Raw genomic sequence first — 72,089 nt, 5'->3', positions numbered from 1 at the left:
ACATAGTTGTTTATGACAATTATATAACTCTCCTTATATTTTGGGGGGACAGTACAGGCCAGTATAGTTATTATCTTTTTATATTTTGGGTAAACTGAGGCAGAGTGATTAGATGAATTCTTTGACTACGAATAATTCTGCTCTTTGCTCATCAGTCAATCTTCTGTGACAATCTTGATTAATCTGTACTCTTCTTTCCATTTGGGCCACTCATTTTTGAGTTTCTGCTATTGGCGATCTTTCTATACTTTTCTATTCTTTTTGATCAAAATCCTTTCTATGGAATGGTTGAAATGAAACAACCATGGAAGAAGTTATGTGCATAATACAGAAGGAGACAGTAGGTGTCTGATGTCCTTAAATATGTCCTTGCATCTCTGTGGGCAAGAAAGTAGGAAGCTCTGGGACCTCTGGGTTAGAAGTTTAAGCTCTAGGTCGGTAGACTTGGACAACTTCATGCAGCTGTTAGGCGTAGTAGAGGAATGAATGTCTTCAGAGTGCTGAATATTTTGCTTGACCCATAGTAATACTCAATTTTCCTTCCTCTGCTCCTGGCAATACTATAAAATAAAACTCAGCTTCCATTAGATTAAATGGGTAGATGAGACGACTTTGAATACGCATTATTCTATAGTAGGGTAGGCAAATCATGGTAATTCCCCATGATAATGAGGAATTTGTGGAACAAAAAGGCTATGTTCTTCAGTAACACTGGTATCCTTGCCGCTGGAAGGACATATTTTTCTTAAGTGGCTGGAGCTTGTCGCTCGCTTGGCTAGATAGAACCTATTTATGGTGACTTTCTCTAAAGCTCATGATTAATGTGGGCTTTTAAAAATTGTTTTTCTTTGTGTTACGTAAATAGGGTTTCTCTCCAGTATGGACGAATGCTGGTTTTAATTAAATTTAGGAAGCAAAGGAAGGGGTGGGGGTTGGGTAGCCTGACACAGTTAAAGAACATCAGTGAAAATCACATTGGCATTTGGAGCATACCATTGAAAACAGAATAAATAATACGAAAAAAAGGACTTCTCCAAATATGCTTAAGCCTTCCTATATTGTTCTCATTTTGGCTTATGATAGTATTCTTCCTTTGGAGATGAGAGATTTTATTTTTTTAATCACTTATTCTGTGTGTTTTATATACTACCAAGCTTGAATCACCTTTCTTTTGTTTTATTTTCCTCCAGAAAAAAAAAATCATTATTTTATGGAAGTGAATTTCGCTATTAAATTAATCATGTTTATTTGTATTACTTTGGCCATAAAGTAATCGTAACTTGGATCAAGGCTAATCTGCAAAGGGCTAAAGTTAATTATGATGCAGAGAGGAAACTGTATTACTTTTGGCTAAAATTTACCTTTACTCAGCATACTCTTTTTTACAAGAAATACAAATTTAGTGGTGTAAACATGATTACTTAGAAAAAAGTTGTTTTCAAGCACTTGAATAGCCTACATTTATTTATAATAGTTATGCTAATTAGATACTAGTCTCATCTATTCCCCAGAGCAGGTCCCTAAGAGCTTTTAGTCAGCAATAGGATTAATGGATAAACTCTGAGACAAACTTAAATTATCATCGGTATTTGGGAGTTGTAAAACAATATTTCTTCAAAAATATTTCCTTATCTAGAATTTTTTTTCGTGGCTTTGGCCTGACCTTCCCCTTTGCTAGTTCAAATAAGTAGAACTGTTTTGCATTCTTAAATCATTCCTGAAAGTTCTACCTCCCAACTTCCAATCAATGGTGTCTCCCTGGCAGTTTATGTCCTTGTAGGCTGCTTCTCACCTGAGGCAGTAAGCAAGCTCACTAAGAAAGCTGATTGACTCCATCTCTGAAATATGATTAGGGTTAAAAATGTGCATTGTTTAATGGAAAGGAAAACTCTAAATTTAAGGCAGTCATGTTTCTTGTGGGGAGGTCAAAGAGTGAATAGATTATGGGTTGTGGGGGATAAAGAAGGAAGAAGGAAGATTTATGTGCTCCATGGTATTTGAAACCAACTTACAGTTGGCCCCTAGAGTCCAGAGATTTACATATTGTGTAGTTTAAGAAAATGGATGCGAAATTTTAGAATAACCCTCAACAATGCCTCTTAAGAGCTTTCCTGGTCAAAGGCCCGCCCCTCCCCCACCACCTGATTATTATTATTTTTTTTAAAGGAAACACGTTAGTATTGAAAAAAGTCTAATTTGCTTGAAAGAAATACCATTTGACTGGCAGTCATTGGGTAGGATTTAAAGGCACAAGTTCAATTATTTATAAAGCTTTATGAATTTGAACAAATTCCTTAAGTTCTCTTGTGCTGCATCCTTATAAAGAGGGTAATAATAGGAAGAAATTATGTCATACACATTCAGCATATAAGAATTCAACCCTGCATTTTTTTTAAAGAAGAAAGGAAGAGAAAAATATTTCAAATTGCAAAAAATAATTCCATCTGCCATTCCACTCAATGACTATTTCTCCAGCTAAATGGGAGGTATGAATCTGTTCTTTCTTGATTTGGTCTTAATTTCTGAGGTCCTCTTATGATGTGAGCATCTCAACAATCCTAATGTGATGCAATCTCTATCAAAATACCAACACCTTCTTTCACAGAACTTGAACAGATAATCCTAAAATTTGTATGTAACTACAAAAGACCCTGGATAGCCAAAACAATTTTGATAAAGAAGAACAAAACTGGCGGTATCACAATCCCAGATCTCAAGTTACACTACAAAGTTGTAATAATCAAAACACTATAGTAGTAGCACAAAAATAGATACATAGATCAATGGAACAGAACAGAGAGCCCAGGGATAAACCCATGATTATATGGTCAATTAATTTACGACACAAGAAGCAAGAATATGCAATGGGAAAAAGTCTTTTCGACAAATGGTATTGGGAAAACTGGGCAGCTACATTCAAAAGAAGGAAACTGGACCATTTTCTTATACCATATACAAAAATAAACTCAAAATGGATTAAAGAACCTAAATGTGAGACCTGAAACCTTGAAGAAAGCACAGGCAGTAATTTTTCTGACATTGGCCATAGCAACACTTTTCTAGATGGGTCTCCTGAGGCAAGAGAAATAAAAGCAAAAATAAACTATTGGGACTACATCAAAATACAAAACTTCTTCAGAGCAAAGAAAACAACTAACAAAACAAAAAGACAACCTACTGAATGGGAGAAGATATTTACAAATGATCTATCCAATAAAGGGTTAGTATGCGGAGTATATAAAGAACTGATACAATTCAACACCAAAATAAATAAATAATCAATTCAATTGAAAAAATGGGCAGGAAATATTTTCCAAAGAAGACCTACATATAGCCAACAGAAACATGAAAAGATGCTCAACATCACTGATGATCAGGGAAGTTCTAATCAAAACTACAATGAGAAATCACCTCACACCTGTCAGAATGGCTGAAATCCAAAACACAATAAACAAGTGTTGGAGAGGATGTGAAGAAAAAGGAAATCTCTTATACTGTTGGTGGGAGTAAAAACTGGTGCAGCCACTGTGAAAAACAGTTTAGAGGAACAGTTTAGAGGCTCCTCAAAAAAATTAAAGGTAGAATCACCATATGATCCAGTAATTATACTACGGGATATTTACTGAAAGTATATGAAAATGCTAATTCAAAAAGATAATATGCATCCCTATGTTTGCTGCAGCATTATTTGCAATAGTCAAACTACGGAAGCAGGCTAAGTGTCCATCAGTAGATGAATGGATAAAGAAGAGGTGATAGGAGCACCTGGGTGGCTCAGTGGGTTAAGGCCTCTGCCTTTGGCTCAGGTCATGATCTCAGGATCCTGGGATCAAGCCCCGCATTGTGCTCTCTGCTCAGCAGGGAGCCTGCTTCCCCACTCTGTCTGCCTGCCTTCTCTCTGCCTACTTGTGATTTCTCTCTCTGTCAAATAAATAAATAAAATCTTAAAAAAAAAGAAGAGGTGATATATATCTACACACACACACACTGGAATACTATTCAGCCATAAGAAGAATGAAATCTTACCATCTGCAACAACATGATGGAGCTAAAGGGTATAATGTTAAATGTAATAAATAAGTCAAAGAAAAACAAACACTATATGATTTCACTCATATGTGGAGTTTAAAAAACAAAACAAATGAACAAAGGAAAAAGAGACAAACCAAAAAACAGACTCTTAACTATAGAGAACAAAGTGACGTACCAGAGGGGATGTCAGTGGGGTTGGGGGAAATAGGTGAAGGAAATTAAGAGGACACTTTCAGTGGTAAGTACTGAGAAATGCACAGAATGGTGGAATCACTATACTGTACAACTGAAACTAACATAACACTGTATGCTAACTATATTGGAATTAAAATAAAAAGAAAGTAACAACAAAAAATAATCCTCATGTGTTTCTACTACATACTTTCGTACAATAGGGTCCTAAATGTATAAGCTGCTACTTTCTTTGGGCCTCAAATGAACAGTGAAGGAGGTAAAATCGGCAGGGTCATACTGCGAGGTGGTGCATTCATCACTAAGACTACCTTTCTTCCCTAGGTGTTTTCAATGAGAATGTAGACCAGGTTTTTTTGTCTTATATGTTGATTTTAAAACTTCACTCCCCCCCCACCCCCGTAAGCTATAACTCCACTTTTATGGTTACTCTTTAAAGGTAGTTGGGTCATTGAAACAGAAAGTGTAGAAGAGTGGTTACCAGGGGTTGGAGGGAGGATGGGGAGTTATTATTGAATGGGTACAGAGTTTCTGTTTGCGGTGATAAAAAAGTTTTGGAGATGGTTAGTAGTGTTAGTAGCACAATGTTGTAAACGTGCTTAATGTCACTGAATTGTACCCTTAAATATGATTAAAAGAGAAAATTTTGGTGGTATGTGTATTTTACCATACAACCATAGTTTGGAGGGTTCCATGAGAAAATCTGCATTATTAAGCACTTAACACAAAGTCATGAACGGCCAATATAAAGAACTATGATTGTTAGATTGTTATTTGGTTACTGCTTATGGATCAATCCTACCTAACTGATTTTATGCCTTTTGACTCAGTCTAATTAATACACAGCTGGGAGGAGACGTGATGCTTCCCCTGACCCAGAGGCACATTTCGGTTCATAAGTCACAGAACTTGCCCCTCTCTCCTACTGCCCACTTCTCCTTTGTTCCTATGTGTATCTAGCCCCACCCCATCATGATTTTCAGGTTTCTGCTTTTATTTCTGTCTCTGTGATCACCATCTGGACTTGTCGGCATTTCTCTGAGTCCCATCTGTTATTCTCTTTGAAATCATTTTGGGTTCTTCTTCCTATTCCCTCTAGTTCTTTGCCTAGGTTAATTCCCTGTATGATGAACCTTAATCCTCAGTTTTCAAGACACTCATTGGCTCGACCCCAGCTGTCTTTTATGGGGAGCAGACACAGATCATCCTCGGATTCAAAAATCAGGGGCTCAGAATTTCCCTTTTAGAAAGCTTCAAGGCTAAAGCTCCTGTGCGTGGCTGGGAAAAGTAAAAGAACAGAGGCTGAGGGCCTGATGTGGGCTGTCACCTGGATAAGAAGGCCAGGAGTTTGAGAAAATGGAAAGAGCCAAGGTCAGAAAGGTGAGTGGAATAAGGGAGGCAGAAGGTATTCAGACTACATAGAAACCACGCTGACACCAGGCAGAGAAACAACACTGGCATAGACAGCTCTGATCTGAGACCCAGAGGTTAATTAGTTTTCTGGATATAGCCACCTGTTTAAAGTTCCAGACAATTTCTCTCCTTTGCCGGTTTTCTTCCAGCCTAAAATGGCTGTAGCTGACTCTGGAAGAGGACCTGATATGACAGTATGACAGGATCTCAGAGTGATATAATTCATCTGTCTTAATTTCAGATGAGGCATGCCCCAGAGCAGAGAGATGCTGTGTTCCGAAGAGCCCAGGTATCACTGATGGGATCTGGACTTGAACTCAAATCTCATTATTTTCAATAATACCCTTGTACTTTGTAGCTTCTGATGGTTGAAAGCCATGATGATGGAGCTGTGTAGAACCATACCAAATATAGCACCATATGCATTGCAGCAGGTAATAAATGTTTCTTGATGGTAGTGGTGATGAAGATGATGATGATTACGGCCATAGAGAAAACTCCATTTAGATGAAATTAAATGATACCACATGGATGAGAGAGGAAAATGCCATGCTATTTAATGGCTGACATGTAAGATGAATTTGGTAATGAAGCTCTGGGACTTATCAGGCCAGAAAACTGCATTCTCTCATTATACAGCCCTTAATGATCCACTTATTACTAATATAAAGGAAAAGATATACATATAAACACATGTTACTGAATGTTTGGCTGCAAGAAATGAAACCAGCATACCAGCTTGAGGGGTTAGCAACAGACGCTGTTTCTGTTCGAATGATCAAATTTGCTGTTTTCCAGCTGGAAAATGACAACTGAAGTAAAAGGGTAAAGGATGATTTGAGTATGCTTACAAAAAAGACAAGGAAGACTAATGTAAAGAAAGCAGGTGGAGTTGGCTAGCTCTAAGGATCTCTACAGGGGACCTGGAAGAGGGAATAGATTCATTTGGAAGTCTGACTTATGCCCTCTCTTTGAGATGTGTATCTCTAGAAGTATCCAACTCTTCACTTACACGGCATTCCTTTCTCTGACAAATTCAATTATCCAAGATACAGCTGATAGCCACCAGGAAAGCCAAAATGGAGGTCTCATCTATTCACAAAGTCTTCTGCACTACACCCATAAGAGTTCTTAGGTCCTTGCTCAGAAATTACTTGACACCCAATCTTAGAGAGTTACCTGGTTTCCTAGCTCATTGCAGGTTATAAGCAGCATAGCCTAAGGTGTGAGGGGTGTTTAGTCAAAGGCATACACTTTAGGACCACAGCAAGTGATGCACTTCGGTACTTGAAGCATTCATTTCACTTTTCTGGAAAACTGTCTTCTAGGGAACACTGTGTTCCATTCTGCTGCCCATTGCTATGGTTTTGCTTTGGGGTTGCCAAGGCTGGAGTCCTGCCTCAAACATGTATTAGGTAACGACCTTGGTCAAGATACTGTCCATTGATGATCCCCAGTTTCTTCATTTGTAAATTGGAGATTATACTACCTACTACATAGGGATGTTCTAAATATTAACAGATTGATTTGATTGTGTCTAGTGCTTAGCTTCATACCTAAAATATAGGAAATGCCCAATAAACATGATATTACTATTGTGTTCCTGTCAATAACATTAACCACCATTTTTCCCTTCTACTTTTGATTCTTCATATTGTGCAGATGTAAAGGATGAAGTTATGGGACAAGGGAATCTATGACACTTGGGGGATGAAACAGTGAGTCTCACCCTCATGTCAAGACACTGCCACCAAAAAAGCCATGTTGGGGCCCCCGTCCCAATTATGTGCTGTCCTTTCCACTCAAAGCAGTATATGTATGGTTTAACCCTTTGCAGTTTGTATGACAATTTTGCAAACTTTATCTCATTTGACCTTCACAATAACAGTGTGAGAGTAGTACTTACCTGCTCCATTTCAAAGATGAGAAAGAATTACTTAGGATTTAAATAACCTGCTCACATTTAACTAGATCTTAAAAGGAAATAATCTTTTTTTAAAAGATTTTATTTATTTGACAGACAGAGATCACAAGTAGGCAGAGAGGCAGGCAGAGAGAGAGGTGGGAAAGCAGGCTCCCTGCTGAGTAGAGAGCCCAATGCAGGGCTCCATCCCAGGACCCTGGGAACATGACCTGAGCCGAAGGCAGAGGCTTTACCCCACTGAGCTACCCAGGTGCCCAAGAAATAATCTTGAGCTTGAGTTGTATGCCCCAAGTCCAATAGTATCTCTCTTCAGTTATGCTGCCCCAGAGACCATGACTGATGACCTACAAGAGAACTGTTCATGACTTGGGAAAGGACAGGTCTTGGGAATATGTGGGTTGTTGCTGCTTCAGAGAATATAGAAGATGGCATGCAACTGTATAGAACTGGATGCCAAATTCACGGTAATCCAGTTGAAAACTGGATCAGAACTTTATGTTGTCCAACAAACTATTTATAAATAAGGTAATGGTACAAATAAAACGTGAGAGAATTTTTTAAATCATAAAAGAGAAAAATCTGTACTCAAGCATTCTTTAACATATTTGGAATATCGTTCTCATATAGCAATCTAACTACCAATTACAAGTCAGCCTCATCTGGGTCTAGGCAAGTCTCCAGAGATCTACACTGGTGAAGGGCTTTGGGGTGGGGAATATACTGACTTGTTGAGGTGTTTGATATGAGAAAGTGGCTTTTATTCAAAATAAAACAATTTTTCCTTTCTACATGTTTTCCCAGTAAATTCAATAACCACTTCTTCTCAATTAAAAAGGTGGGAAAGAAGAAAGAGAAGAAATTCATATTTATCGAGCATCCATACAGGAATACTTACTTTGCTAGGTACTTTTACGTGTTATCACATTTAACCCTAAAAATAGCTTCTTGTATTAGGTACTCATTATTCTCCTCATTCAAAAGGCTGTTTCCTGGAATTTGTAAAATAGCTGTTCTCGAAAGTATTTGTGATAGTATGTGAAGGGTTGGAATCCGGTCACAAGCTTCCCAAAGATATGTTTTGCTTGGCCTGCAATACTGTTTTAAAATTTTTGAGCTAATTTCCAGCTTACAGAAAATCAGAAACTCTGGTAACATTGGGTCTATATCCAGAATGGCCAGTGGCTAGAGTGACACAAAGACTACCCTCTCGAAAGCCCATGACATCTAATGTGTCACAGTCACTCTCTGGCCTGCTCTGCTTTTAGAGCTCGAGTTTGTTTATTTGTTGAGAAGGGGGTACTTGTATATTAGCACACCTTGTCTTTTCAGATGAAAGCAAAATTGAGTGGGGAGCAGTTGTTTGGAGTATCTTAAGAGGACAGTGCTGTCTAATGGAATTCAAGGAACCCCATTCTTTCTGCTGTGTCCTTAATGACCTTGGAGCCCCTTTACTCTCCTCTATTCCTTTCTGCCCACCTTCAGCAAATATTTATAAAGCAGCTGGTGTGTGCTCAGTAGTGGAGAAAGATACAGAGATGATTGGTTGGTGCCTACCCTCAAGAAACGTAGAGGAGGATAAGACATAGGGGGACATAATGATGATATAAGAGAGTGAAGTAAGCTCTAGCATGGAAGACCAAACAAGCACCTGAGTCTATAGGGAGGGCCAACTAATTCTGATTTGGGGGATTTATGTGGGGTTTTATAGACCTAGTATTACTTAATCAAGCCTGCAGTTTGGTAGACATTTTGTTATTGCAGTAAAATATACCAACATGAAATTTACCAATTTAACCACTTTTAAGTGTACAAGTCAGTGGCATGAAGTACATTCATGGTGTTGTGTAATCATCATGCCTATGCATTGGGTAGACTTTTGATGGGTTAAGAAAGCAAGAGACACTATCAGGTTCAATCGCTCATATGCACTCACAGGACAAAATTAATTAACTTACTTATCTGCTACTTCAATCCAAAGAGTATCTGAGATGTCTTATAAAAATACAGGCTATACAGTAAGTCCAATTTATAGAGCTCTATGGAGAACTAGAGCAAGAAAATGAACATGATGTTGGAAGATGGGTTTTTTCACAGAAATTTTTTGAAAACCAATTTGTGTCCAAGCTCTATAGCTGTAAACAAAAAGAATGTAGGACTTCTTAAAGTCTTTAGTGTAAAGTTAAAGCTTTTACTGTAGAAATTTTTTTGTAATGACTTTTACTCCCCTCATATATTTGTTGTACCATATTTCTTTCCAAATTGGGTGCTTCATATTCTTTCTTTTAAAAGTAGGCTATAGATTAAATATATTTATATACTTATAAGTATATACTACATACACACATACACACTATATATATATGTACTATTTCTTCTTGGGGGCATTTTAGAACTCAGCGCCTATATGATGTATTTATTTTAAAAGGCCATTTTCATGAATTTTATTTAAAATTATGGATTTTATGATTTTCTCAATTACATGGATAATAATAATAGTAATAGCTAATAAATAAATAGTAATAGCTAATAAATAGCTAATAGCTAATAAATGCTCACTGTGGGCCAGGCACTGGGCTAAGTCTTTCATATGTATTACCCATTTTATCCTCACAACATCTCTGTAATATGTGTTCTTTCGCTTTCTCTTCTTTACAAAGTGTGGCATGCAGAAACTAAGTACCTAAGAGAGAAAATGAAGTTTTGGCTCATCTTGCATTTATCTTGCACATAGACCACATCTTCCTGGTGGAGGGCGTGGCCGTATGATAGCGATGATCACCTCTATTCTTCCTAGTTCCTGAAGAAGTTGGAATAAAACACAACATGGTGTGTGACCACATGACATGATGTGTTGAAAAGGAAAGAATTGTGCGGGATCAAGGATTTTTGGTTAGAAAACAAAATCTGAGGGACCCAAGGAAAGGCGCCAGGTGACAGGTAGTAGAGATTAGATCCTGGTGGTGAGGTAGATGCAGGGGTCAAGCTGACCCTCTTGTTTCTGGCTTATGTAACCGCACGGACTGCTAGTCCCTGAGACAGTAATAATAACAATATTCTAGAGCAGGAGTTGGCAGACTTCCTCTGTGAAGGGCCAGACAGTAAATAGTTTAGATTTTGTGGGCCACATGGTCTCCGTCACAACTACTTACTCCGCTGCAGTGTGAAAGCAGTCACAGACAGTACGTTGTGAAGGAGTGTGGCTGAGTGCCAGAAAACTCTGGAGAAAATTCATTGGCCCTTTGTGAGGAGTCAAGGCTGTATTCACCTTCCTCTCTGAAGTCTCCTATAGGCCTCTGTAGTCCTTTCAGCTTTTAATCTAGATTTACTAGGGTTTAGAGTCCTCAAAGCCTTTTCAAACAGATATCATACAATTCTCACATTACCGCAGTGAGTAGATTTTCCCCTGGTTTTATTGATGAAGAAACTGATACTCAGGCATTTTAAGGGCCTTGGACAAGGTCACTGAGTTACCAAGAGGAAACACCAACATGAAGCCATATGTTCTGACTTCACAGGTTCTGCTTCTGTAACGTGGATTTGTCTGCCTACACAGATATTGTAAGGTGAAAAATTATTGGAATGATTTTGGATTACCTTTTGTCACAGTGCCTATTTACTACTCCCAGATCTTTTGTTTACGCATTCATTCATTCATTCATTCAGTGAATATTTACTGAAATCTCTCTTATACCAGGAATAGTGCTAGACCGTAGTGATATAAGGACAAACAAAAGTTTATATGAGACCTCCCTCAGGTAGTAAAGGAGTCCAACATCACTCAAATAAGACAATAAATTTTACATCCTTAAAATTGTAGCAAGAACTATGAAAGAGAGGTATATCAAATGTTCAAAGCCTATGGTAGGGATATTTGATCACATCTGTGGAAGTCAAAGATTTCCCCATAAATAAAGGATAATTAATGAAGCAGTGAAAAGATAGGAAGGTTTTAATAAGGCCAAAAGAATTGAAGCTGGAGTTAGCTTTCCAGTCTGAGTAGCCAGCTGGCGAAAAGGCCTTGTGGCAGGAGGGAACATCCTATTCAAGGGGCTGGAAAAAAGCAAGAGTAATAAGACCACAGAGGACAGGTTAGGTTGGAGAGCCCAGACCAGTGTCATGTTAGAGTTCTAATCATCTTTTGGGCAAACTCTCACAGAGTGCCCATTTATTATTAACAACAAAACAAAACTACATAGTGTTTAACTAGAGGACCAATATGATCCGATTTCCATTTTGGAAATAATTGTTTTACTGCGGTAGGGAGAATGGGTTGGATATAAATAAGAACAGATGTGAGACTGACTAGGAGCTATGTCAGTAATCATGGTGGAGGAGGGGAGAAATGGATAGATGTGAGAATTTGTTAGAAGGTAAAATCAATAGTGTTGGTGGTGGGCTGGATGAAGGAGTGAGCTTGTGGAGGTACAAGGGATGCCCCCTGGTTTTCTAGAGATGGAAGGCTAGTGGCTTACTCACTGAACCGGGAACATTCTCTGGTATCGGTGGGTTGGAAGTATGCATCATGTGATTAGCTATATACATTTTGATCTTGACATGCCTTTGAGATACCAAGAGAAGCTGTCAAATAGCATTTACAAGTCTTGCCTGTTTAAAGGAATAATCTAGAATGAAAATTTGAGAGGGATGCCTGGTAGCTGGAATCAGGCAAAATGTATCTACCCATTCATGATATATGCTTCGGTTTTGTTATTTGTTAAGTGCGTGTGTGGCGGGGGTGGGGGGGTGGATTATTCCTAATAATCTAATAAAGCAAAGTCAGTAATTGATTAAGCCAAATCAATGGGTGTTGGAAACAAAGACTTACCCCATGATGGAAGACTTCCTAATGAATGTAGTGTGAAAAAAAATATTTTTAGGTTTGGGAACAAAACCACATTTTCATAGTTAAGTGACCATAAATTTATCCTAACTCATACCTGATATTCAGGAAAAAGCATTAGCATTCAGCTGGAGCAGTTTGCAAGTCCTTTGGGCTTCTGAGCCTGGGAACTGGGGTAAGGGTTCTGAAGTCTGCATTGCATGGAAGGGGCTTGTTGCTTGTTTGTTTACTGTGCATCTACCTTATTTTATGCCTCCTCTTTGCCTGAAGCTACCATCAGGCAGGAGGCTCGCAGTTGCTATTTTCTGGTGAAGTATGTAAAAATAAACATGAGCTAAATGCACATTTGTGAGACGTTGAGAAGGGAGGTGTGGCAACTCTGCCTCCGATTTTACTTTATTCCTTCCTTGCTTTCCCTCCCCATGGCTTTTGTCTTACAGCTTCCGCTGCAGCTGTGGGGAGCTCTGCTCCATGTAACTGTAAAAAGTTGAGTCAACTGGAAAACACACACACACACACACACACGCACACACACACACACACACATGCACACATGGTTACTTGGGGGCACAGATAAATTTCCAATTCTTCTACAAATTGTGATCTCTGAATAAGTCACTTGATCACTTAATTCCAACATAAATTGCAAATAAAAGTTGATTTAGGTGTCCTCTAGAGTCGTATATCTCAATGTGAGACATTCAGATGGATCACCCCCATCAGGGTCCTAGCAGTGGAAGGGTGCTGGGGTGGAGGTGACCCCCAGTCTTAGACAGTGCCTGACAGAGAGCAGATGCTCGGGAAACAACTGATGAATGCGTAAATGAGTAACAAGGAGTCACTGGTCTTCTGAAGCTCTTCTGAGTCAGAAAAGACTTCTTTTTCTTTTTCTTATTTTTTATAATTCCATTTAAGACTCCTCTCTTAACAAAATGTTCTGGTAGGCATTTTGAGTCTTTAAAAGTGCTTCTGGAATCCTAAACCACAAGAGCAGCCCACATCTCACTGTAGAGCATTGGTCTTCCCTTTTTCTAAGATAACACTTTTGACCCTCACTGCCCACCTTGTCCCAGAGCCCTTGGTTCAGAGCATCTGTGCAGTAATTCGTTCCTCTTCACAAACATAAACACTCACTTTATCCAAGAGACTTGCTGAGCTCTCTGCTTGGGGAATCACGGGCCCTTCCTAGTGATTATGAATAGACAAAGGAATATAATAAGGTTGCTTTTAGTCCAGCAATGGAACAGTCTTCAATTAGTCAGGAGTTGATGAGAGATGCTAGAGATTTCTACCAAGTGCTCTGGCATGCTAGAAGAAGGGAAATTCTGATTGCCTTGGGAAGAAGGGAAGGTGAGGGATACTTGTAATGATACTGAATTTCTCTGTGCCTCAGTTTATGCATCTTAAATCAGAGCTAATAAAGGTACTTAATCCATAGGGCTCTTTATGAGATTTAATTACATATAATATAGAAGTATATCTTATAATCACATAACATATAATACGTATAATATTATGTATATTATATACATACTTAGTTATATATACATAAGATATATATGTGTGCCTTTGGAAATATCTGTCAAATAGTCTATACTAATTCCTACTTGTTATTAATGCTATCATTAGTAAATTGTTTCTTCATATTCTTTGTCATTTTTCTGTTGATACGGATATCTTTCTCTTAATGGTTTGTAAAATACATTTTACTTATTGTGTCTTATTACATGTTAATTATATGTAATCTGAAAAATAGAAAAAAGATAAATGAATAAAGAATGCTGAAATGATCTTTTCTTTGGACACATGAAAGAATTTATCCATAAAACCAAATGGGTATCCTATCCTGAGGATAATTATTTGATAACTTTTGATTTACTTATCGAATACTCTGTTTTTCCTAATTCATTAATTTTTATTCTTTCTATTATTTTTATCTTGTGTTTTTTAGGAGTACTTTATTATAACTAGTTTTTTATTTTATTGAGTTTAATGATTTGTTCATATATTTTATTCTTTGACTTTATTTAATAACAAGAGCATTCAAAATAATAAATTTGTGTCTGAGTAAGTTTTGGTTGCGGTCCTTTTGTTTTATGTTACAATATTCTCATTATTATTGCTTTTAAATTTAATATTCTGTAACTGAAATTCTGATTTCTCTTTTATTTTAACAAGTGTTTATACATTTCAGTTGCTCAAAGGTTTATTTGTACTCTTGCTATTAATTGCCAGTTTTGTTGCATTATGGTGATAGAATATAAACGAAATATTTTCTGCCTTTTTAGAATTTATTGAAGTTTCATTATAATCAATACCAATCAGTTTCATTGTGGCCAATAACTAATTAATTTCTGTCAGTTTTGTTAGTGCTTGAAAACTATATACTCTGTTTTATAAGAAGATACACATGTATCTATTAAGTTAATACTTCCAAATTCTATTACTGAATCTTCTATGTCTTTAATTAATTCTAGATGTCTTCCTGTCCACAAGAGAGAGATTTCTTACTAACATATCTTATTTACTAATCAATGTTCTATTATTGACAATATTTTTGGAATTTTACATATTTATAATATGTTTCTCTCCATAGATAACATACCTTCTCTTTGTCCTATTTGACAGTATTTTGATAAGAATATATATGTATATTTATTTATATGTATTTATATTGTGTGCATTTATTTCTCTTTTTTGATGTTTTTAAAAATTTTTTTATTTTTTATTTATTTTTTTAAAAAGATTTTATTTATTTATTTGACAGAGAGAGATCACAAGTAGGTAGAGAGGCAAGCAGAGAGAGAGAGAGAGAGGAGGAAGCAGGCTCTCTGCTGACCAGAGAGCCCGATGCGGGACTCAATCCCAAGACCCTGAGATCATGACCTGGGCCAAAGGCAGAAGCTTAACCCACTGAGCCACCCAAGCACCCCTTGATGTTTTTAAAAATGTAGTTTGGCCATTTTATTTATAGTTTTGGCTTTGACACTTCTTTTATATTCAGAATAAGGTTGAATTTTGTCTTTTGATTCATTCAAAGAATTTAAAAAATTAGGAAATATTAATTTGCAGTTATTGTCTTGACATGTTGGTTCTTTTTTTTTTTTTTTGCCCTTTGGTCTGTGTTTCCCATTATTTAAAAATGTTTTTCTAATGGTGTTATAAGCCTTGTTTATTTTAAACTGTACTAGTAGTTATCCTCAAGTTCTTATTTAATTTATTCTGAAAATGATAAATTTATTCACAATAAGAAAAAAAACCTACAGACTTCCATTTATTAAGATAAGGAATGTACTAGAACCTTAATTCTTACAATGCCTTCTCTTTTCATATTCCAATATTTGTTGGGATATCTGGACTCAGATCTAGCTTATTATTAAATAATTTTCTGCGTTATCTATCTTAGATTTCAAAAATAATTTAGAACATTTAAATTAACTTTTGTGAACATATATACCACCTATACGAATCAGACAACATGTGTTTAATAGATTCGGTATTCCACACAGGTCCTTGTACAATACTCCTTAGCCATTTTTAAGTTCTTTATGTTAATCCATATTTCTGTTGGTTGGGATACTTTAGAATTTTTTGTATTTTGAGGTAAGGTATATTAATATTATGCTTCCTGGGCACTTGCGTATTTGAAAAGTAGCATGGCTATGACAGGTGTATTGAATCACATAAGCTCTTATCTTCTAGAATTCAGTATTCTTGTGAGGTAGGAGCTCAATATGATTTTTGTTTCTTTGCGATAGTAGTAATAACAGTAATTTTTACCATGTATTAAGAACTTCATACATATTTCTATATAGGAATGTTATCATTTAATTCTGCCAATCTATTAATTAATTGTCATTCTCATTGTATCAGTGAGAAAATGAGAAGGAACAATATTGAAGAATTTGTGAGAAAGTAGCAGAGTGATGTTTCTAATATAAAATCCTGAGCTCTTGACCCTTATCTTTATATTTTTATTTTGATACCTGTAAATATGTAGGATTTTTTATTTCTGAAATGAAAGAAAAAAATCTACATCATGTTTAGATGTTTATTTGTTCATTTTTTTATTGTTATATGGTATGCTTTTATTTAACTGAAAACTTGGCCTTTTTCCATCTTAGAAAAATGTCCCATTACAGCTTTATTATTACTCTTGTTCATTTGTCTAGTTCCTTCTTAAGGAGTAGCCACTGTCCCCATTGTTTTGAATCTTGGGAAAGTGTCCCTGTTTTATCATACATGCCATTGATCAGGGTTTTTTGTTGTTGTTGTTGTTGTTTGTTTGTTTGTTTGTTTGTTTTTTGGTGGTATAGCTCTTGTTGATTGAGGAACTTCATTTTTACAGAATTATGACAGGGAATGAGAATCTCCTGATGCCCAGGAAGGACTGCTTCACTCGGAGAAAATGTACAGCCTTTCTGTGGTCACTAAGGAAGAACTTGACCTCTCCGAGCCTCGGTAACCTCATTTCAAAATGGAGAGAATAATTGCCACACCTACCTCACAAGGTAAAGAGAAATGACATGTGGGTGGGCTGCAGAAGTTGAAAAGTACATTTTAAACAATCAAGATTTTAAAGAGGGGCGCCTGGGTGGCTCAGTCGGTTAAGCATCTGCCTTCAACTCAGGCTATGATCCCAGGACGCTGGGATTGAGCCCCGAATCGGGCTCCCTACTGGGTGGAGAGCCTGCTTCTCCCTCTCCCTGTGCCTCTGCTCTCCCTGCTTGTGCTCTTTCTGTTTCTCTGTCAAATAAACAAATAAAATCTTAAAAAAAATAAGATTTTAAAGATTATTTTACGTGCTACACCTGGGACAGTGATCAACACATAAAATATCATTGCTGAACACAAACTGGTGTAAAAAAATAATCTAGAACTGTCATTTTATGAGAAAACATGGGTCCAAGAATTGAAGTGACTTGCTCACAGAGTCCCAATTAGTAGTAGATCTGAAGCTATACCATGCATGTCTCCAGTAAAGAGATTTGCATTATTTTTATTTGTGTTTGAGACACATTTTTCAACCAGGAAAACTGTGGTAAAAGCTAGGTCATTTGCTATAAAGGCCCTTCAAGGCTTTGCGGTGACATTTTTCATATGCAGATGTCTCAGGGAGTTAATTTGGGGTGTAGGCAGTGAGCCAGCTTGGCCAAATGCTACGGGCCTTTTCCTTGGTTATTGTGTGGTGATTTTAAAAATGGTTGTCCCTGCTGGGGATAATAATGGCTTCCCCAGGGAAAGTAGTCTGTGCAGCTAAGCGGGTGCCCTAACTTTTTCCTGGGATATTCCTTTCAAAGCCAAACTTAAAAAAAAGAAACTGAAAAAGCAAAACTCTACTTCATTAAAGCTTGAAAAATCAAGCAACATAATTTTAGTAACATTCTAAGATCGCTCAACTAGTAAACTAACATTAAGTGAAGAGATTCATACCCAACAAAGTGAAGGATAGTAAACTAGAGCAAGCCTCCCATTAAAAAACAAAACAAAACAAAACAAAAAAAAAACTTTCCTTCTTGACAAAACCCCCAGATGTGCACCAAGTGATCAGTGTTTCCATTAAAAGTTCAAAAGATGGAATCCAGATGTTTCTCTCAGCTCTGTGCCCTTTGACCACTGATGCATTTACTTGCTTTTGGAGGTTTTGGTCACATGACTCCCTGAACTTTATGCTCTACCTAAATAGCTCTGAAATTTACTCTATGATAATGGAGCATAGAGTTGTTTGGATTGGGGATCAATTTCATGCCTATGAAGTGCTGCTGAAACTTTAAAGTTTTCCCTTTTCCTTTTAGTTCTTTTTAGAAAAAAATGTCTGTGTTTAAGTCACGTTATCATTATTCTATCTGGAATTTTAAGTGCTAAACATTTTAAGTGCCAAATGTTTGACCTACATTGGTAATAGAGGGTTGAAAAGGATAAAGGTACTAACAGAATATAAATTCTCTAAGTATTGCAAACAGAGCATTAATAGACATCACTATAATAAGATGGACAAAATGTTCTAAGAAACAAATTGCTTTAAAACATATTTCTTGGCTTTCAATAACCAATCAAAACACCATCTACACTCATACAACATAGTAACAAAAATTGCTTTGAGGAAGATAAAGAGCCTTCTATCCTGGACACAAATGTTAGCTCTTAGCCATAGGATGGCAACAGAATCTTTGGGGAATTAAACACAAAAGTGTGTGGAAAGATACACATTTATAGTGGTAAGGATTAAATGTGGGAAGTCAGTTTTGATATATAATGATAACTGAAGAATGTTCATGGGAGTCTTTTTTTTTTTCTTTAGCTCTGTGGGCAGTTCCTAAATTGATTAGAAATTGTATTTATAAATTTAAATGCCTGCTGTGGAAAGTAATAGCAAAGCCACGTTCATTTTTAACATTTTCAAAGGTCCTTGAAAATGTCATTTTTCCACCATAAATCTGTGGCAGTTGAATGTTGGGTTGTTTTCTGAAAGGAATGTTGAGTGTGAGGCTACAGCCTGCTGTGGTCAGGCTTGGTGGGAAGAAAGTGTTGCTAATGGAGACCCAAAGGATTCTTACAGTTTCTAGCAGTGCTGCTTTTGACAAAACCATAATGGTACAATCGAGAAAGATCAAGAGAGAAAAACAATTCTCTGACACTAAAAGGATTTTCCAGGAAGTACATTTGGCAGTTTTCATTCTTCGCTTTAATATTTTGTTTCTGGAAAGGCCTGTACTGGAAAAAGATAGATGTTCCTTGTCTGTATAAGGAAGATAGCGCCAGGGAAAGCCAAATAGAGTACAAACATTTCTCCTCCTCTAAAAATGCAAAATTAGCTACTAGATCTTCTGATAATAGATCTGTTGGATGGGGGACAATCTGATTTCCCTGGCCACTGGGAGGCTAGTTAGTCCAAAGAATAGAAAAGCAGATCTCTTATTGGTTTCTTAGGGCTGGGAGGTGACTTTGTCACTTGTAAATGTGAATTATTTCCCATCACTACAGTTTTAGATGATGCACAGAAATTCCAAAATAAAAAATGTTTAGTCATAGTTTTTACAGCCCAGTAACACTTTTCCTTTCTATATAAGAAATCAGCTAAGTATTTCTACCAGATTTGTTCATAGTTCATTTCATATGGCCCTGTGGCTTGGGTTTATTTCAATGGGACTTACTAATAAAGACAGGGAGTAGCATACCAAAGTTGACAACTGGCAAATAAATCAATTTCAAATAACAGCATTTCTATAGCCAGTGTTCTACTAGACAGGTAGTAAAATGGGGCAATTATTTGGACAATCTGGGCAAAAGTAAGATTCTATTTGTTGGAGGATGGAAATCAAAATTGATATACATAATTGGCTACCTATTTTATTCATTCATTTATTTAACAAATATTTATTAAATGTCAAAAGATAAAGTATGATTTATTGTCTTACAAAGCATATAATGGAGTTAGATACATGTATAGTGTAGATATAATGTATACTAGTATAATATATACTCTAAAGTAGAATGTATACTAGATATATGTATAAGACATCACCTCTAAGTCCTCATTATTACCTGGATCAGGCAGGTTGACTATTGGGTCAAGTCCAGCACTGGGGGAATTTGCTAAACTGCTGTCATTTACGTTTATTTCTATTTTGGCAAAACTTGAATGGAATTACATAACTGCCACTTCAAAAAAGCAGAAACTATTTGAAAATGACCCAAACATATTTAAATAGGCTTATCCATTAATTTACTAATAATTAGACATTTATCATACCCTGACTTAGCTTCTTAAACCCTACCATCCCCATTAGGAAGGATATCGTTGTTAATAGTCCTGCCATTGGTAGAGCAATGGGCCTACTGAAATGGAATGGCAGTTTCTATTAAATTTTATTTTACTTTCTCTGCCCTGGATAAAAATTTGGTCCACCTGCAACAATTCTGGTCACCCTATAATAGTAAAGACTCCTTGATTCACTTCAAGTCATTAAGTCAATAAAGTCAAGTCACAAAATAACTAAAAGATGGAATTCCACCCAAACTCCAAAGCTTGGCTTAGCTTTATTTTTTTTTTAAGACTTTATTTACTTGAGAGAGAGAGGGAAAAAGGGGGGGGGCACAATGCAGGGAGGGTCTGAGAGCTGAGCAGGGAACCTGATGCAGGGCTGGATCCCAGGACCCTGAGATCATGACCCGAACTGAAGGCAGAGGCTTAACCAGCTGAGCGACCCAGGCACCCCCTTGACTTAGCTTTAAAGCGTTTTTCGACTCTGGCTCTATCTGCTTCAAACTGAAAGCCTGCAGTGGAAAGGCAGTGTGGGGGCAGTGTGTCTCTCTGCTGTCTGTCCTGCCATAGGTCAGCTTCCCCCACTCTCCAACTGTGAGTTTTCTCTCTATGCAAGGGTTGAAGGTTGGGGGCGACAGAGAATGAGGAGAGGTAAGGAGATAGGACAGATGTCACTCAGTTGGGAAGTTTCATGCCCTCTGGGCCTGAAAGATTGTTAAACCGAGTCTTTCCTTTGTGGGCACTTTCTTGCCATAACACCAACCCTCCCATCCATGTATCCCTTCTATGATCCATGGGAAGCACCCTCATATCTTGTCCTGCTGACTCAGGGTGTGTGGGCTCCTTTCTTCTCTTTTACCATCAAAACAGACAGACAGCCTTCCCAGTGTTCTAAGGTCCTGAGGCTGGAGTCAGACCCCGGTTCACTATCCCAAGAATTAGGCACTAGTCAGGGGACACAGGCCAATCTGTAAGTAGTTTCCTACACACCCTCCTCCTGCCCCCCACCCCAACCATTTGGTTTGTATGACGAGGAACATCCCAATCCCCTCATCCAAGGAGAGAGAAGGAGAAATGACAACACAGGAAACTCCTTCAAAAAACAAACAAATAAAAATCCTCCTCACCTCTTTCTTCACAAAAATTCTCTTTTGCATATGTTCCCTTTTATCTCCAAAGGGTCAAAGTCCTGGAGCAGTTTCTGGGGTCATTCTCTTTATAAGTCTGTACATGAGTGGGGGTCTATCTCTTGCTTTTCTCTCAAATCTTTTCTATCTTACCTAACACGTGTCTCGGTGAAGATCGAGGCAGGGAGACTCCAGTCTAGCTTCCTTCCCAGTTACATTCAGGTTATGCAAACAAGGGTTTAAAGTCTGTGGAAACAGAATGTTCTTCTTAAATAAAGTGTATTTGCTACCACTGTGGTCCTGTCTTTTTACATAGCATCCCTTGAAAGTCATGTTCCACTTTATATTTAGTTTATTACTCTGTCTTGAGTAAGAAGAGGCAATTTCTTGAACTCTTAGAACAATGGAGCTTGAGGGCATGTGGCTTCTAGGCATGACCTTTAAGCTCACTGCTTCCTCGGGTAACCCAGGTTGTCCCTCTCCAATATGTTCTGCGGCTACCTCAGAATGTCCCCTGGATTCAGCAGATGAATTGCCAGTGAATGGCCCAAACCCAACAAATGTCGGAAGAGAGGAAGAGAATGAAGTCTAGGCTGAAGTGGCCATGAAAAGCTTTGCTCAGATGGGGCCACATTTTTAAATCACATTTATAGCTCCAGGTGATGAGTTTCAAACAATTAACAACTCTCCTAGAAGGTCTAAGTTAGTGCCAACCATGCCCATGAAACCAAATAGTAATGATTGACTCTAGAATCAATGAACGTTTAAAGCCTCAAATAAGCCCAGTGTTTAGATTCTTGTGTGGAAAAATATTATGATGTGGATTTCAAATTTTACACTCACCCGGTGCCTACGATCTGGGGTCACAAAGTAACCAATGAAATTCACAAATACTTACTCAATGGGTGTTGATGCTTACAAAAGATCAAATCATGTGTAGATTTTATATATTTACAAACTATTTTAACACTTCACAGTTACTTTTGTTAAGGCTAGCAATGGACACATCAGACCTCGCTGTCTATCCCACAAGAAGCTGTGTAAATTAATTGGTCCCAGCTTGCACTGCTGTTGTCGAATCAACACAGTCTGGCCGCCTTCTGTGAAATGCCAGCTAACGGATCAAAGCCTCTGGAGAATGACCCCGATTTTCCCCCAAATATGTGTGGTTTTTTAGAAATCCATATCTTATACCTCTTGAAATGTCTGTGGGTAATTGTGAGAAGACAATTCCCACCATTTTTACCTGAGCCCATCTCATTCCTAATTTGCAGCCCAACAAACCATCTGAGTATCTCACACCCATAAATTGATGTCTTTAGTGGGTCATCCAAGTTTCTGCCTGGTCACACGTGCTCTAACTCTTGCTAAGCCACCTTTGCTTCCAACTCTATCTGAAATGGGGTAGGATTGGTGCTTTGGTGCTGGAATCAACATTCCTTACCATGACCTGGCATCTTAGGAGAAGACACAAAGATAGAGAGCACAGGTCAGACATCTCAGCTGAGTATGCTTTGCAATTGCTATTAATTATTTAAAAATCAGATTAATATTTTATTGTGGTAAATATACAAACATACTATTTAGCATTGTAACTATCTGTAAGTGTCCAGTTCAGTGGCATTAAGTACATTTACAGTGTTGTAGAACCATCACCACCAACATCACTCAAAACTTTTTCATCATCCCCAAGAAAGCACTTACCATGAAACTATAACCCCCTTCCCCCCAAATATGATGACTGTTATTAACAATGAGAGATACCCAAGGGCTGTTGAGGTGACTGAGTCACAGTCCTCTTGGCACTGCTTAGGAATTCCCACGATAGACAAATAGGCAGGAAGGAAACAGTAGTCCGAAAGTTCCCCATGCTTTCTCCTGCAGTGTGTAAAGGAAGGGTGGGGGTACATGCCTTCAGCCTTCAAACTTCAAACATTTGCTTTTATTTTTTTCCTTCATGTTTAGGCAAATTAAGCATGAACAGAGACCACAGGAAGCCACCATGGAGGCCCTGACATGGAGGAGAAAGTGGCTGTTCTCAACAATGTAATCCATGCCTTGCTTTCAAGGAAAGTTACAAAATATTCTAGTTGAACAGACAGGATTCTCCAAAGACCCTGGCTCAGAACAAGGAGACAGAATGACAAGTCAGGATGGTCTAGCACTGGCCTGCACCCCTTTCTCTGTCTCTCAGGAAAGACCCTCCCACAAGCACTGCGGCACGAAGAGACAATTCATTTTAACGGGCTGAGTATCTCCAGGGGGACAACAAAAGCAAATCAGCTCCATGTCCCACAGTAAATCGTCTCTAGCTGAATGATGTCTGGTTCCTTTCTGGAAGGAATGTTCTTCGCTGAGTTGCAGTTTGCCAGGGGTCAAATATGACAGAAATGAAGTGTTGCTAATAGTGATTGAAAAGGATTCCTACTGTTTGTGGCCAGTGCTGGGTAGTAGAAAGGCCAAATTTGTGAGCCAGAAAACAGCAGGAGCCAGTAAACTTTCCCCAAGACTTACTAAACTTTGAGTCACCTCTGCTCCCCCAGCCATTCTGTCAGCCCTGTTTGGGGGAAACTGATATTATAATTACTAATCTCAGCAAGGGCCTAATGTGCAACCTGAAGCTTTTTCGGCCTTTGGTGCAATTAGGGCGGGAGGGCAAGGGCTGCAGACACTGGCGGGCTCCCCATGCGACACCCCCCTTCTCAAATCACCCTGCTTGAGTTTCATCCACACCCTCACATCCTCTGTAGACAGGTAACTGAGCAGTGCCCGGCTCCAGGCCTCCAGTGAGGGGAAATTATTCCTGCCTAAACTGGCTGGGAGCTATTAAAGGTTTAAATGTCACCTCAAAAGAACTCTTTGCTAACCTTTAAGTGGTGGCGTCTTGAGGGCTGTTTAGGGCAGGATTTGCCCCCTCCCGGGGAGTCTGGAGAGCTGAGAACATTTGTGTGTGTTGTTTCTCCACGCCCTCCCTTTCTTTTGCTCCTTTCAGGGAATTATCACTGTACTTTCAAAGGGGGAATTTGTGGGACAACCGGCACCTGCTGGCCTGAGCTTTCCAGTGAAGGCTCTCTTGGTTGAGTGTATAATTTCATTTAATCCTAAATAGCCCCCTTTACCTATTGTCGACAAATTCCCTTTAATCCTAACCACCACTTAGGAGAATATTTACTATCAAAAGGAGACAAATCACTATTTAAATGTGGATTTACTCAAGTCTGAAACTATGACAGTGACATATGGGAAAATGATAATATGTAAATAAAAACTGGAGACAGATTTATCCCCCCAAGAAAGCTGGGCAGAGCGGTGGATTAAAGTCATTTGTGATCTACTTTGAGTGGCCTCAATTCAGACCCGGTGTTCAGTTATGACCAGCATTGCCATTCATTCTGCTTACTTCAATTCATTTGGTTCTAGTTCTCAATGACCCTCTGTTACCAGGCATACACCTCTGATAAGTAGGCCTTGATGTTTACAGCACTTTGGAGGAGAATAAATGCAAACCACACATTATTTATGGGTGTGCACTCTTTGCTTAAGGGGCATTTGTCAAGAGTGTGAGTACAGGTAGAATAAGTAGATGTGTGTTAGCTCAGACAGCCTGGTTTCCAGAAGCTAACTAGAAAAAAAGAGCTAAATAAAATACCACCCAAAAGACAACAGCTTTCAATTATTGCCCATGATCCTGAATTCCTCCCAATGAGTTGAAAGGAAATCTATACCAGATGGCATTTTTCTGAATCAGCCAAGTGCAACCAGTTATTCCTGACTCTTGGTGATGGGCAGCAGTGCCAGAGATGAGCTGGCCCTCCGCTTCCTCAGCTCACTGGTCATCGAAAGCAACATTGCTTTCTAGGGATGAGTTTCTTAATTGCACTGAGATGTAATCAGAATAGTTAGCAAGGAAGGTCTCCCCCCCCCCAAAAAAAAAACCAGGAATCAAGCAAATTGTCCTGTGTTCTTTGGCTACAGTGGACTAAGGAGCCTAAGCCAGAACTGGAAAAATAATGAACACATATCACATCACCTATACACATGGAGATGATCTTCTCAACTGAAACTATCAAAAAAACACATAAAATCAGTAACAACTCCTTAACGTATATGATGTGGGGCATAAAAATCATTGTATTGTAATGCAGTAGCCAAATAAATTTGAGTCCTCTAATATATTACAATGAAGAGCTGGCCCATATTAATTATATTCTCTCCTAAATTACCTTATCCCAAGACATTAAGTCTGAGAATGAAGTCCAATACATCCCTTTTGAAAAGCCAAGAATAGATTTGACATGTCTACCTCAGAAAGTACAATACTCGATACTTTTATTTTTTGGAGAAAATTATTGCCTGTACAAAACTCATAGAATTGGGACCATTCATAACTGACTACAGGGAAGTCAAGAAAAGGATGTTATGCATATAATTCCTTGTGCTCAGGAAAATATCTTCATGAGGAAGAACTAATCAGCCAGTGAATTAATTCAACTAATTTTTCTTTGAACATATTTTCTGACCATATAGTGTCATTTTATATTGGTTACTCTCTTGGCAGCTAAAGTGGATCCAATTTTTTTTTTTTAAGATTTTATGTATTTATTTGACACACACAGAGAGAGAGATCACAAGTAGGCAGAGATGCAGGCAGAGAGGGGGAAAGAGGCTCCCTGATGAGCAGAGAGTCCAATGCGGGGGCTTGATCCCAGGACCCTGAGATCATGACCTGAGCCAAAGGCAGAGGCTCAACCCACTGAGCTATTCAGGTACCCCATAAAGTGGATCCGATTTTAAGCTGGTGAAGATCTAGGACTTTTTGGGTAACAGTTCAGAAAATTGTTTTCCAAAGATCAATCATTGATTTGGAGAAGACATGGGAAAAGAAAGAGATGAGGGGGGCAAGATAGGGATAATAAAACATGATTGATTATGAATGATAGACTAGATTTCAGGCTATAAAAACTCCTCTTCAACATGTTACTTAAAGACATCCACACCCCCATTCACTTAGGTTAGACCAAATCTTTAGGCAATACAAATCCATTGGTGTTTGTTTTACAGAAATAGAACACCAATTCAATCCAAGAAGAATCTTGTCTGATGGATGAGGACAAATGTTCATGGTTCATTAAAGATACTTGTGTTTAACCAAATAGAGGTATCCAGAGGTTGATGGTTGGGGTAGCTAGAGTCCTCCAGATGGTTACAACAAAGCAATTTATCAACCCCAACTCGGGGCCTGAGTGTCTTAATGGGCTTTGGGGTCCTGTTCTTGTATTGTATCCTCTATAAGACAAAATTTTTTTAAGGATCAATCATAGTTTCAGTTACTTCTGTTAATTTAATTTACTCGTGAGCATGATGATGTATTCATCAGATAACCAAGGAAAGAGTGTTAGAAGAGTTCATATTTGCAACTCATGGCTGCTTAACCAACCATGCATGCCTCAACAACCCTCAGACTGGCTGACACAGAAAATGAATCTTACACTGAGATATATTAAGAAAAGGTTTTAAACCCAGCCCATCTGTGATGGTGACACAGTAGGAGCCACAAGAGTCATCTTCATTTTGGACTGGGTGTAATATCCATTTTGGTTAGAACACTTTGCATGTGTCTTCTGGACTGCAGGTTCAGGGAGCAGAATGGTATTGATGGCACCATTAAAGTTAAAAGAGCATCTTGAAGTTCAAGCTTCACCCCTAATAAAGTAGCTGAGAGGATCTCTTCCCTCGGTTGCCACTGAGAATCAACAACAACTGATGGTCATAAGTTAACAAGCTAATATTTCATCCATGGATACCAGAGCGTTAATGGCTAAATATGCCAGTTGAGGGAAGGAGCACATGTGCAGCTATTTGCCCGACACAACTTCTGCTGTCATGGCCTATTAAAACCAGTTTACATGTGCATGTCGAATTTGATGAATATGTATGTGACCCTTTTCAGAGCCATCACTCATTGGGCTATGGCCCCCATGGCAGGAAAAACAGCACCTCTCATTAAACACAGCATGAGTTACAGGCATGTTATGTTAATATTTCTTCAGAACTTTAGGGGGTTTTCTTCTTGTTCTAATAAATCCTGTGAAGAAAATAATTTAAAAGTATAATTGATTAAAAAAAAAACCCTTTTTCTCATTTTCCCCTTAACTATTTTATTTGGTGTGTGAGTTCTGCAAGGCTCTTTCCTCAGGAAGTTGTAGGACAAGCTTATGAATTGTGCTTTGTATCACTCATTTGGGACTCCTGAGGCAAGCCCCCTCCTCAGTTGGAAGTTCAGAAAAGGCTAAACAAGAGACCTCCCTGCATGGAACTCTAAAACTCATGAAAGGCAGGGCTGTCTCTGAACTTTTGCAACATAATGGATCATCTGTTAGCTCAGGGTTCTTACCCGTGGGTCTCGCTCATAGTCAGTGTGCAAACAATGATAACTACCCTGATTGCTATTATTGTTACTATTATTATTTAAGTCAGAGAGCTAAAACAGTCTTTGTGGTGGGGAAGTTAAGAGCCTCATTGAGGATTCTTTTCTAAATATATAGGGTGAAAAAACATAACAGAGCTCCCCTTAAGAAAGTGCTTATGAGAGATTAAAGCAATAATTCCATAAGTTATGTTAAATTACCTAGGAGGCTAAACACGGGTCCAGTCTGCTCACACAGCCTTCCTACTCCCACTCTGGAAAAGCCTCTGTTGTGACCCTTTCCCATCCCACCATGCTCCACTGGCCCTTCCACAGTGTCTGACCGACTCTCTTATAAGGCGTTTGAGAACAGAGATGACGGTACTCTTCCGCAGCATCTCAAAATGTCTAGTTCAGTGTCTGACATATGGATATTAATAGGCTCCCCAAATTTCTCTCCTAATTACTGACCCAGTACTTTGCAGATATAGTACCTAGAGAAGAGTGACCTGAAGGAATGGGCAGGAAATTCTAGTGAGGGGGTGAATCCATCAAGTCACAGGGAAGCCAGCTGGAAGGTGGCAGAAGGTCCTACAGAGACTTCTAGGAGAGCCACTACGATACAGGGACACTGACTTAGGAGCTGGGACACTGACTTAACTCTTCTTTTGTCTGGCTGGGGGACCAGAAAACATGTTCATTTTGGACCTCAATTTCCTCATTTGCCGCCCCCCCCGCCAAAATGCCAAAGTCCTTAAGATCCCGAATTTTCTCCACACAGAACTTCACTCTACTTACAAAGCATTGTTCTGGGTTTCAGCTACTACTGAATATCTGAGGACCAGGTTTCTTCCTTAGCCTTCAATTATAAGTCTACTCCTTCTGTGAAGAGGAGATGGCTATTCTCAAACAAGATTACAGAGCTACTCACATTTCCTTCCTTTCTTCAGCCCTGCCATCAAAGAATTTAGAATCTGGAGCTAACCTCCTCAGTGTGCTCTCTGATAATCAAGTCAAATCTCCAGGCAGTGCTGAGAAGCCCTTTTGAAACTTCTCATTGTGATCAGAGGTCTTCAGACTGATTCCCATCCGTTGGAAAACCAAACTGTGCAAAAAGTCAGAAAGTGCATCTGCCCCAGTAACAGCTGCCGAATTTCATGGAGAAGTTACCAGTGGTCAGGCCCTGTGCTAACAGCTCTGCATTTTTGTATTTTATTTCCTCACTCAGTCTGACCAACTAACATTATGAGGTAAGTGATGTCATGATTATGTTTTCTTTATAGAAAGAGAACTTAGATGGAAAGAAATTTAAAAGTTGTCCAAGTTCATACAGAGCTGGTGAGGGAGGCATGCTGGATTCAGACTTAGGCACTCTGGCTACAGAGCTTTGTTTGTTTTGTTTCTGTTTTTGTTTTTGTTTTTGTTTTTGTTTTGTTTGTTGTTGTTGCCATTCTATCAGAGCCTGTGTCAAACGTTTCCTCACAGGCAGACACCCCCTCAGGATAATAGATTTGGAGGCAGATGGAGCAATGTCCTCTATAAAAGAAAACCACAAACTCAAAGGAGAACAAGTAACAAAACAGACTTCATCGCTCATCGGAGAAATCTTTTTCCAGCTCCAGCCTGGTGTGGATGCCAGGTTTCATGAGTATTGTGGGCACTGAAAAAGAGTAGCTAGAAATTTCGGGAATGTTCAACCTCTGTGCATGAGGCCAGTCTCACTGGTGTATGCCTCTCCAGCCTGAGGGAGGATCCTGAAGACGCCATTGGGAGAGCTTAGGTAGAATGCTCTCTCACAGGATTCACGCCATTATTCTTCTATCACTTGAGAGGCCCCCAGCTGGCTGAGCAGCAGGCTCGATAGCCAGAGCCATCTCCACCTCTCTCTATAAATCTAGCACCAGAGCTGCCAACAGACGGTGTTGGATAAAGTCTGTTTTGCTCCCTGCCAACCAAATGGCCCCACAGCATAAGGTTCCAAGTTTTCTCAGTCTCATAAAACTTGGCTGAATGAGGCAGTGGTGCCATGAAATTTGCATTTATCTTGTGCACCTGACACTTCCCATCATGATGATGGAGTGTTTCCCTCATGTTGGAGGGCTCTTGGCTCTTAGGGAGGACAGGAAAGCAGGGTGGAGGTTGGTTGTGGGGCAGGCTAATCAAAGCCAGGAAGAAGAGTAAATCCATTGGCATGAGGGATGGGAAACAAGGTATGGGAGGAATGGAGGGCTGGGGGCTGGGTGGGGGGGGGGAGTGCTGTGACTTAAAAGAGCATTCCAGAGCCCCTTGTGCATTCAGGCCATCCGTCATCTGTGCTTTTCAGGGACAGCATTTCTGTTGACCTCTAGGCCCTGGCATGCAGCACCCTTATAGCTGCCCCAGGGAAGCTGATCCCCTCTTTCATAGGCCACAATTGTGTGCATGCTTAGAGCAAGCCTGCAGAAAAGTCAACCTATAGACTCTACAGGTTGTGGTAATAATACAGTTTTGCTGAATTTTGTGTTAGGACTTTTGGAATGGGGGAAGAGGTAAGGAAGATGTTAAGAGTTTCAGCAGAGTGTGAGAAAAAAGAAGAAAAACTTGTACTCGAATTAAAGTCCCCTCTTTGTTCATCTTGTTTCAAAGTCCTCAACCTTATTCCAGGCGAGTGGCGGGGGGGGGGGCGGGGAAGCATAATAATTAAAGAGTTTGGACCTTGGAGCAGAGGGTTGAGATTCAAATCTTAGATCAACAGTTTACTGGTGTCCAAGATTCTGAGTCTTTCTTTGCCTCTATTTCCTCATTTAGAAAATAAGGACAGAGAGAGGAAGTATTTCATATAGCTGTTTTCAGGTTAAATGAGAGATGTATATTACATGTTTGGTGCAGTGCGTTGTGGACAGTAAGTGCTCCCCAGATGTTGGATAATGCTCTGACCACAAGACTTTGAAGGGATACCAGCTGTTCTTAGAAGGACTATCAGAACCCATGAATCCCAGGGCTCTCACGCACTCAGTTATAACCATGCCATAAAAATCAATGCTCATGTATGTTTACCTTTCAGTGTCTTAGTAATGTTCTTTCTACCTCTGGATAACTATGGGTTGGTACCACCTTTTAAAAATTATATATATTTTTTTCTGTAGCTCTTTTGTTGCTTTATGTCTTTTAGTCACAGTTTTCCTAATTAGATCTGAACTTTTGGGATCAAATGTCATGATTCCCCTCATTCCTTGACTCCTTCTTAGAGACAAATGTGAAGCAGGGATTTATGATATTTCTTTTGAGTAAAATGTCTGGCTTATATTTTCCCTGTACGGTTTCATGGATGGTGGGCTTGAACATTACTGTATGCTTGGCAATCCAGGGCCATACCATATTCCTTCCCTGTGAAAGTTCGGTGACTATTCTTGGACTTCCACTACCTTGATCCAATCCACCATCCCAAATGCTCCTCCATTGAATTGTTGCTCCTACCTCCTCTGGAATTTGAGAACTTCTCCTTAAGTATTGCAGGATACATGACATCAAAAAGAGCATCACCAAATGGAAGTATCATTCATTGTAGCGGACAACAGAATTAGGAAGAGGATGATATGCAGAATCCCTAAAAGGCTAATACTGGTTGATGGCAAAGCTTCTGTCCTCCTAGATTTTAGTAGCAGAAGCAGAGAAAAGTTCTTCCTTCTGGTGATCAATCCCAAGTTAAAATATCAAAAATGAATTGTGAGGGGCGCCTGGGTGGCTCAGTGGGTTAAGCCGCTGCCTTCGGCTTGGGTCATGATCTCAGGGTCCTGGGATCAAGCCCCACATCGGGCTCTCTGCTCTGCTCAGCAGGGAACCTGCTTCCTCCTCTCTCTCTGCCTGCCTCTCTGTCTGCTTGTGATCTCTCTCTGTCAAATAAATAAATAAAATCTTTAAAAAAAAAAGAATTGTGAAAGCCCATCTTTTTACTGAATTATTAATTCATTTATTCACTTTTCTACCAAATATTTATTTCATGCCTATTTGTGTCACACATGATTCTGTTTAATTTTTTAATTGCTTATATCTTTCAGGAAGATAGATAGATAGATGCATTTTATAGCCTATGAGCTGGTTGGATGAATACAAATAAATAAACAAGTTAATGAATTAATTAATTATTTAAAAAGCTGTCTTTGTTGGATAGCCATGCTGAGTTTCTAAGTTCCAAATATTTTGTGTGATATGACAAAAATGGCAAGCAAATCTGTTCTAAAATATAAGTGCTAATAATTACTTTGCCTATTTCCTCATTGTTTAGAAGAGTCTTATTTTGGGGGGTGCCTGTGTGGCTCAGTTAGTTAAGCATCTGCCTTCACCTCAGATCATGATCTTGGGGTCCTGGGATAGAGCCCCACATTGGGCTCCCCACTCAGTGGGGACTCTGCTGCTCTCTCTTCCTCTGAACCTCCCCCTTGCTTGTGTTCTCTCTCTCTCTCAGACGAATAAGTAAAAAAAAAAAATTTTTTTTAAAGAATCTTATTTTGAAGAAGAATAAAAAGGGATGCTGACAATATCAGAAAGAGAATCAACAAAATTTTCCAGGCGGACTACGGGGATCAGTGACAAGAATCAGCCATTTCTCTGAAAGTCAGAAAGCACCTAGTTTATACCATGAGCTAATGCAGAAATAAGAAAAAATTAGTGATAAAATATACAGCTGAGGAAAGTCCTGTTTCAGGTTTCAAAGTTATTTCATAGTCTTTGCACTGCAAATGTAATTTTGAAGTGACATATAACTACCAGCAAAAACTAAGGCAACATCAATGATATTTTCAGTCAGGAAATACATGTGTAGGTTTTGTATATTCATATGTAGATAAATTAAACACATACATTAATGCCAAAGTTAAATAATATACAATATTAAGATAGTAGAGAATGTTATTGCTGCAATTTTTAAACCTTTCTTATTTCAAATCAAGAGCATAAATTATGATTACAATAAAATATAAGTTTTGTACTGGATTTATTTATTTTTTTAAAATTTATATTCAATTAGCCAACATATAGTATACTGGCTTTAAAAAACTGTAATTTAAGATATATCTTTTGGGTAAAGCTAGAAGAGTTATCAGTTATTTGCCAACCATCTCTTGAAAATAAACACTTGTTGCAGCTCTCATGAATTAGATCAATTTCAAATAAAAACCTGTTAGAAGATACAATGAAAGAATGGGGTGCCTGGATGGATCAGTTGGTTAAATGTCTGACTCTTGATTTTGGCTCAGGTCATGATCTCAGAGTTGTGATATCGAGTCCCCCATTGGGCTCCACCTTGGGTGTGAAGCCTGCTTAAGATTCTCTCTCTCCCTGTCCTGTCTCCACTCCCCCTGCCTCTTTCTCTCTCTCTCCCTCTCTAAAATAAATAAATAAATGAAAGTTACAATGAAAGAAAATGTCCATTTATAAGAGTAATGTATAAGATAAAATATCAAGGAATAAATATAACAAGAAATGATTCAGTCCTATAGGAAGACACATTTTAAATACTACTAACAACCTCAATGGAAGACATGAACAAACAAAAAGGTATAGCATATTCTTGAACAGAAAGACTTAACATCATAAACATGTACATTTCCCCTAATTTCTAAATTTAAATGAAACAAAGTTCTGTTTTAATCTAATAATTTGACTCTAAAGTTCCTGTGAAGAAAAAACAAGAGTAACAACAAAACCAAAAAAGAAAAAAAAAAGAGTAACAGTAAAACCATGAGAAAGAAGAACCATGAGGGTAGACTAGCCCTAGCAGATGTTAAAACAAGCTAAAAAATCCTAACAGTGTGATGGTGGAGTGTAAGTAGACAAACCAATGAGCCAAATAGAAAGTCCAGTAAAAAGTCCAAACATATATAGAATTTTTTAAAAAGATTTTATTTATTTATTTGAGAGAAAGGAAGTGAGCAAAAGAGCACAAGCAGGGGGAGCAGCAGGGAGAGAAGGAGAAGCGGACTCCTCAGTGAGCAGGGAGCCCGATGTGGGGCTCGGTCCCAGCACCCTGGGATCATGACCTGAGCTGAAGGCAGACTCTTAACCAACTCAGCACCCAGGCACCCCTAAACATATATAGAACTTAATATCTGATTAAAGGTATTGGCGAGGAAAAGAAGGACAATGCAATAAATGATGTTAGGGAAATTAGAAAGCCAGACGAGAAAAATAACCTATACCTATACCTTGCACTTTACATCCAAATGAATTCCAAATGGATTGAAGATTTAAATGATAATAATGAAGATATAAAAGTTCTGGAAAGAAACAGGGAAATTCCTTTATAATCTCAAAAGAGAAAAGCCATATATAACTATGAATCAAAATCCAAAACCATAAAAGATACTGGCAGTTTTGGTTATGTCATATACAAAGAAGTTGACTTAGGAATAAATACTTAGGATCAAATTTAACAAAGGAGGTGCAAGCCTTATATACTGAATCCCAGCAAACACTAGTAAAAAAAAAAAAAAATAAAGAAAACCTAAATAAAATGAGAAGATATTTTATATTTGTGGATTGGAGGGCTTAATGTTTTTAAGTTGGCAATATTCCTCAAAATGATCTACAGATACAATAGAATGCCTACTAAGATTCCAGTGGCCTTTTTTGCAGAAATGGAAAAAGCAATCCTCAAATTCATATGGAGTTAATTACAAGGGGCCCTGAATAACCAAAATAATATTGAAAAATAAGATCAAAGTTGGAGAACTTGTACTTTTCAATTTCAACACCTAGTACAAAGCTATAATAATCGAAACAGTGTGGTTCTGCGGAATTGCAGAAAATATTTGCAGACTACATATAGTCTGCAAATATTTTTATATATATACATATACATATATATATATTACATATATATATGAAACACATAAAAGAACTCTGGAACACATAAAGACCTCTTACAACTCAACAGCAAAAAAGACAAACAACCCAAGAAAAATGGCCAAGGGACTTAGATAGGAATTTCTTCAAAAAAGATATATAAATAACCAAAAAGCACAAGAAAAGATCATCAACATCATTAGTTATTAGGGAAATGCAAATCAAAAGCACAATAAAATACTACTACATACCCACTAGCATGGCTAAAAAAAAAAAAAAGGCAAACAGAAAAATGGAAAATAATAAGTGTTGCTGAGGAATATGGAGAAATTAAAACTGTCATACATTGCTTGTGGGAGTATAAAATGTGGAAAACAGCTTGGCAGTTCCTCAGGTACTCAAACATATAATTGCCATATGATCCAACTAAAATGTCCATCCTTGAATTAATGGGTAACAAAATTGTGTATATACATAGACTATTACTCAGCCATAAAAAGGAATGAAGTACTGAGACTACAAAATGGATGAACCTCAAAAACATTATCCTAACTTAAAAAAAAAGAAAAAAAAAACATTATCTAATTAAGAGAATCCAGACACAATCATTTTATTTTGTAAGATTCAATTTATGTGAAATGCCCAGAAAAGATAAACCTGTACACACACAAAGCAGCTGGTGGTTGCCAGGGACTAGAAGGACAGTGGAAAAGGAAGAGACTGCATAATGAGGATGGGGTTTATCTTTTGAGTTGATAAAAATGTTTGGAACTAAATAGAGGTGGTGGTTGCACAACATGGTGTTGTACACTTTTAAATGGTTAACGTTGGGTGCCTGGGTGACTCGGTCATTAAGCGTCTGCTTTCCACTCAGGTCATGATCCTGGGTCCTAGGATGGAGTCCCACACTGGGCTCCCCGCTCTGTGGGAAGTCCGCTTCTCCCTCTCCCACTGCCCCCTGCTTGTGTTCCCTCTCTCACTGTGTCTCTCTGTGTCAAATAAATAAATAAAATCTTAAAAAAAATGGTTAATGTTATGTTACCTAAATGTTTTTCAACAATAACAAAACAAAATTAGCATAAATTATGGAGTTAACAGTAATGTATCAATTTATTGTAACAAATGTACCATACCAATGTGAGATATTAATAATAAGGGAAACTTGATATGGGCATATGAGGTAAACGGGAAATGTATAATTATCTAAATTAGTTAATTTAAAAAAGAAAAATTAAAAGACAGATGACAGACTCAGAAAAAAAAATCTGCAACTCAGGTGATCAACAAAGGATTAATTTTCCTAATTTTAAGGGCTCCTAAAAGTTAAGAGAATGTTCACACATCCAATAGGAAAATGGCAAAAGGAAAATTGATAAAAAATAAAACAGAAAGTTCCTCCAGAGCTAAACACAAATATCTCTAAACACCTGAACAGACATTTAACTTCTCTCATAAAAAGAAAAACACACATTAAAAACTATCCCGTTGTAAAGTGTTTGCCCACCAGAAGACAGAAATCAGAAAGCTTGATGACATACTCTTTTTTTTTAAAAAAAGATTTTATTTATTTGACAGACAGAGATCACAAGTAGGCAGAGAAGCAGGCAGAGAGAGGAGGAAGCAGGTTCCCTGCTGAGCAGAGAACCCAATGCGGGGCTCGATCCCAGGACCCTGGGATCATGACCTGAGCCAAAGGCAGAGGCTTTAACCCACTGAGCACCCAGGTGCCCCGATGACATACTCTTTATTAAGGCTGTGTAGAAACATGATGGTATGTTTGTAAACTGGTATAACTCAATGAAGGATAATTCATCAATATCTATCAAAAATACAAATGAATATACACACTGACCCAGAAATTTCACTTACAGTAATCTACCTTACAGATATCCTTACATACATAAGAAATGACATTTGCACAAGTTTATTCATGTCAGTGATGTTTTTAATAGCAAAAGACTACAAAAAAAACTAAACTCCATCAATACGGGATGGACAAATATTATTTATGGTACATCCATGTCATGACTTACTATGCAGCTTTAGGAAACAATGAAGCAATTCTCTATGTATCAGCATTAAAAGATTCCAAGATTTACTGTTAAGTGAAAACAGTAAAACAGTTATGTATGAGTGCTAATTTTTCTCTATAAAAATGATATAGAAAAACTACCTATATACTACAATTATATATTTGTATTTAGTTGTATACAGATCATGAAATTCTAAAAGGTGGTTACACAGTGGAAGATGGATAACATACTTTAGTTGAATAGGGAAGCATTGAATGAATAGTGTGGAAGGAAAGCATTTGATTAAATATTTATTTTGAATCATGGGAAAGTATTACTTATTTAAGGTTAAATTTAAAAATATTTAAGTCATGAAGCCAAAAAGAACTGATGATGTGCATAGTAACATAGACTTTCTCAGAGAAAGATATACAACAAAGCCACTTCATCTAAGACTTCTAGTTTGGCAAAAGTGCCCCAAGAAGTTGTATCTTCTTTGACCTGGAAACCAAGAACATGGGCTTTTCCGGGAGTTGCTGGAATGGTCTTGTTGGACAGATGGTTTTCCCTCCTTAGACTTAGCCCTCTCTATTATGTTCCCTAGAACTCAGCCTGATACCAACTAAGGGCTAAAAGAGTCTGCTGAATGATTGAATTTAGGAAACATCTACCACTATGTAAATGATGTTAGTGGTGAATATTGGGTTAAAGAAGAATGAGAAAGATTTATTTTTTGAATGAAATGTCCACTTTAACTTGACAGCAGTTTTTAGCCTAAAAACATAAAATCTTTCTCATCCACTCAGAAATCAAATGTTACTCCATGAGTCAGCCTTAGAAAATATTGTCTGACTATCCAGGACCCACTAAAACCCCCAAATCTGATTTCCACCTACTTGCATGTTTTTCCTGGATTCCTTTAAATGTGCCTTGTATGAGGAGCAAAAAAAGGCTATATGATTGGGGGGAAATGATGACTGTATCTTGGGGGAGGAAGAAGTGAAGAAAGCTTGATTCTACTAAGTGGTTTTTTCCCCCTACATGGAGATATTTTGCTTTTTTTTTAAAGTTAATATTTGAGCAATTTTGTGTGTATTCTTCATGTCCTTGGGAATTTGATCTGAATATAGCATAGTATGAAATTAGAACTAAATCAGAAAATAAAACAGCCATAGGATTTCTGACATGAGAATAGACAGTAGAAGGGAGATAAATACATTTGGAAGTGTTCTACAATTCCAATTCTAGTAAGAGTCTGTTACTATAACTCATAAATCTCTCTCACGGTGAAATGCCAAGAAAGTACCTTTGGATCTGACTTTTAAGCTCAGAGCCTTTATGATTCATCACTGGGCCTTGAGATGACTTAAACATATTAAAGAGAATTGGCTCATATCAACTATTTGCTCTGATTTTTTGATGTTGTGTAACTGAAGGATTTTATAAAATGTTATAATTTGGGATGAAGAGACATCTTAAGCAGAACACCCATCCACAGGAACAGACTTCTCTCTCTCTTTCAGAATAGTATGATGGGCTTTGAGTTGGGATATCTGTATATCCCATATCTTGGTATGATGGGCTGAGTTGAGATACCTGTATATCCAGCTATCATTCATATCTGTGAGGCAAGAATGTAATGAATTTAAAGATTTTTAATTTATTTATTTTTGCATGTGCACAAGAAAGCACACGCACATGCATGAGCTGGGAGCCTGATGCAGGATTTTATCCCAGGACCCTGGGATCATGACCTGAGCCAAAGGCAGACACTTAACCAACTGAACCACCCAGGCACCAGAGAATGTAATAAATTTAATTCGGTATATTCAGCTCATTTCGTAAGTACTGAACTCATTTGGGGGGTCAGGGAGAAAACAAAGGTTATAAAATGTATCTATCCATGGTATCCAGTTGCATAGTAAAATATGTCAGTTAATATATGTTAAACCAATTTCTCAGGTAATGTTAAAAAAAAAAACAGCAACATTGAGAAGTGGATAGAAATCACTCATCTTGACAAGTGATTATGTAGATTAGGAAAGATGCTCTGTACCGCTAAGGAATGGGGACTGGGAATAAATCCCCTGTTGATAGAGTAAATATCATGAAAGTTGTGTTCTTCTATGTTAACTCTCTCAGAACTCGCATTTAGGCCCCATCCCATCACAGGCAAAGATGGGGAAATGTCATGAGAAATGGTTTGAGGTAGCAGCTACTTGGATCCTCAGAGGTACTGCCAAATATATATGATGTTCAGACCTCCTGAGAGCATATCATATCTTCTTAGACTTTTCTCTTAGGCTTTTGTAACTCAGATCTCAGTTGGACCTTTATAGTGACTTCATTTTGTCCATGTTCACACTTATGTCTACATTGATAAAAAGTTGGCCAATATAAAGTGGAGAATGTTTCTTTGCAACCTTGACTCTGAAGTTTGACCATCTCTTCTCACCTTGAAAATGCCTTTCCTCTGGATTCAGTAGCATTTATAATTGTGCACTTTGGTGTTATTATTTCTTGAGCATTATCATTGTTTCATCAATGGGAGAGAAAGCTTTTTAAGGGAATTGCCTCTGTCTGGCACTTTCAGGATTCACCCAATTTTGACTATGAAGACCACTCCCACTCAAGTAAGTCTATCACTTTGGGTGATATGACACTAGTGACATCTTGCTGTTATCTGCACTTAGGAATGTATGAAGAAAAAGATTCCAATAATGCAACCAAATATTTCCTGTGAACCAGAAACTAGATCTCACACTCACCTTTTGAATGGGCTGTATATTTGTGTCTAGAAACGCAGGCTATTTGTCCTTTCCTATCAAAGGAATGCATTTTGTATAAATTCCGATCCTGGACAATTTAAAGGTGGATGTGAAGCAAAATAAATGAGTGAAACCATGATTTAATTTTCCACATATATTTTTTAAATAGTGGGGAAAGGAAAAACCAGGAAAGAAACCTATCATAAGTTCCCTTGGGAATATATCTAGCCCCAAGCCTCTGGTGGTATAGAAAATAAGGTTCAGAAAATGATGCTCTTTGGGGTACCTTCATGGCTCAGTCAGGTAAGCGTCTCACTCTTGATTTCGGCTCAGGTCATGATCTCAGAGTTGTTAGATTGAGCCCCACGTTGGGCTCTGTGTTGGGCCTGGAGCCTGCTTAAGATTCCCTCTCTCCTTCTCCCTCTGACCCTCCCCACTGTGTGTGCATGCTCTCTCTCCAAAATAAATAAGTAAATCTTTAAGAAAAACTGCTGCTTTTCTCAGGAGCCTTTGTTCTTAACTTGAACTCCATGAATGGGCTTCAGGGGGTTCTTGAACATTCTGCAAATGTTTATAAAACCTATGTTTACAAACAATTTACTGAGGAAAAGCAGGAACTTTTATATCATACTCTCAAAAGTCCAGTGACCCTCTAATATTAAAGACATTGATTTGGAATCTTACAATCCACTTAAAAATTATTTTAGATGGATCAAAATAAATATTACAACTTCCTTATTCATTTTAGTACACATTTGTGGAGTACTTCAAGATGTCAAATACTCCTCTAGTACTGGGGAGACAACGATGAATAATAATAAGCTCAGAGGAAGAGAATGGTGGAAACATTTCCTGAGTAAAGAAAACCAAACAGAATTGGTGGATAGTGACTCTTTTAAAGTTTCTGACAATAATTTGACACTTTGTTCTTGTGAAGGTTGGTTATCACTACTAGTATATACTTTTAATTGAGTTACTATAATAACTATAAATCATTTCAATTAACATTAACTTCTATTGTGGCAGATATAATTAAGAATACATATGTGACTATTTCTGCCTTTTATAATGAGCTTTCATAGTAATCACTATTGGAACTACAGTATTAAGTATAATTACTAAGTAATCTACTAGAACACAGAATTACTTTATAATTATATGATATTTTCCTAAGCATATAGCATGCAGTTACTTTGGGAATGAAGCACAGGAGTGACATTTAGCAATCTATTACATAATTGATGAAATCTTGCTAATAAATGTGAGTTAACATCCATAAATGCTGGGCATTTTAAATTCCAAAATAAAGCCAGTCACTCAGCATCCCCCAATCTCTCTTTTTTTTTTTTTTTAAAGGAAGACACTTTATTTTAAAACTCTCATTCCAAGGAGGAAAACTGTCTGGTACACAAATCATTTGGTTTTAGAGTCCAGAAACAAAGCAGATGGCATTGTCTACATTGAAAAGTGTGTGTCTAAAACACTAGAATGGGATTTTGAAAAAAAACAGTTATAGCTACAGCTAACTTTTTGGCAGGTAGGTCTAAACGGTTCCAATAGAAGCTTTTGGATGTGTTTTCCAAAAGATATTTTTAGCTGAGAAAATGTATTTTCTAGAAAATGCTAGAAAACATTTATTATTTTTAAGGAAGAATCCTTGAGGGGAATAGGGTTTCCTCAAGGTCTGTGACTTATTATTTAACAAATCATACTAAAATATTAGAGTAATCTATAAGGCAAGAAAAAATAAAGCAGATAGCAAAACTCCATTTTTAGTGACATAAAGAATTAAAAAATCAAAAATATTTAATACAGTGCATTAAAATTATTTAACAAGTGTTGTTTTAACAAATTACCATAAATTTTTGGTGGCTTAAAATCACAAAATTTTATTTTTTCCCTGTTCTGGAGACCAGAAGTCAAAACAAAGAATTACCAGGTTGGTTCCTGTTAGAGGCTTTAAAGGAGAATCTGTTCCATGCTTCTAGCTGTCTTAGCTTATAGATACATCACTGCAACCTCTGCTTCTATCTTCGCATGACCTCTTCTTCCATGGGTCTGTTGGAGTCTTTTCCCTCTCTGCCTCTTTTATGGACACTGTCATTGAATTTAGACTCCACACTAATCTAGGATGATATCCTCTTGAGATCTTTAATTACATCTGCAAAGACTCTTATTCCAAGTAAGATCACATCTATATATCTTTTCGAGGAAGCATTCAACCCACTACATAAAGCATCAATGTAAATATGACATTTCCAAAGGAGTCAGTGTGGTGAGATGTCCACGTAAGGCTAGAGCCTCAAGAACAAAGCTCTTAGACCTGGACATGATCTCTGGAGATACTGTAAGCATTCTTTGGCCATTCAACTTATAGGAAATTACCATCACTTAGAAAAAGCAATGAATGTCAGCAAAGCAAAATGATTCAACAAGCATGATCACCCAGGATGTGATAAAAGAGAGGTCAGGATGTAAGTCTCTGGCTTCCCACAGAAGTGCTTTTTTCACTTCACCTTACTCAGTGGAGGAAAAGGGTCCTGAAGATGGCCTTAGAGCTAGGTCAAAGAGCAAAGAGTAGAAGAAACTTCAGAATATAACAGGCAAAGGAAAATGGGCTCTATTCAGTGGTATTCCTTGTTCTGGCCACTTTGACATCTCAGTGAGGTTGTAACTTTATTTTTTCTCTTCCACCTACCACTTCTCCCTGCACTCATCACTGCCCATTTAACCCTAAATACAGTGTTATATACATATTTGTGAGTTGTAATGAACTAAATGGATTCAATTACAGGTGCCTGTCTTGGGACCCTGCCAGGGTTAGGTTGATTTATACATAAATTTTTTTATCAAGGGGACCTGTTTTGAAAGTGTATCTTGGTTTCAGAGTTGAACAACATTGTTTGATTAACTGAACATTTAGAAACATACTTGTACACTTCCAAACACTGGTCAAAGACATGCACATGGGATTCCATAAAGTATTTCTAACAGTCTGTTGGAATTTAATCATTACTTTAAACAAAGGTAATACTGAAGACTTATGGGTCATATGGTCTCTATTCCAACTACTGAACACCACTATTGTACCTGACAAGAAGCCATACCCATAGACAATGTGCAAACCAATGGATGTGGTTGTGTTCCAACAAAACTTTATTTACCAAAATAAGTAATGGACCTGATCTGGCCTATGGATTATAGTTCAGGACTCCTGCTTTTGAGCCAACACTTCAAAAGCTATGCTTACATTGTGCACCCCAAAACTGTATATTCTGGGACAATTTTTAAATTTCCATCAGTAGTACCTCCAGTCCCTTAGTCAGCAGTGCTTACTTAAACCATTGGCATGATCTTTCCGTGCTTTATTATCCATAGCTAGACAATCTTTGTGATTGAGCATATTATTTCCTCTCATATCACTTGGCTCAAGGAAATCCCTATTATTCCTATTTCTCCAGCTCTTACTTGCTCTCTTCCTTTTAGTTCTTCCCTTTTTGATATCTCTTACAAACCACAGATGGAGTCATCCTTCTACAATTATCTCAGAAGCATTTGATGAGTGAGGAATCTATGGAGTGATCTATGTTAAGGAGAAATATGAGTATTGGGATCCATAATAAGGCGGAAAAAGACAATAATATTTAAACCAGTAAGCCTGTTACTCAAAGCTTTCAAAAAAAGTCTGGTTGAAGTTGAACTCAATTCAATTGAGCAAATACACATTGAGTAGGTTAGCAAAGTATTTTAAGAGGGTGTTTCTGAAGCAGGCCATTGCTTTCAAATCTCAGTTCCGTAAGTATGAGCTGTGTGCCTTGTGTGAGTTACTTAACTTTTCCTCATCTGAAAATGGGGATAGTAACAGTTCTTACCTCAGAGGATTGCTATGCAGATTAATTTTTTTTTCAGACGTGAAATGGCACATAGAAAGTGTCGTATGTTTTCTTTATTATTGTTTTAATTATTGGTATCATCATCATACACAGTCACAGTGCTGGTGCTAAGTATTTTTTGAATGCCTTTTATGAACCAAGCACTATTCTAGGAGCTGGGGAGGGAACAGTGAAAAGACACACTAAGTCTCTGTCATTATTATGACCTATTAGTCACTGGTTTATTCAACAAATATTCACCAAGCACCATGGCTGTGTCAGGTACTTCTGGGTACCGTGACAGCTGTTTGTGAAGACTAACAAGGTCTCAGCTCTCATAAATTCATAGTTAGTCATTTAGGTATGATTTCTTCATCTAAACTATGTGCTCCATGGGGTCTGTATTTGGATTTTCATCAGCCTATGTCCTAAGAGCCTCAAGGGGATTATCACATGAAGACTTATAAATATCAAGCCAATGAATGGAATAATGAATTAGAGAATGAAATGAACATCTACATTCATGAGGTGCAGATAGGTTAGATAGGTTACCAACTAATCTTGAATGAAGTTGAAATCAACCATCCTTGCTAGGAACATATCAAACAACATCCCATGAGATGCACACTGGGGATCCTGACATCTATCCTGCTTTCCAGTCTGGAGGCTCAGGCTTCCTAGGCAGTGTGTGAGCATGGCAGAGAGTAAAGTGGGGAGGCATCTTCCCAAGAAGCAAGACGGCAAAGGGATGTATTAAATAGAACATGAGGACTCTCTGCAGGATTTGCTAAATAAATAAATAAATAAAGGTCCTAGATAAATTACTTAAGTCAGTTTTGCTTTCTACTTTGGGTAGGAATGAAATCATAAAAAGTATAAAACATCTGGAATTATAAACCTGGAGACCCTGTCTAAAAGACCTTCTGAAGTCTTAGCTAAATTAATAAACTTTTTTGTTCTGCTTGGAGTAAGAATGACACTGAAAGAAATATTTTAAAAATCCGTAATTTAAAAGAGAAGGAGAGAGAGATGATACGTAATAATACTTATCTGGTTATAGAAAGTAAATTCTAATGAGGTACAAGATCACAGAGTATATGTAGGATGAAGGCCATGTTCAGATACTGGTGGGAGAAAGGGAAGATATCTGGAGTTTCTCCAGTGCATGACTTGAGGAAAACTTGAGCTCTTCAGATGTTTCATTAAAGCCTAGACTGTACTGCTCAATCTGGAAGATGTTTCCTTAAACTGTTTCAGAAATCCAGTCTGACCCATTTTCCTCAGCCATGCTTATGGGAAGCCTTATCAGCAAGGAAATGGTTTTATAAGGAAATGATTCTGAGACCATTTGGCTGCCCCCCCCGCAACACAAATCATCAGACAGTATGCAAATGGAGAACAGAAATACATTCAGCAATTGCAGGAAAAAAAAAAAAAAAACCACCATTTCTATTCCTCCTCTTGAATAGAAAGAAAAGGGGGAGCTAAATGTGTCCTAAATCCTAGAAACCTCACCAGTAAAGCAAGAATTACGTGAGAGACCCTTGTTCTAATAAGACCATTGAGCTGATGTGTCCCCATGGCAAGATGGCCCGCAATGAGCAAAGCTTTGAGCTTACTGGGCTCTATTTTAACCAGGGCCCAAGCACATACTGTGCTTTCTGGTCAGAGGGGAAAGGAAAAAAAAAAAAAAAAAAAGAAATTGCCTGGAAGGAAATCTACTTCATCCAGAGATAAAATTTACATGAAATATGGTTATAACAAGATTATTTACATTCTATAGTCATTAGGGATAAAGAGGATACTTGCAGATCTATCTTCCTAAACAACAAATTGAAAATCCTTTGTGATAAAAATCTCTCTGAGCTGTGATTTTCAGTTCTGTCAGATACCATAGAAAAATGGTGCCAAGTTAGCCTATCCATTCACTCAGCAACTGATGCATATTCTTTGGAATTTAGATACCGATGCTTTCTTTCAACTCTGTGTATCTGTTACATTTTCTACTGACTGTATTAGGTGAATTTGTTTTTGGGGAGATCAGTCTGAAGTCCAGAAAACCAGCCTGTTTGAGGATATGATTTTTAAAATGATTTCTATAAAGAGTATATTGTTACCTTGGAATGAATTTGGTGCTGATCATTTCACACACACACACACACACACACACACATACACACACAGCAGCGAAAAGATAGGTTTGATGATCACTGTTTAAAATGATCCACAGCTTTAATTGACTCCCAATTGTCTTTTTTCATGTCACAGTGCCACTGATGTTCAGATATGTCAGTTATTTTAAGTTTTTTTTTTTTTTTTAATGTGCATTACGGGCTTGTATAGAAAGGTAAGTGGAAAACAGTTGTCAATGAAGATGAATATAATTAAGCCAGGATTTTGTATGTGAGAAAAACATTACGGTCCAGCTTCTTCCACCCCAGCATGGAGGAGTGATGATCCTTTCTCTTTTTTAGCACAATAGGATAGGAGATACCACCATTATTGGTAGATGCTGATCGCAGACTCTCCTTGTGAGAGCATGTCATGCCAAATGGGAAAGTCTCCAGGTGGAGTCTGCTTCTACCTGGAAAAGAAAGCTCACACTGGGTGTGTGAAGACAGGAATAGTTGTGTTATCCGGTAATTATGGACTAGCCCGTCAGTGACTTTGGAGGAAAGCTCAGGTTTAGAAAAGGACAGTCATTAGCAAAGGCTGTCTAAATCATGGCGAGGTTTAACAGGCCGGACAGGGCCAGGGCTGCCGTCGGGTTTCCTACAATGATCTTTGGACAGAGTACTATGGTCAGAAAAAGATAATAAAGAGGCTAGAACATGCACCATCTGGTCTAACAGAAGGGAAGATGGAAAACATCAACGGGGAGTTGGAATTGTTATGGAAAGCCAGACGGTGAAGCATTGATTAAGATTATTTCGTTGATTAGGTGATATCCTGTGATTTATGCCATGGACAAGGAAAACCAAATACTTTTTTTGTGAGTGTGTGAAGCCAGGGTATGGTATAGAGCTACAATTATATCTGACCCTGGGATTCAGAAAAACTCCTTGTCAAGCAGAAGAAGAGGCCAAAGTAAGAAACAGGACCCCCCTGAGAACATGAAAAGGCTGTCTTCTGTGGAGAAGAGGCATGGTGGTCCAACTGCTTTCCAAGTGTGGCAGAGGGCCAGGTAGCAGGGAGAGTAGGCTATTGCAGAAGGGCTTCCTTTTTTTCAAGAAAACCTCAAAGTTGCCAATCGTTCGTGGCACTCTAAAAGACGAGAAAGGGAAAACAAGTCAATCAGGCTAAGAAGATGGATCTGATGAAACGCACAGAGGCCATTTGGAACATTGCTTGCTTGGATTAGACTCAGTATATGGGAAGGTGGATCTGAAATTTCCCAGGTTTCTTAGGCTAAGTAGAGGCTATTTTCTAAAGTAAATTTCTCGGGTTCAGTTTTCTTAGTGCTCTCCCTCTCTCTCCCAATATGATTTTTAGTCCTTTTTAACAGAAGTAGTTTCTTTACAATGATTCACTTCGACCTCCAGAATGAAACAACACACCTTACTGATTGGCGATCATCACAACCCTGTCACAATAGAGGAGATGTTCTTGTTTACCAAGCACTATATCGCACGACTGCCCCTCCTATATCAGAGCTAGCCTTTGTTATGTGCTTACCATGTGGCAAGAATGGGGCAAAGCATTTTATGTATTTTCATTTTTTTAGTTTAATCTCAAAACAGCTCTATGAAGAGGAACAATTATTATGTCCATTTAAAATATATTTAGGAAACCAACAATTTCCCTAAGGCCGTCAACAAATATGTGGTGGAGTCCAAATTTTAACTCACTCGGATTCCCAAGTCCTCACAGCATTAACCACTGCTCAGTGCTGCCTCAATAATTTATCTCAAATGTATAATTTCAGTGTTTAAGATGAGAATAAATAGTTCAGAAAGAGGGATGATTTCTATTCAGCATCACAACTGGATGTGACCTCAGAACCTTGGGCTCCAAATCCAGCTCCCTCCCCCTTATGACATCCTTCTGCTATAAATTTGCCCAGTAAATAATAAACATATCCTCTGAGAGAGAAGACCATGAATGTATCTCATCTCTTACTTCGATACCTCATTTTTATGAGAAGCAAGTTTCTTGATGATCCAAACCTGTCATTTCTTTCTTTGCAAGAGATTTGTCACACGGAAACATTTATAAGGTGTTAACTAATCATTAGAAAGTACTTGAAACACCCATTTTCCTTCTTGATGACAGCAAATGTCAACTGCTTCTTAGACTAAGTGCTACGTATTTTAGATTGAGAGCTGGAGTTTGAACAGTAGGAGCAACTGTTCCATTGCTTTGATCGGGTGTTCAATCTGAGTAAGAATTATGAAGGATATATACTCTTATGAGGTCACAGGTCAAGCACCTATTTCATCAGTAAGAGGGCACATGCAAGCATATCCATTTGCTTCTCCATTTTACCCCCAAACAGTGGCAAGAGGATAACATCAAGCATCTAAAGTGTTACCTTCTGCAATTCATAAAGTTGCACTGAATAGAATTATCACCTTGAAATTACAGGGTAAAACTCCCTATACAAAAACAGATTAAAGACAAATTAGACTGTGGGCCAGGTCACTCTGATTGTTAATTAGTGATAATGGAAATACAATTAGCATAATGAGTTCCAATTACTGTATATGGAGAAATATGAGCATACTGCTTTCATAAATCTTGGTTCCAGGAAAAATAAAATGCATCTGGTTTAACAAAGCATGCCCTTCTCTTCTGCAGAAAGCTTCCTGGTAAATATCTTTTTGTGAAGCTAAATCCTTCCTCTGATGGGTTGCGATTTGGGGGGAAAAAAAAAAGGCGACAGAATGGATTTGCCCCGTCTGATAGCTGAGCAGTTTTATATTAGCTCAGCTTCTGTTTTAAGCTTCCTAGAAAATCTAACCATCTGTTTCTCCAATCGCAGGTTCAAAACATTGGGAAAAATCATAGACCATTGCATCAAATGTGCTTATTGTCTTTGAAATGTTGGTGAGCCCCCTTTCCGCCTTTGATAAGCTGTGAAATTGGAAAGCCAATTATAGTTACATATTTACACAAATCTGAACAGCTTTTTTAAAACCCTGTGCAAGAATAAGTGGATGAGAAACAACGCCTTTACACATAGCTATAGTGGGATGCCTGTGGGTGTGTTAATGAAGTTATTTTTTAAAGAGTTGCACTACAGGGTCTGGGTATTTATTTCCACCTTGGTCTTACACTCACACCTTTTCACCACAGGCACTGATCTCTCCTACCTTTCTTGGAAGGTCCATCAGCTGACAGCACAATATGCCAGCTGTGCTGTCTTCTCTCTCCAAATCTCCTTTGCTACTTTTCTTGCTATGAATGCTCAACTGTTGATGGATTACATTCTAGCGCTGGTTGAAACCCAGGCCCTTTGGCCAATGAATGGAAATGAATGTGGACCACTCAACCCACACAGGTGACATTACACCTCGTACCGAGGGAATGTGCCAACTTCCTTGTTGTACCCTGTAAATCTGATAGATGCCATTAACCTTTTCAGCAAGTCCCCATGGATCACTGCGATGGTGAATCTCAGTAGTAATTGCTAAGACAAAAATGCCCCAGCATGCCTATATTCCCTATAAGGATCTATGAAACAGGCAAGTTGGCTACTCAAGTGCCTTTTCCCCAACTGCTCCCTTGATTTACTTTCATCTGTCTGTCTGTACCCAGGCTTCAGTGCTTCATAATCTTCCAAATACGCAGGAGCAGCAGATCTTACAAAGTACTGAGAGCAATTTAACTCTCTCCTTTTATCCTGAATGGGATTTTGCTCTAAAGGAGAATGGTCATATATCTAGACCAGAGGATCTACTAAAATAGCAGAGTTCATTGAGGAGAAACCCTCTCATCTCTACCTTTATAATTCCCCGCACACTTTCCATCTGGGCTTTGACTGTGGTTGTCATATTTTTAACCTAGTCAGGTCTCCTCAGTCTGTCTGGAAGCATTTGTAAACTGGATTATTCAATAAAAGAAATGCTTGTCAGGCATCATTCTCCTCTAGCAGTTTGAGATGCTTTTTCTAAAAATGGCTTTCACACTATCACTATCTATCCTTGAAGCATGTGTGCACACACGTACACATGCACACCCCAATGGAATCAAAATGATCATTGACTGTCAGCCCATATTTTTAATGGGAGGTATGGTAGAGCTTAAAAAGACAAGCTTCTCTCCCTAATATTTTTGTTAGTAAAGTATATATTAGATCTACACTTCTTTATAGATTTGAAGGGGGAAAAGCAATGAATTGAGAGGCACATGAGGTATCCTGGAAAGAAGACTGACCTCTTGGGTACTGGAAAGTGTCTCATTGACAGGCATAACAATGTGTACCAGATAAATGCTGATAATAATGGATACTTGATAAGTTACTCCTGGCAGGGTCTAGGGCAAATCACTGGAACTCTCTGGGCCTTGTCTTACTTATAATATGAGGATTTTTCCTGGATGTTCTCTAGGATCCCTTTCGGCTCTAAAATTTTATGATACTAAGGGCCAAACCACCAAACCAGGAGATGTGACATAAAGAAATGTTGAACACCTATAAATCTATCTAAATAGTCACTAACAACTAGCCACCCTATATCACTTAAAATTAGATTAAGTTGTACCTAACAGAGCAGCCCCATGCAGAATAAATCCCTATCTGTGCAGGATTAGCAGTCCTCAAAGGGCTTCCAGCCTCAAAGACTATTTATTCATCATTCAAGATGGCAGTTGGTACTTGGGCCATCACATCTACGTTCTGCACAGAAGGAGAAACATGGGTTGGAGACAAGGGTGAAACACCAACATAGTTAGCACTTCTATGGAGCTATCCAGGAATCACCACATAATTAATTCTGTTTCTATTTCATTGGCATTAGTAGTTGTGAGAGAGACTGAGAGGTACAGTATTTTAGCTGATACAGCCCAGAATGAACTCGAGTTCTTTTGTTAGTAAGATAGGAAAGAATGGATTCAGATAGGCACTGGCAGTAGCTACCATGTAATCCTTTTCTCTGTCACTTAAACTATTTTTGTGCCATGCTCCTCGGTCCTAGAAAAGACTCTGTCCAACATATAGAAATAATTTATTTCAGGGGCACCTGGGTGGCTCAGTCATTAGGCATCTGCCTTTGGCTCAGGTCATGATCCCAGGGTCCTGGGACTGAGCCCACATTGGGCTCCCTGCTCTGCAGGAAGCCTGCTTCTCCCTCTCCCAGTCCCTGTGCTTGTGTTCCCTCTCTTGCGGTCTCCCTCTCTCTGTCAAATAAATAAGTAAAATCTTGAAAGAAAGAAAGAAAGAAAGAAAGAAAGAAAGAAAGAAAGAAAGAAAGAGAGAGAGAGAAAGAAAGAATTTATTTCATTTTATAACCATGTCTGGTGAGTCCTATGCTAACAAGGATGTGTCAAGTCTTATTCCCTCTGATACTAATTCTTGAAAATCAAGCGGGAGGCCCTCTGCCATCTAGTCTATCACAATGCAAATTTTAAAAGTCAGGTAAGTTTTGAAAAATAATTCTCACTTGTAGATGACACTAAAGTGAAAAGAAAAGGATAATTGGTGTCTTTCTTAATACAGACTTAACAGGAGAGTCATAGGTAATTGCAAATCAGTGAGTTCAAAAAGTCTAGTCACTCTTGTAAAATCATCTGTATTTGTAAACACTGATTAATTTTCCCATAACTAATTTCACTGAAGTAAAACAACAGAAGAATTATTTTACTATCTGCCAATATTCATTTGAATGAAAAAATTCATCAATGAGTTTTTATTTTTTACACATAAAGATTCCTATTGTCCATGCATGCAATAAAAAAAAAATCAAAAATCATCTGTGGCCTATCAAACATTGGTCAGTCTTCTGTCAGAAGATGAATTTTTGTCTTACCAAATCTAGCCAATGTCCTACTTTCCTCAGAAGGACGACTATTTTATAATGTGAGCTGGCCACTCAGATAATAGCTTGCCAGTCTATTGATTCCAAATTAACTTTACTTCTTGGCAGTTGACTTTTTAAGGATTCCTACTGGTCTTCCCCACTTGTCATTTTTGGGTACAAAGAGCAGTAAATGCGAATGGTCTCACCCAGGGCAGTTACTTTATGGAGGATAGACTTATGGAGGATAGGTTTCTGACAACAGGGAAGTAGATTTGAATGTGATCTTTTGTATTGGCCCTTGGTATCCCATAATCAGTTTTCCCCAGCCTTTAGAAAACAAAAGCACAGAAAGGTTTTGGTCATGCAGTGAAAACTGCATTTAGACTCCTTATTTTGGGTGAGTCGATACAGAACATCCGTTGGGGATCTGGGTTGCAAACAAGAGAATCCAAACCTAGATAATGTAATCAAACATGAATTTACTGGAAAGATACCAGGTAGCTCATAGAGCGTGAAGCAGGAGTGGAGAACCAGGCCCCCAAATAGAGAAATTCATGGCAAATGAAGAGATGAGGGCAGCAGGAGCCACAGAACAGTTTCCCCTGCGGCTGTCATTGAATGCTGGAGCATCAAGGGTTTTCAACATTTGCTTCCTGCATTCCAGGACAGACAGTCTGATTGGCCTAGCGGAGGGATACGCCCTCTTGGGCGAGGAAGGGCCCTGCAGGGTCCTTTGGTTCAGGACTATGCGAGGAGAGGGGAGGTAATCCCCCTAAAGGATTCTTCCTGTTTTTCCTGTTTCAGGGTAAGATAGGACGAATGGATTGTGGTTTTCTTAAAAACAACAACAGAGTGACTGGACAACCACTGTAAGGATACTTCTTAGACTTTCGTGTGTAGAGTAGTATTCGAGGCTTCATGTTAATTGCACAGTTGCACAGTCAGACTGCAGAGGTCTGGGCTGGGGCCTGAGATTCTGCATTCCTACATCATCCCGGTGATGAGCATGTCCTGCAGACCACCCTTTGAGTAGTAAGGCTTTATAACTGCGAACATCAGGGAGACAATTAGCCTCACAGTTCTTATTCTATGTATATATTTTTGTTATAATTGAAGTATAATTACATATATTAAAATGAGTAGAAATTAGTCTAAAGTTTAATTCGTGTACATGAACCTGTGTAACTAGCAACCAACACCAAGCTTCACTCTCTCCTTAGAAAGCTTCCTCATGTCTTTCCTTTGCCCTCCTCTGCTCCGAGAAGGAACCACTGTTCTGATTTCTATTCCCACAGACTGCTTTGCCTGTTCTTGAATTTCATGTAAGTGGAGCCATATATTATTTAATTTTTGTGTCCAGTTTATTTTGCTCAACATAATGTTTATGAGAGTCATCCATGTACTTTTAAGTATCTGTGATTCACTCTTTTGTATTACTGAGTACTATTCCATTCTGTGTCTAGGACATAATGTTTATCACTCCTCCTTTTGATGGAATTCTGGGTTATCTCTAAAATTTTGCTATTATGAATGAAACTGCTATGAACACATATTTTTCTTTTTTTTTTTCAAAGTAAATACCCAGAAATGAAATAGCTGAGTCATAAGGTAAGTGTGTGTTTAACTCTATAAGAAATTGAAAAACGGCTCTCCACAGTGTTTGTACCATTTTATACTGCCACCAGCAGTGTATGAAGGAATTCCGGTTGTCCTGCATTTGGTGTTGTCTTTTAAATTTTAGTCATTCTAGTGTAGGGATAAATCATTGTGGTTTTAAGCTGCATTTCTTTGATGACAATCCATGTTGTGCTATTCTGCACAAACACATTTTCTTCTCATCTTTTGCCTCAGCTTATTTTCACCTTTAAATACAGTCTCCCTTTGAATCTATCAAATGTCTTGTTTACAACCTGGACATGTGATACAATTTCAGCCTGACTCTTACTTGCTCTTTTAGACTATGCTTACCTTTTCACAATCACAGCTAACTGAGAATTTTGGTTTTGAGTATCTTAGCATGGGCTGCTGGACATGGTAACAATATTTTCTCATTAAAAATAATGCCTAGTTCTTCCTCTGATGGTATTTAAATTTGCCATCCCAGGTTCTTGTAGTCAAATATATTGATAATGTCCCATGTGTGTTCTCTGACACTTGGGTGTAATTGTGGTGAACTTTGAATTCCCATCTTAAGGTCAGTTATTAACTATTGATGGATTCTCCTTTTCTCCACTTAATGCTAAAGTATTCATACTAACCAAGACAGATGGGAGCGGCTAAGGAGTTTTTCAATGCCATTGCTGTGTAAGCTGTCTTTTGCTTCCCTCATGTGAGAAACTCAAAGCACTTTTGTAGAGAAGATCATTTATTCAAGGTAAAGAAAAAAAAGGAAGGAATGAACGAAGGAAGGAAGGAAGGAAGGAAGGAAGGAAGGCAGGCGGCAAACAAACCCCTACATTCATTGTCTAAACCCCAGTTTTCAAATCCCCTCTACTTTTTCTGGAACTGACTTTTCTTGTCATTAATGGTGAGAAAATGGCACCTTTGACAACAACCTTGGCTGACCCACTTTGGAAGCAAATGGGATCTGGATGTAAGAAGGATACCTAGGCCCTCAGCATCCTGGACAAGTCACCCTGACAAACAACGGCCCCATTTTTGGATTTCCCAGGGGGCGGAAGAGTGCCTTCTGAGATTTATAAACACATCCATAATAAATGGGAGGCTGAAGTTTAAACTCTTATGGAACCTCCTCTGCGGTGCCGCCGAGGTCTCGTGTGATTTAGAGAGGTGACATTTACTGTGTGCAGACCTATTATTCAGAGTGACTGTTTGTGTATAGACAATATTTTAAAATGGCTTGCTGTAGATGAAAAATTCTTATTAAGTCAGAAAAACAGTTTAAGTAGGTAACACTCTCTCAGTTTAGTCTGCTATAAGTCTTACTGTCTTGCCACATGGAAAGTGCTTGGGGTGGGAGGTAGTGACACCTCCCAGGTGCTGGCTAAAATACTACCTCCAGAGCGAACAGGATACAGGGCTTCAGCTGGGACCACAAAACTAACTGTATGTCTGAAGTGAAACTAGTAGGCATTTCTGCAAGTGTCATCGCAATGGCTCAACCAATAGGATTTGGGAGGCAGGGCACTGGTAGTCTGGAGACTTAAGAATTAGGCTCTTCCACTAACTAGTAGTGTGATCTCACAGATGTCTCTAAACCTCCCCGAGACTCAGTTTCCCTAATCTGTAAAATTTGGGAATTGGATGAGGTGACTTCTAAACTCCCTGTAAGACATGTCCGCTTTGTGTGGCCTAGTCTTAGGGAACTGTGCCTGTGAGCCCCTTATGGCTACATTTTGCAGTCACCCAGAACATTCCCCTAGCTTCCCTTTTTCCCACTTAAACCTAATGGTAATCCTGAGAAGGAAGCAGAGCAATGATTATTGTGCCATTTCTTCAAACGAGGAAATAGGCTCATGGAAGTAAGGAACTTAAACCCCACATTTTACCCTCAGTCTCAGACTCTGTCTCATCACATTTCTTATATCTCTGCCAGCCCTAAGCACTCTGTAAACCATTACAAACAGCTCACCAGGAGAATATAATTGCTGGAATATAGAAATGAACAGAGGACAGGAAGAGGACAAACGTCTGTGCTCAGGGGGCTCACAATCTTCTGGGAGAGACAACACATCCCTGCCTAACCAAACTCTACCCATGCTTAGAGTCCAAACTCCACATTCTCCTACCCCAGGAAGCCTGCTTTGTTCCACCTTTATTCCAGCCTCTGGGTATCCTCCTTTCTCCATTAACGGTCGAATTCCATTGTCAAGACCGGTGCAACAGACACGCTCTTTCCTCCCCGTTTTCCTGTTAGCATGTGTGTATCTCACTTCTAATTCGTTAGTAAACTTTGTGTGAGGAGGACTTGTGAATTCTATTAGTAGTTAACTCATTCACAGGGAGAAATCGGTTCATGTGGTTCGGCAATCAACGAAGACATCTACACTTCCTCGGGTAAGGGCAGTACCAACCAGATGCTGCACTGCTCTGCTTCTTACAGCTTTAATCTAACTAGAAACTGACATCACAGCCTTTTGCACCTGCGAAAGCTGCCGTCTTGTTTCCTTTAGCACTCTATCTTCACCTCCATTATTCTACATCATAGTACTTACGCTGTAAGAACTTGAATGCTTCTTTGTTTTCCTATCTCCTGACTTAGAATGCAAGCTCCATGAGGGCAGGGTTTTGTCTGACTTGTTCATTGTCTGAGAATGCACGTTGTAGGTGCTCAATCAATATCCACAGACGGAATGCATGTATGTATGCATTTCAGGCTTTGTGACCTTAGCATGTGATCTCCAGTTTATACATCTATCCTCATTCCATGCATTTTTCTCATCAATCAAGCACTTCATATTCTGGAAATGTAAATGCTAATAAATTATGGTACTTGCCTCTTAGAATTGTTTCTGTCTTAATTTTTTCAAGTTTTTATTTAAATTCTAGTGAAATTGTTTTTGTTTTAAATTACTAAAGAAAGAGTAACCTTTGGGGTGCCACTATGGGTATTCATGATCATTATTTTGGTGAATGATGTTTTGGATAAATCCTTTGCTCCTCTCTTTACAATCCAGTCATGAAGTACTTACTGAAGAGTTATCTCCTTCACACTCGTGGGACTTTTTTTTTTTTTTTCCTGTTAGTGCTATAGTTGAATTCTGTTATGTCAGATTTAACATTTAAACCTACTGTTAGCTAATTAATAATAAGAGCATACCATAAAACATTAGTTATAAAAGTCAAACATGCCAGGCTTGAATCTGCTTCTACTGAGTAGTTCTGCAACTCTGGGCATGAGATTTTGTCCTGCCAAGCCTCAGTTTCTTCATATGAAAAATATTATACTATAATAATAGTATCTATATCACAGGGTTGTTGTGAAGATTAACTGAGATAATCTTCTTATTTACTGACACAAAAAGAACTCAATAAATGTTAGACTTTACTATTACTACATGGTGTTAGAAAAGAATAGCACACAATTTAAATGCAAATAGTAATTATACTCTAGTGTTCTGCATTTTTATTTTATTCTCCTAGAATGCCTGATTGCTTGTGCTAATTTAGCAGTAACGATGTTCAAAACATATGTTTGTTCTTCTAAAAATTAACAATAGACAGACAAGATTATTTGTTGACTTTGGACTGTTTGGATCATTGTAATAAGGTTCCCCATATGTAGAAAATACTATGAATTTCTACAGCTGATTAAAAATATAATTTTCTGAAGAGTCATGGTAAATCTCTTTTCCACAGACACCTTTTAATAAAAAACATAAATTATAAACCTACTGTTATGCAAACAATATTGGCACAACAAGAAAATGATTAAGATGCAGACAGGGTAGGTCAAAAAGACTATAAAAGGATTAATTCACATTGTTTGATATATATTAAAACAATTGGTCAAAGTTTAGGTAGCTTTTTAATTTTTGGTGTCCACATATTTAGGGCCTATTCAAATCTTACCAAGAGCAAACAGAATTTTTTTTTTTTCTAAGTGGGAGTTCAATAGAAATTACTAGAGCATGTTAAATCACTTTACTGCCACTATTGTATAAAAAGTGTTTCAAAATAAAGAGAAGAGCAGCTCTGTTTTTAATTTATGGAATAAAGTAACAGCTATTTTCTTCCGTTTTTAGCTTGATCTTTCTCAGATGTGGAACACCTTAAGTGATGCCTTGATTTCTCTCTCTGGCTACCCTATGCTTCTTCCCATGTTTTGAGTCACTATGGTCTCATGAACAGCAATTTCTATTGCAAAGTTTAAAACAAAAAACAAAAAACAAAAAAAACGTTAAAAGAGAATTTCATTTGGTCAAACTTCCCAAATGGCTGTTCCAGTATTTTGAACCTGTTATAAACTCGAGTGGGACACCCCATTTGTCAGCAACATGACAAAGCCTTGTCTCCACTTGTTGGTGTGAAACGACACCCATTTAACCTGAGTTTCCTGATACCTCACTAGGCCCTGAGAACAAATGGAGTCATCCTAAATGGGGTCATGTAAAACAGTAATAAACCGCATTTTGACCTGGGTCCTGCCACCATTTTTATGAAGGCACATCTTCTACAATGTTCTCTGTCTCAAAATTTGGAGAAATCTTGAGGGTGTCTCATATCTGCACTCATTAACATGGTCAGTTATCACTGGTCACTACCACTGCTTCTCCTGGAGTCCCATCAGTCTATCACCAGGCACTGCTACTGCTTGCACCTTCTTCTCTCACAGGAACCCAACTCTGACAAATGGTGAGAAGCTTTAGACACTATATCCTGTTTAGAATTGATCTTCATGAGGCACCTGGGTAGCTCAGTTGGTTAAGCATCTGACTCTTGATTTTTGGCTCAGGTTATGAGCCTACTTAAGATTCTCTCTCTCCCTCTGTCCCTCACCCTGCCTCCACTTACCCCACACTTGCCTCACTCTCTCTTGAAAAAAATATAAATAAATAAATAAATAATCAGTCCTTACCTCTGATGATTAAATTTAACTGGGTGACTCACCTTGCTGGAATTGAATCTGAGGAGGCTCCTCAGTTCCTTTTTGTTCTTACACTATAGACTTTCTTTATCAAATTTCCAGAAATATGTAGTTATAAATTGACTTCCCATGCAAACTTATGATGAGATCATTGTTCTGCTTGGAATTATGCATTTTAACAAGTTTCATTAATGCCTCATACCTATTATTAATATAATAAAATGTAACATCTAGTCAATGTATTGGTCAGCTAATTTCATAATGATGTTGTGTAACAAACCATCCCAGAACTTAGTAGATTAAAATAACAATCATTTATTCCCATTCATGCATCTGCTGTTGGGCTGGCAGGGAGTCGAGGTGGTTTATTGACTGAACCAGTCAGTGCTCAGCTGGGCATGGCTCCAAATTATAGATTGGGTTCAAATCTTCACCATGTGTTTCTCATCCTCCTTGGACTGGTGAACTAGCCAGGCGTTATTTTCTCATGGTAATGACAGAAGTTCAAGCAAGAAAACTGAACTGTGCAACCCATTTCAAGTCTCTGCTCATATACTGGATGGTTGTAGATGATGTTTGCTAATATCCCATAGGCAATACATATAGTCAAGTTCAAGCTCAATGGGTAGAGAAGTGCACACTCTGCCTCCAGAAGAGGAACAGTGCAGTCATGTGGCAGAGAATGTGGATGCAGGAGTGGTAAAGACTGGAAGCCATAATTCAATCTACCATATGTATTAATGACCTAAGTTATAACATTCACTTAATGATGCATTCTTTATTAGAATTTATGTGGCATAGAGGTACAAAGTACACTAGAGAAAGAGTTTCATTTATTTTAACTTTATAACAATTCATGGAGTACCTCTTCCATATTATATGCACAAATCAAAAAGTAAAATACACATTGTTTGCAGAGTACCTAGTACCTGAGAAGATAATGGTGGAAACTAGGTGGAAGCCACTTTCAGTGCCCAGTGGGTCAAAACTTGATGTGATTGCTTGCCCCACTGCCTGTGAGACCTGCACTGGGCAGGGGTCTTCTCATTTTCCTTGAGCATTTCTTGCCTTTTTTTTTTTAATTTTTTTAGTTACAAAAGCAACACATATTCACTTGAGAAAATCAGGAAGTGTACCTATTCATAAAAAAGAAAATAAAATATACCCATATGTCCACACTCATAAGCAATCAATATTTGTTCTAACTGAATAGATGAAAAGATAGGTAGATATCCTGCAGATAGGTAAATAGACAGTAGACTGACTGAACATGGAAGAGTGTTTTGCAATCTTCTACTTAATATATCATGGGTATATTCAATATCAGTAAATACTCTTCTCTAGTATATCATTAATGCTAGTTACCATTCTGTCATATTAATATAGAAAACTTTATTTTATCAACCTTTAATAAACAGCTTAATGTCACATTTTTGTTATTTTAAACAATGTTGCTTTGAACAGGTTATACATCTCTGAACACTCGAGGAAACATTTCCTTTGGATAATGCTAGAAATGAAATCACTTGGGCCAAGGGCCTGTGTGGTTTTTCAGGTTTAATGTGTATTGTGAGATTGCCTATACAAAAGTTTGTGCAATATACACCCCACCAGAGTGCATGGGGTTATCTCTCCCCCACCCCCTCACCCACCTGGGGCTTTTTAGTCTCTTAAAAATAAATAAATAAAAATCCTTAACTAAGGACTAGTTTAATTTGAGGGAATTTTCTAGGTACCAATAAGCAGAGGGAAAGTAAAAGGATTACCAGTAGTGCTGATTAACAGGGAAGGTAGATTTTTCAACAGATTGTCCGGCAAAAATCCAAGGGTATAGTTAAGGTTTCAAAATGGGAGAAACACTCTAAAGAGAACAGAGATCTGATTATGTGCCAGTAAGGGAAATAAAGGGACTTTCCAATTAGATGTCTGAGATAAATCTCCAGAAGACAGGGAGGACCATGGGATCCCAAATTCAAAACACAACAAGAAATACATGCACCAGGGAAAAAGAATTTCTAGGACTAGTTGTTAAGATATGTGAGGTGGGCAGTAAACAACAAGTGTTGCAAAGGATGTGGAGAAAGGGGAACCCTCTTACACTGTTGGTGGGAAGGCAAGTTGGTGCAGTCACTTTGGAAAAAAGGGTGGAGATTCCTTAAGAAATTAAAAACAGAGCTTCGCTATGATCCTACAATTGCACTACTGGGTATTTACCCCAAAGAAACAGATGTAGTGAAAAGAAGGGCCATCTAAACCCCAATGTTCATAGCAGCAATGGCCACGGTCACCAAACTGTGGAAAGAACCAAGATGCCCTTCAACGGACAGATGGATAAAGAAGATATGGTCCATATATACAATGGAGTATTATGCCTCCATCAGAAAGGATGAATACCCAACTTTTGTATCAATATAGATGGCACTAGAAGAGATTATGCTGAGTGAAATAAGTCAAGCAGAGAGAGTCAATTATCACATGGTTTCATTTATTTGTGGAGCATAAGGAATAACACGGAGGACATGGGAAGATGGAGAGGAGAAGGGAGTTGGGGGAAATTGGAGGGGGAGAGGAACCATAAGAGACTGTGGACTCTGAGGAACTAACTAAGGGTTTTGGAGGCAAGGGGGTGGGAGGTGGGGTAAGTCTGGTGGTGGGTATTGTGGAGGGCACGTATTGCATGGAGCACTGGGTGTGGTGCATAAACAATGAATTCTGGAACACTAAAAAGAAATTTAAAAAATAAATAAAAATTTTTTTTAAAAGTTAAAAAAAAAAAAAAAAAGATATGTGAGGTGGGGAACGCTGGGAAGCAAGTCATTCCAAACGGAAGAACAACTCTGTGTCAGGGAACATGAATGTGTATATCTAGCCCTGCCCTCTAAAAACTATAACTCTATGGCTAGCTTCAGATATGGAAAGACTTTCAGTCATCAAACTGTGCAAATGGAAGTAGGTTTACAGGTAAAAAGCACAACTGTCAAGGCATCTAGGGCAAATCTATGATGTGGCACTGAGGCAATGGGTCATTTTAATTAATAGGAAAACAAAGCCAAACTGGCTTATATCTAAATTTTACAGCCTTGCAACAAACACAAGTTAATACTCAGTATTAACACAAGTTAATAATCTAGGTGTACCAACCTGATTTTTGAAGGTGGTAAAATGATAAACTCAGTATCATATCACAGGGGTTTTTTTTAAAGATTTATTTATTTGAGAGAGAAAGAGAGAGAGAGAGAGAATTAGAGAGAGCGAGAGAGCATGAGAAGTGGGAGTGTCAGAGGGAGGAGTAGACTCCCTCCCGAGCAGGGACCCCGATAAGGGACTCCATCCCCGGACTCCAGGATCATGACCTGAGCCGAAGGCAGTCGGTCAACCAACTGAGCCACCCAGGGGCCCCTCATATCACAGTTTTAAGAGCTGTGGAGAGTGGGACTATTAGTAAGGCTGGTTTGTGGTGATCTAGATGGGGCTGGGCAAACAATTCTGGCAACTAAAATGGAATCTGCCTTCCTAGTCAATTTGCTATCAAGAATACTTTGATTTGAATGCTAAAGTAATAGTTTTAGTATCTTAGGGAAGTGCTTAAAATTAGGGCATTCTTCTAAATTGAGAATGTGCTCATTTGTATGGGATCAAAGATCAAAGAGCTCTTTTCTAAAAGCTGGCTTTGAAGGCACAAAACTTAACTTTGCAGTTAATTGATTATCAAAAGATGCTGGCATAATTAATTCTATTTGTATAGTACTTTTATTGATTTCTATACTCAATGACATATAGAAAACAGGTGATAAAACCCCCATTGAAATGGATGAGGCAATCAGCAGTCATGCACACGAAGTGGTCAGGGTCTCTTAGAATACACAGTGGTGTCAGGCTATAGTTGCCATGTCCTGATTACCAGAGCAAGACATTTCTCTTCTACCCTCGATAAGAAACCTGGTCATGGGTATTAAGGAGGGCATGTACTGCATGGAGCACTGGGTGTTATACACAAACAATGAATCATGGAGCACTACATCAAAAGCTAATGATGACTAACAATAACAATAATAACAATAATAATAAAAAGAAAACCTCATATGTGTTTTTCAGAAAATTTGACATTCTGGATAATTCAAATTACTGTTTAAACTCCCAAATCATTTGGTTTTATTGTTTATTGCTGAAAATCTTTTAAAACTCCTTGTAGTATGTCCATTTTCTTGCTTTAGTTGTCAAGTCTAATGATTGTACTAGAATCTTTGATGATCATACTGATGGAACAGATTATCATCCTAAATTGTAGTTAAAGATGATGCAGGAAACTGAGCTGAAAAACACACTGAACCCTGTAGCTTACATTTGAGGATTCTTAGGTTCTCTGCTATAAAAGAGAAGGGGCTAGATTTGCTTTGTTCACTCTTCTTCTATCCTAGGTACCTACTAGATGTCTGGCAGGAAAGAAGCACTCATTGAATGTTGGTTGAATGAAAAAATAAATACTCTATGCATAATCTTTGGAGTATTGTTGCTTGTTATTGAGGTCTTTCTCCAGAAAGTCAAGTAAAACAATGGAAAAAAGAGAGGAAGGAAGGAAGGAAGAGAAAGGAGGCAGGAAGGAGGAAAAGGAGAAACCAAAAAAAGAAGGAAGGCAAAAGAATGGAAAGAAAGAATTAGGAAGGAAAAGGTAAAAAGTAAGACGAAAGAAAACGGAGAAATTAAAAAGAAATTCTGGGATCTCAAGTGTTGATTTGACTTAAAAGAGGCACTAATTCATTTCATCAATATTTGTGTCCATTGAGATCTAAAATTACATTAATCAACTTTCTTGTCCCTGTTTCTATCTCCATGTCCTTCTCTGAAAAGAGAATAAGAGATCCCCATTTTGTACCTTCTGGTGCAAAATCCAGACCTCTGAGGTGCACTGGTCACATCATGCCGAAGCCACTGGGATCTTCCGGAAGGAGACTCACCAGTCTCATCACTATGGGCTTCTCGGGGATTGACGGCTGTGGACAGACTTCCAGGCTGAGCTTTTCTCTGTGCTCTCTTTCCTGACCATCTGAGTGGTTTCTGACTAGTTTGGCATGTTGCTAGTTAAAATTCATTCTTTTAAAGCCGAGTATCCACTTAGCTCCTCTCCTCTGAACTTTCGTCATTCATTATTAACAATGAAAGCCAAAGTGCATGAAACAAGTTCAGCCCTATCTGTTTCTGGCATGAAAGTGATGTCTTGGCATATTAGTGGGACACGGCTCTATCTTACATAAAATGATGCCCAGGCCCACAACAAAGGCGCCGTCTCTCAGCGCCTAATAGGATCACCTACTTCAAATGTGAAACTTCCTTCTTTGAAATATTTGTTGAGATTTCCTAAACCTATGAAAATTCTCGAACTCAAACAAAACCTTCTAGGCTTCGGTGCAAGCTCCGGCTCTAAAGAGCTTTCTGTTCTATAAACCGGTTATTGGATCTGGGTCCCAAGCCTGGGCAGATGGGGGAAGTGTGGGGGCGTCAGGGGAGGAAGAGCTGGCTTTCCACTTTCTCTTTTTGATACAAAAATAAAAGTCATCTGGTTTTGACTGCAGAAAATGAATCATATTAAGCATTTTAAAAGCACTATTCTTTTTGTGAGACCTAATTTCAGACCGATTAACACTTTAATATGAAACAGAAGCACATCATTTCATTAGGAGACAAAATAAGGCCTCTCAGCTACCATATGTTGTCTCTTCTTTTGCAAGGAAAAAAAAAAAGGAAAAAAAAAAGAAAAAAATCTTTGAAACCTTAGATTGTAGATTTGAGCCTCAAGAGGAAATGTAAATTTGGCACCACCATCCATTCCAGGTGAGCAGACTCTACACTGAAAAGTTCCACAATCACAGATTTCTTTTTTTTGGCAATGCTCATATTCACTTCATTCAGTAATGAAGGACCTGGTCGCTGCCCTAGAAAGCTGATGGGCAAATATTCTTTTGTGAAGAGAGAAATCAAAGGGATCTTTCAGTATGTTCTTCTTAAGAATGTCTATGCTGATACAAAGAGCAAAGAGATACTTTGTACCCCTGATTTCACAGATTACTTATTTATTAAATAGATGAAACAAAATTATAGCTGTCCCTTTTCAATATTTAAATTTTTTTAATGATAATGCCTTTAAAATGCACAGAACATGAATGCAGGAGCTGGTGTGATAGGAGAGAGCCTTATTGCACATAATTAACAGACACATAATGTCTGGTAACTAGTAATTTCCTTCTAGCTGAGTAAGGAAATAATTTAATCATGTTGATCAAATGAATCCCAGGAGCCCAGTGTAACATTATGCCTTAAAAAAAAATCTACATTAACTGATAAAAGACTACTTGGTTAAAAAAATATATATAACATGGTTTCCAACCTTGTTTAGGTATCTTTAATAGTATTTAAAATGCAAGCCTGATTTTAGTAATCGCCTTAATCTGACATTTCAGGAACACTGTTTTCCAACGCGGGCTGAAGCTACAAATATTGGCATAATATACTTTTCTAGAACTGAAACCTAAGTGTTGCAAGATGTACACCCACCTCACCAACGAAAACGGTTCCCCTACCCCTGCTTAAAAGAGTGTGTAGGGGGTATGAAGAGGGGGTGTGTGGCAGGAGAGTGGTTAGACCACACATCTACTTTCTTTTTTTAAGACTCTCTTTCCTAGAATAGCATCCAATATTCAACAACTAAATATAAACCCTCATTGCTCTTCTGTAAATTCCAGCTTAATATTCAAAACAGGCCAGGGAGAAGTTTTTATTCCATATCATTCCCCCAGACAAATTTCTCTTCAGTAGAGTCTATCCTCGTCCTGATAGACTGGTGTTTCCTTTTTTTGAAATCTTTTGTGGTCTTTCCCATTGTTCTTCCGAACTACTTAGAAAAGCCAGCAAGCCACTTTCCTGCTATCTGAAGTCAGCTCGCTGTAATGAGGTGATATAATTTAACACTTACCATAATACATTTTATCCATCTATTGTTTGCTAAATAATTCTGGCAATAACACTTTTATTCTTTCCATACTTCTTCAGGGCAATGCTGGGGGAATAATATTTTTACTGCAGTGATTGATGACAGGTCCTGGTGCTATACAGCCCCCATGAACGGAGGTTATTGATAAGCATCAGGAAGATGGGGGGTGGGGCAGGGAAAGCGTCCTGAGGCTTGTGCTGCATGGAAAGAACATCAGGGATCAGAGGGTTAATACCATTTTATGAGGTTGTAAAAATCTACCCCAAGATTCTTGTGTTAGCAATATTCTTTGTGTAAGATGTATGTTATTAAAACAAGTAGCAGCATCTGAATTAAAGTGACAGTATGATGGATGACTACTGAAGGGGAATCGGAGCCGTTTGCAGCATTTTGGGCTAGATGTGGGAATTCTGCCTCAGAGGCAAGGAGCTTGGCAGACACATTGATTCCGGGCTGACGCATGTTCATAAATATGCCCCCAGAGAGGTGTGGCCTAGCAGAATTTACAAAATTATGTTCATGAATTATTTAACATTTATTTATGGATGCTATATTTAAACAGTATTTGCCAAGGCGAATGGACCATAGCTTACAGAGTGATCTTTAGATAATGCAAATTCTGCACAAGGCTGAGGTGGCGGGTGCCTTGCCCAGTGATGCTAAGCCTATCAAAACTACATTAGAGGAGATGAGTCCAGCGATGACAGAGCTGCCCTGCCGAGACTCAAGGTGTTTCCCTGATGTAGCCAAGGCCCAGAAAAATCTTGGGGAAGAAAAGAGGTCAAGGAAGATTTTCCCTCTTGGGGAATTCAGTTACATCAAAAGACATGACTGTGTTAGTGCTGATTCAAATTTTAAGACAATAATGAAATTATTTATTTATAACGACGCCTTTAAGAATTGTAGGATGTAATGCTACCCTTTTGATATTGAAAAGAAGAAAGGAGAATATTTAGGAATTCCCATAACATAGGCACCTCTCTAATCATGCTGAGTGCTACGGTCAAACATATGAGGAAGTGAAAGTTATGACAGATAAATACATAGTTTAGCACCATCTGATTTGGCACGGGGCATATGGCAAAGATCTTCGTGATCATCAACCATTCTATCTACTCCCTCTACTCTTCCTTCTCCTTGCTGGTAACTGGGGCTTTGTGGTTCCTTCTTGCCAATGAAATGGAAGTGGAAGTGGCATGTGTTTCTTCTATAGCTAAGACCTTCCAGATTTTCAGTTGTCTCTTTTCTCCTGTCATGGTAATTGAAGAGACCAAAATTTCAGGAAGTTTAGCTACAAGATGTTGGAGTCTCCCAACAGCCCTAATCCTATTGTCTGCTTGGAGCTGAGCCCTGTCAACCTGCTTGGGGTGAGTTGTGTAACTGAGAAATTGTGGTTGGGTTGGGTGAAGCCACTGAGATAGGGGGGTTGCTCTCTCTGGAGTGTTACAAAGACAAGCTTAACTCATGCACTAGATCAGAGCTCTTCAAGCCATCTTACTTGATGAAATAAGATGCTTACATTAGAATGTAAATCAGTACACTACTCACTTCCAGAAATTCTTACCATGAGAAAGAGGTCAGCTAAACTAAATGCTTGGTGACATAGTTGATTTGTTTTCTGACACAAGCACCTTAACTAATCACACCTGATAAGAAACAGTTCCCAGACATGCTCTGAGAAGCCCTACAGTGGACAATGGCATATGTTTTCAGGTAGTTCCATTTCATATTTTATTGTTTTACATGGATGATTGACATGTTTTGATGTTTCTTTTGCCTCTTGTTAGGCCCAAGCCTTTCCATCAAGGCCAAGGGAGACTCACACAAGGAAAGAAGAGTGCAATCTGAAATGGACGAGATAATTTTTTTCAGGAGACTGCTTTATCACTTTGCCTTTCAGATGATTTGAAACCCACATCTCACTTGAAAAAGAAACAAAGCTACTCTTTTCCATTTCTACTCCTCTTATAGGATCACCAGTATTTTCCTCCTCCAGCAAAATCACTATAAATGTAATAACCTGACCAATGGCATTATCAGAGTATCCAAGGCTAATCAAGCCAGGAAGCTAGCAATACTTAGAAAAAATAAAGCAAATAATCTGATTTTATCAATTCCAGAAAAGACTCAGCAGCAATCAAGAGAGGCAAGACAGGGGATTAAGTTATATTCCAAAAAGGGGAAAACAGAAAAAAAAAAAAACAAACAGAAAAAAACTGTGAGTATATATATTGACAAAAGACTCTGAACAAGTTCATACTCATCAGTCAATACAAAGGTTAGAAATTAAACCAATAACTTAACTGTCATGTGTTTTAACTATCATTTAAGCAAATATAAAAGCTAAGGTTGTGATCAACAAATTGTGTTTCCATGGTCTATATGTAGATTTTGAAAGTGATGCTGTTTTCAGTCTTTGTCTGATTATGAATTCCCTCAGGTTGGCATATGACTAAGCATGTGCACACACACACACACACACACACACACACACACACACACGTGTTTATTTCAATACCTAGTATAGTTGTAGAACTTGCTAAGAATTTAACCAACGAATGGGCGCCTGGGTGGCTCAGTTGGTTAAGCAATTGCCTTCATCTTGAATCATGCATGATCCTGGAGTCCCAGGATCCAGTCCCGCATCAGGCTCCCAGCTCCACAGGGAGTCTGCTTCTCCCTCTGACCTTCTCCCCTTTCAAGCTCTCTCTCACTGTCTCTCTCTCAAATAAATAAATAAAATCTTAAAAAAAAAAAAGAATTTAACCAATGACTGAATGAGTGAATAAATCTGTGAATTTGTGTGTATTTTCGAACAAGCAACTATTGTAAGCACTAACCAAACTAATAACGAGGGTTAACTATGGTTAACTATGATTCTTCTCAAAAATGGTAGTGCTTACAATCCAGCAATTGCACTATTAGGTATTCCTCCAAAGGATGCAAACATAGTGATTCAAAGGGGCACATGCACCCCAGTGTTAATAGCAGCAATGTCCATAATAACCAAAATATGGAAAGAGCCCAGATGTCCATGGACAGATGAGTGGATAAAGAAGATGTGATACATATATTTATGTAACACATATATTTAATATATGTAATATATATGATGGAATATTACTCAACCATCAAAAAGAATGAAATCTTGTTATTTGCAATGATGTGAATGGAGCTAGTGGTTTATGCTAAGTGAAATAAGTCTGTCAAAAATAAATACCATATGATCTCAGATACATGTGGAATTTAAGAAACAAAACAGATGAACCTGGGGAAGGGAAGGAGAAGTAAGATAAGATAAAAATAGGGAGGCAAATCACAAGAGATACTGAACTCTAGGAAACAAACTGAGGGCTGCTGGAGGTGAGGTACATGGGAGGATAGGGTAATTGGGTGATGGACATTAAGGAAGGCACTTGATGTAATGAGCACTGGGTGTTATATGCAGCTGATAAATCCCTAAGTTCTACCTCTAAAACTAATAATACAATGCAATACAAAATAATAGAATTTAAATTGAATTTAAATAAACAACAAACAAAAAGGAATGGTACTAGCACCCTCTAGTTAAAGAACTCTGTATCTTTAACCAGAGTTTTGAATCAAACAGTACATGAAAACTCCAGAGAATTCTGTGGCTTGGTCTCAAGTATTGACTTTTAATAGACTCTTCATAAAATTTTTCAGGATTTTCAAGGGGTTTGGTAAGAAGTTGCTAGAGAACAAAGGATAAATAAGTGCACAGACATATAAGAAAACACATTGTTCTTGCCTTATCCCTAGCCCTTTAGAAAGCAGAGCCCAAGGCAAGGATTAAAGAGCTCATCCCATATATATGAGAGGCAGAAGCTCATGGTGAAGGAGAGGGAAAAAGAGAAGCAAAGCAAAGATAGATGCATAGCAATGCAATGCTATGAGTACCTGAGTTGACATCTGCTTCCCAGTGAACTGCACTGAGACACAGCAGGTTCTTCAGCATGTCTCCTAGGCACTCAAAGAAACTGAACCTCAGAAGAGACCCTGGAGGGAAGAAAATAAAGGGAACCTACTTGCCTCACCCCCCACAGTTTTCTTTTATTCACTGATCAAAGTTTACACTGGAAAGCTACCTCCCCACACTTCCGGATTGTGTCCTTCACAACCTAGGACACAACCAGCCAAATCCCCAGCCTCTCAATGTGGTATTTCATCCCAGTTTAGAAGTGAGGAGGTGTCTCAGCACTGATAGGGCTTGGCATGTGGGGGAGAGGCCATGCTTTCTTGGGACTTCGGCTGAGACTATCGCCAACTTGTGGAGCCCAGCAAAGTCATCGAGGGTACAGTGGGTGAGAGGAAAGTTAACACCTCTTTAGAGAAATGGGCAGTGAGTCTGAGCTCTGCACACATCTCTAAGGCTTAAAATATATTCATATGGAAGGATTCTAAGGCAACAATGTTATTGGCGATATTTTCCACAGTGAATATTCTCCTCGTCATGCCCCCCACCCCACCTAGGCTCAATGTTTACTCCACCCACGTTTCCCCACTACATTCCGTTCTTTGTGAGGTGTAATGCTCAAAGCTGGGCATGCTCGGTAGCCAGTGGTCATTGTTCTTGGAGGAACGTTCTCTTTTGCCAGGTGTTGAGCACAAATACAATCTTTTTTCTAAAGCCCTCCCTCCATCTTCTCCAACCAGATGTCTCTTGCTTTGCTGCACTCACATCCTCTTATATTTTTTGTGCTGGTATCTGTCACCTTCCCCTATGCCCATAATTACTTATGTGTATTTATCTATCCCACTTAACTATTAGTTCCTTGAGAGCCTAAACTGGGAAGGACAGTGAAATCTAGCTGAGCAAGTTTGATTTTGGTGTCTGACAAACCTGAGTTCTCTGGGCCTCATTTTCTCTGCCTGACTGAGTCTTATCTTCTCTTATGTAAAATTGCAGTCGTTACACCTATTTGGTTCTAGTGCAAAATAAAGGTCAATCTCCTGTCCTTACTCACTCTGTATATCCTCCCTCTCCTAATACCAATGCCATGTGTGGCTAGTGGAAGATGTGTTTTCTGATTTGTGTAATGTTGGTGAGTATGTGTGGTACTTACTATATGCCAGGCACTACTCTTAGCACTTATAAGAGTATTTTTGTCTAATTCTATTAGGTAGGTATAATTTTTATCTCCCAAACATTTGCACAGCACTGGGTACATGCCAGACACAGTTCTAAATGCTTAACATGTATTAATTATTTTAATGTATATAACAGAACCATGAGGTTAAAACTGTTATCATCATCCCCAGTTTCCAGGTGAGAAAACTGATACACAGACAGGTTAAATATTTTGCTCAAGGTTATACATCTTGTAACATCTGAGTATGGTTCCAAGCTGATTCTATATAATGTGATCTAGTATATTATAAAATAACTTAAAAGTAAGTAACTCTCTTATAGCTTAAAGAGTTCTTACTACTATTAGATAAATAATAGTGATCTTGAAATTCCTCAGTCCAGGACGAAGACGTCTTTGTATCTACCACTTGGCTCAATAGATCAGTTTTAAGCTATGGCAGCCTAGATGGCAGGAGTCAATTAGACAAAGTCGCCAGCACTAATTACTACCCAAGAATGATATAACGTCTGCACAAATACAAGGGAAAAGAGAGGCAACACTTGCTTTTGAAACTATTTTCATTACATATCATACTGTTGTTCACATTCGTATACTGCAGTATCTTTCTTCCCAGAGATTTCTCACTTTCACGGGCAGTTCTTGGGCTATTCCACAAACCTTACCAGGGTTGACTCTGTGTGTGCGTGTGTGCATATGGAAAGGTGAAGATAAAATAAAATTCTCTAGTCCATAAAAAGATATAGCCACGAGAATAATAAAAGTAAGAGAACATTTTCACAATAAAGTGCCCTGCTAGCCTTGCAAATGAATAGAGATTGGGACGAGTCCCAGGTCACCATGATTTCATGAAACATCAAAGAATGTTCGTACAATGTCGAGCACATTCCAATATCCAGAGAACAAAAGTAAGCACATATTAAAAAATCTGAAGAATTGAATTTTTAGTTAAGGCCTCAGTGGAATCAGATAAATTTCCCATATCATCTCTTTCTTCCCATTCTTCCCCTCAGGCAACAGTATGAGACCCTAGCGTAAACCTAACCTTGTCATCATCTTAAAGGATATACTGTTCTTCCACTTATGCCATATTTCATATAGGTTTTAGCTGTGAGCAAAAATGGTTCACATTCCAGGGAAATGTTATTTTGGCGTTATCAGTACCCATCAGAGGAGTTGTTTAGCTCAGGTGAGACAAGAAGAATTAGGAAAGCCCTAACTTAACGCTCTTCCTTTTGGGTTAGAACAGATATTAATCATGTCTGACCTCTTACAAATGAAAAGGAAATAATCCCCTAAGACATGGCATGCATTTTTTCTACCCTGGGGTCTTTCCTCTTAGTTTTGGTATTTATGTATTTGAAAGAGATGTTAGCATAGGTGGTATTAGTTTTAAGAGGTCACATTTTCCCCCTGAACCAAATTCTACTGAAAACAAAACAAAACAAAACAAAAACAAAACAAAACAAAACAAAACAAAAACCCCACAGCTCTCTGATAAGGATACTGCCTTTCATTCATCTCACCAAGGTCTAATTATCCTTGAATGACAAGGATACAGGTACATTCCCATGTGATGAACTCTCATTCTTTTTCATCTTTTTCCATTGTGGGTTTCAGCCAGTTTCCCTCCCAGTAAGCTGTGCCTTTGGCAAAACTGTGGGGCAGACAGGAAGCAGGGGGCCAGACCAAACTGTCCCAGGCTCTGCCTTTAGCAAGTGAAAACAAAGGCTCATTCTGCAACTGAAGTGTTCTTGGTCGGCTTTGAGCACCACCTCACCCATTTTCAGCCATCATCAGCCTGGACATTCTATTCCCATTAATTGTGCTGATAAAAAGCCCACTGCCTTTTGAAACTAACATTGTATTTGTCTAGATGCTTTATTCCATCAATTTTTTGTAAGACAAAAATTTGCTTAATAGAGCAGTTTTGAAAGGTAAACCTAGAGATAAAAGAACCACCATTTTCATTAAAAATTAATTTGGGAGACAAGCAAGAGAACTAGAAGGCTCAAATTCACTTGAGACTAGCAACAGCATGTGAGCAAGGCAAGTAATTTGGGGAAGAAAGATTGGATTGTTCCCATCTTAGATAGATTTTTTTGGACTCTAAGTAATAAGTTGTGAAAAATTTAATAACTTTTAGAAAACACTTAATCTAAAATTTTGAACATGGATTTTCCTCAGTTCATTATAGGATTTTCATCTATGAATTTATCCAATAGCATATCCTGATAAAACTGTATATAAACTACATACACAAGTTGTATGAGAAAACACATAAATTTATGTGTCTATTTCCATGTTTAATTCATTAT

This window comes from Lontra canadensis, unplaced genomic scaffold, assembly GCF_010015895.1.
Source record: "Lontra canadensis isolate GAN:19392208 unplaced genomic scaffold, GSC_riverotter_1.0 scaffold50, whole genome shotgun sequence".
Classification (NCBI taxonomy): Eukaryota; Metazoa; Chordata; class Mammalia; order Carnivora; family Mustelidae; genus Lontra; species Lontra canadensis.
This window is presented reverse-complemented; position numbering follows the sequence as displayed.